Source organism: Lytechinus variegatus, chromosome 6 (genome assembly GCF_018143015.1).
Source record: "Lytechinus variegatus isolate NC3 chromosome 6, Lvar_3.0, whole genome shotgun sequence".
Taxonomy (NCBI): domain Eukaryota; kingdom Metazoa; phylum Echinodermata; class Echinoidea; order Temnopleuroida; family Toxopneustidae; genus Lytechinus; species Lytechinus variegatus.
The window spans coordinates 14,449,910-14,521,998 of record NC_054745.1 but is presented as its reverse complement, the minus strand read 5'-3'; the positions used below and the strand labels follow the sequence as shown (position 1 = coordinate 14,521,998).

The 72,089-nt window shown below is 35.4% G+C and overlaps 2 protein-coding genes and 1 long non-coding RNA gene across 3 annotated transcripts; all 3 read right to left on the bottom strand.

The window, feature by feature from the left end:
* Nucleotides 1-17,008: 17,008 nt before the first annotated feature.
* LOC121416524 lies at nt 17,009-22,084 on the bottom strand. The gene is made up of 3 exons (XM_041610018.1): nt 21,998-22,084; nt 18,712-18,891; nt 17,009-17,467 (listed from the first exon to the last, which is right to left on the bottom strand). Exons 1-3 carry the CDS (start codon nt 22,050-22,052, stop codon nt 17,208-17,210), a joined length of 495 nt encoding a protein of 164 aa, XP_041465952.1. The 5' UTR covers nt 22,053-22,084; the 3' UTR covers nt 17,009-17,207.
* A 15,759-nt stretch (nt 22,085-37,843) lies between these two features.
* Nucleotides 37,844-55,952, bottom strand: LOC121417052. The gene is made up of 3 exons (XM_041610613.1): nt 55,894-55,952; nt 42,043-42,222; nt 37,844-39,985 (listed from the first exon to the last, which is right to left on the bottom strand). The coding sequence occupies exons 1-3, from the start codon at nt 55,940-55,942 to the stop codon at nt 39,726-39,728; spliced, it is 489 nt and encodes a 162-aa protein (XP_041466547.1). The 5' UTR covers nt 55,943-55,952; the 3' UTR covers nt 37,844-39,725.
* Nucleotides 47,029-51,537, bottom strand: LOC121417053. The gene is made up of 3 exons (XR_005970306.1): nt 51,376-51,537; nt 50,186-50,295; nt 47,029-49,105 (listed from the first exon to the last, which is right to left on the bottom strand). It is a non-coding gene; the product is annotated as an uncharacterized LOC121417053 (long non-coding RNA).
* Nucleotides 55,953-72,089: the final 16,137 nt, after the last annotated feature.

Genomic DNA, 72,089 nt, shown 5'->3' with positions numbered 1-72,089 from the left:
TCCTCCCCAGAAAAAATGTTGATTTGAATAGATAGAGAAAAATCAAACTAGCAAAAGGCTGAAAATTTTATCAAAATCGGATGTAAAATGAGAAAGTCATGACATTTCAAAGTTTTGCTTATTTTTTTCACAAAACAGTGATGAGACAGTCGATGATGTCCCTCATACACTATTTGTTTTGTTTTTTATTGTTTGAATTATACAATATTAAATTTTCTTATAGATTTGACAATAAGAACCAAATTGACTGAATATATAGTATTAATTAATGCTCATTCCACATGTTCAGCGAAGAATCAATCCTTGCTTCACTCGACAATGAGGAGAAAAATTGAATATTCCGTATTTCATATAATGAAATACAAAATAAATAGTGAGTGGAGGACGTCATCAGTCTCCTCATTTGCATATCCACCAGTGTGTGCATATAACTGCTTTGTGGAATTAAGCAAAACTTTAAAATGTCATAACTTTGATGAAATTTTCAGTTTTATATTTGTTGGAGTTTTCTTCTTTTATTCCAATCGACTTTTTGTTGAGGTGAACTTGTCCTTGAATTTCCCTTAGTCACAGTGTTTTTGTGTGGTGCAGGAGGTGGCCCACGAAAAAAAAATCTTGGCAAACTCCAGGTCTATCAGTTATCCTTTTGTTCCATTCATATCATTTCATTTTTGGAGCGTGTACTGTTTGCAGCTGAAAATCCCTTTGTCTGTAAGTGAATCTTTACATGTTTTCCCCAAGGATTGATCGCGATTGGTCGGTTCATATATCACGTGGATGCACTTCTCAAATAGCGCTATACAGACCTAGTCTGCAGGATCAGACCTTCGTTTTCGCAGTTCGCACAGTGCATAATGCAGAGTCTGAAGTAATGAGACTAGATTCACTACGTACTGTGGACGGCTCTTATTTGACACAGACAGTGCCTTTGTCGTCTAGTCTTTACTCTAGACATGGTATAATTGATTAAAGTATCAAATAAGCGTCTGTGTGTGCAGACTAATAGAGACTGGGGAAAACCAGGGATGGGGAAAACCAGGGCTGGGGAAAACCCACGTTGAATTCAATTAGTGCCGAATGAATTGCTTCTATTGACAAAAAAATTGTATTACTAACCAGACCCCTCCTACGTGCTTAAATATATTCATCAAAGAGAACGTGTTAGAAGCATAAAAAACATGCGGAATTCTATTAAATTTCGCCTACAAATATTTGAAATGCACCTTATTTAAACAAACATGAACAAATTATTATTATGAGGGTCACGGACCAGGGGCTATATATCTTTCGATTTGGAATGAATAATTTGAAAAACCTGCTGGAAATTTCACAGGTGCTATAGCTTACAAGGAAACTGAAACAAACTCCGCAAATAAACGGAAATAAGATAATGTCAAACATAATCATATTAGAATAAATACAAAATATTGAAGTTTTTATTAATCTTAAGACATAACAAAAAACAATCATACAAATCAAAAGACTGTGCATCATTAAAGAACAATAATCAAAAGTTAATAAAAAAAACAAACAAAAAATAAGTACAAAAAGCCTCAAAAGAATATTTACCACTCAAAGATTACTCTGGTGGTTTTGATTAAATATAAATTATAAGAATGAGAATATATTCTAAACAGGGGGCATTTTCTTATTGAGTATATCTTCTTTTTGCTGTTGTTAGCAATAACCAATTAAATAGTCTGGTATTGGAAATAAATACTGCAAGCCCAACTGAAGTTAGCAATGAATTATTTAATCTCTGAACATAAATATATCTCTTGAATAAAATGAGGTCGTTTCTAATATTTTATGAATCCAAAATCATCTTCTTTTGAGTTAGATCTTCATAGCTAGTATAACCAACAAATTTACACAAGTCTTATAAAAGCCAGTCATAAAGGACAAGTCCAACCCAACAAAAAGTTAATTTGAATAAAAAGAGAAAAATCAAGCAAGCATAAAACTGAGAAACTTCGCCAAAATTGGGTGTAAAATAGGAAAGTTATGACATTCTAAAGTTTTGCTGATTTTTTGATAAAACATTGATATGCCCATCTCAGTAATATGCAAATGAGACAGTCGGTGATGTCCATGCATCAATCACTATTTTTTTTTCATTTATACAATACCAAGTTGACTGAAACATATAGTATTAAACAATGCTAATTCCACATGTTTATGGAGGAATAAATTGTTGTTTTTACTTGACGATGAGGAGAAAATTTGAATACAGTATATCATATTCATATAATGAAATACAACAGAAACAGTGATATCATGACGTAAACATCCCCTCCTTTATATACCGACCAAGATGTGAATATAACTTGGTGATATATTAAGCAAAAATTAAAATGTCATGACTTTCTTATTTTACATCCGATTTTGATGAGATTTTCACTGTTATGCTTATTGGATTTTTTCATTTGATTCAATTCGACTATTTGTTTGGGTGGACTTGTCCTTTAAGTCTTTAGCAACCTTACAATCATAGAAAAAATGTGCATTTTAAAGAGTTATGGGACGCCAAGTACCTAGCATACGTCTATCTCTATCGGGCTGAGGTATGAGTATAATCGTATACATTCGTAATTCCGACGCTTCGTTATTCCGAAGGTTCGTTAATCCGAAAGCGAAATAAGGTTCGTTGTTCCGAAGGTTCATTAATCCGAAAACGAAATGAGGTTCGTTGTTCCGAAGGTTCGTTAATCCGAAAATGAAATAAGGTTCATTGTTCCGAAGGTTCGTTTAACCGAAAACGAAATGAGGTTCGTTGTTCATTTCGTTTTCGGACTATAGACCTTCGGAACAACGAACCTCATTTCGTTTTCGGATTGTCGAACCTTCGGAACAACGAACCTTATTTCTCTTCCGGATTAACGAACCTTCCGATTAACGAAGCTTCGGAATTACGCCACAAATGTTCGGATTGACGAACCCTTTTTCGTTTTCGGATTAACGAACATCGAGGTATAAGCAATTTACGTGTTTCGGAATTACGAACCTTCGGAATTACGAAGTGTAGCCGAGTTAAATATTACCTCGTATTTGTGAAACAGACATTGCATCATTTTCAAATGCAAAAGTAAAAGAATCAACAACTTGTTTTGATATCAATGGCCAGAACCTGTCAGAAAACTCTACGGTTAAACCTGAATATCCAAATGTTTTATTCCTGGAAAATTTAAAATTTCCGCTCCAGCTTCGGAGCAATACTTTTCATCGTCTGTAAGTTGTTTAATATTACTCTCATCCATGTATTCTTTTCAAAACTCATCACCTACAGTATCATTATCCTCAAATAATTTTTCATCAGATTTTTAACGAAATGTTGTAATTCTTATGGTCTATCAATACGACCCCCTTCTAACATCAATAAGCCAATCATAGAATTCGCTCAATGGCCCTGTTCCAAATAAAATACATGCATGGCGCTCTTTTCTCCTTCTTCATACCACGTGCACCTTGACCCCATTTTTTGCTTCTTCTGCAAAATAATCGTATATGTTGAATAACAATTGTTCTATTTTTTCTCTCTTGAAGACTTCTTCATTTAACTGGGCATCCCCTGCCATTATGTAATCAGTTCTTCAATTAAAAACTTTATTTTTACCTCCCCTCTCACATTTCTTCTTATTTGAGAATGGTAAAGTAGGTTATCTAATTTTAAATTTTAACCAATCCCATCACCCTCCTTTATCATTGCTAGTTGGAAAGTTTTCATAAAAAAATCATTACGTTAACCACGATTGTTTTATCTGTTAAACAACTAATGTCATGAAACAGCCATGTGTAATAATTATGAAAAAAATTATTACTGTGTACCTTTTACAGTGGTAGTCGCGACACCAGGACCATGCAATGAAGATTTAGAAAGCCATAGAACTTCCTGTTTTTTCCGTTCCGGAGACCCCCATATTTGCGATTCCCGGCGGCCAATACAGTTTCACATTAAACACGTTAAACCAGCGGATCAGAGGTTTGGTGTCCTTTCATAATTGTATCATTGTATAAGGTGTACAAATATGTGTGTTTGTGTGTATCTGCATGGGTGTGGGTGAGTGGGTGTTTTGTGTATTTGTTAATTTTTTTCATGTTCTAAGCAAAGATAAGAACCTGTAGGATGTCTCCATACAATATTTCTCCATGAAAATGATTATTAGTTGCCCATTTTATTCAACATTACCGGAAAATTACCCTTTACGGCTACCGCATGTGAAATGACACGTTTTAGATATTTCACTGTTTTAACAAAACGGATTGCTTAATTTATTTCTAATTCACGGTACTTTTTGATGAATGATTGCTATAAGTGATCAAAAATTTTCAAGATAAAATGATAATCCCTTCAGAGGTAATTTTGGACGAAACCATTTGACAATGGGGGTTTTAGCAATATTTTTTCAAGAGCATTTCTTTTACAAATTGCTGCCGATTGCTGCGCTGTAAATACCATGACGGTCTTTGTTATAGTTCATGCTTTACAATGATACCAAATTTAGCTGCATATACGTGCATTTTCTGGAGATATAACGAATTTTCCAACCACATGTTCGCCGTATTTATCACAAAAGTCGTTCCAAGTTAGTGTCCCATTATGCGCGTGCCGAACGTTGCGGGTGTGAAACTCACCGTCGCGTGGTGGGAGAGAGAGAGAGAGAGGGGGGGGGGGGGGTGTCTGGCTCAAGTGTCTGGTTCTTTTGACTAGTATCTTCCAAAAATATTTTCAATGCAGCTTACAAAGACCAGTCTGTCAGTTTCACAAAGACAAGGGGTGATAAAATTGATCCCAAAGCCCAATAAAGAAAGATCCTTATTGAGTAACTGGAGACCAATTACTTTGATAAATGTTGATGCAAAAATCCTTTCCAAATGCTTAGCCAAAAGAATTTCTAAAGTAATAGGAAACCTGATTAAATGTCAACAGACGGCATTTATAAAAGGTAGAAACATTGGTGAAGGAATTCAATTAATATCAGACTTAATGTTTTATGCAGAAAATGAAGACTTTCAAGGCATAATTATGGCGTTAGATCTTACCAAGGCATTTGACTCATTAAGCCACTCATTTATTTTTCAATGTCTGGAACTGAGCTTATAATTTTGGGCCTTCGATTAGCCAATGGGTAAAACTGTTTATAATGATATCAATAGCTCTGTTCTCGTAAATGGATTTACTACAGGTTATTTCAAAGTAAGTAGATGAGTAAGACAAGGGGACCCTCTTGCGCCCTTATTATTTATTTTGGGATTAGAGGTTTATTTGAATAGAGTTAGAAATAATGACAGTATAAAGGGTTTCGAAGTGGAAGGAAAGGTAATAAAATATACTGCTTATGCAGATGACATTACATGTTTCTGTAAAGACCGTCACTCCCTACAACATGTATTTTTAGAGTTTGAGGAATTTTCTAAAATATCTGGTTTATGTATCAATAAATCAAAAACTGAAGGCATGTGGATTGGTAAGAATCGTCATCTAGGTGAAAAGGACAGTGTTATCTTATGGCCAGAGAAAGGAATTAAAGTTTTAGGCATCTTCTTTTCATATGATACAGAAGAAGCAAGGAAAAGGAATTTTGAACCAGAGTTTAAGAGATGAGAATTGTACGAAATAAATGGAAAAACAGAGGACTTACCTTGATTGGCAAAACACAGATATTGAAAACTTTTATAATGTCCAAAGTAATTTATTTATTATCCAACATCTCATTACCCATTGCTTTTGTTAAAGAAGTTGAGAAGCTCATGTTTTCATTTTTGTGGAATGGCCCAGATAAAATTGCACGTACTACTATGTTTGCTGATTATGCAGAAGGGGGACTAAAATGCCCAAACATTCAATGTATGATCAACACTCAGCTAGTGAAATGGGTCCAGCGATTTTTCTGTAGATCAAATCATAGTTGGATATCCTTGTGTGAATATTTTGTAAAGTCATATGGTGGAAAATTTATATTTGTCAGTTATTATGCAATTGAGAAACTACCAAAAACTAAGGATATCCCTCCATTTTATATTGCTTTATTAAAAGCGTGGTTAAAGACGGATATCTATTTGGACTTGGTTACTAATGATACAAGCCAGGTTAGCATACTGAGACAAGGTGTATGGAGTAACAAATGCATATTGATAAATAACAAGTCAATGTACTGCAGTGCCCTTCATGAAGCAGGGCTATCTAATATTTATCAATTATTCAAAAGTGATGGAAATTTTATTTTAGAGCCGATTTTACTTGCCACAACACCCCCAAAACCTGTTCAAAAATTGTATTTTTTTTTATACCGCGCAGTCATCGTATAGCGCACCGTAAGGGTGTACATTGCAGTTCGCTTTTGCACGGCGAGTACAATTCCCCCTCCATTCCATGAAAATGACATGAATTCCGGGCATAATGTAAACAAAATAAAGGTAGCTAAAGCAAATAAGGGCTATACCCACAACTTTTCCAGGGATAAAACTGACTTGTGGAATAATTTCAGCCCCAAATCCTCCTCACAGTGATACATTCGTGGTGTTATATATTCTGCGTTTTACACATGTCAACACAGCTTCATAAAGCACGGTTAATATTTTTAGATTTTGAAGTTTATTTTTTTAATAAATGTAATTAATGATAATTTTGATGCAATAAAATATTTTCAGCATCTCATAAACACTTTTTAGGCATAACCAAACATCAATACTCTTGCCAAATTTGAAGTAGCACATAACACAAAGTTTATATCCCGGGGGGGGGGGGCACTTCCATTCACGAGTGGATACCATGCGCGACCATGGGGTCTCGAAAAGCACCCTAAACACGTAATTTCCATTTTCTGAAAATGCACCCCTTAATAAGTATTGGTGTTTGAAACCTTACCCTTAACAAGTATTGGAAACAACACGATACTCTTGGCAAATATTCCCTGAAATGAACCCCTAAACAAGTACATGATTGTTTTATTGTTACGGATCCTTCAGTCGTCGGCTTTACCTTATTTGGTTTAGTACGACCCCACCTTCTACATCTCGCGCAAATCGGACTCTAAACACGAAGTGTTGGGGCAAAAAGGAATCCTTTATAAAACATTTTAATTTTGTTTGATCATCCCCGCAAAATCGACCCTAAACACGTAATTTTCCTAGCGAAATAGATACCCTTTTTTCATTATTTTTGTGTTTTTGACACCCTTATCACGTTACGTACGTAACGTGCCCTATCGTGAAAAAGACATCCTTTTTACGTGTTTTTTTGGTCGCGCATGGTATCCACTCGTCAATGTAAGTGGCCCCCCGGGGTTTATATACTACACAATTTGCTTAGCATAATTTGTCTTTTCATTGATATTTTAAGTAGTCAATCAAAATATGGTATCAAGAAGACGTCATATCGGCTTTAAATTATGTTCAGTCGATTATACGCCCAAAATTACCCATAATTAACATGTTAAAGTACAAATCTAACACGGAATATAATTTTGGCGCACTTTCAACTCATTCTGGCCCACTGAGCGCCGTCCTGCCGAGTTCCCACGGGGTAATTACCATAGGACAGAAAACAGAAGTATCTTCAACATCAGCGCGGCAACGTTTCTTCTTCTATTTTTGTGAAGAATTACCCATTTTAATTTACTTATATTTTCTATGAAAGATGAGTACCGAGGATATTGATTCATTCGGGCTGCCACATTTTGAAACTTTTGAAGAACCTTCTAATTATCCCGCTGTAACCACATACAGCGTCATAATATTGAAAATGTGACATGATTAAAGAATAAACGATGATCAAGGTCATATTGATGTAATTTACTGATTGAAAATTTGTGACTAACAGTGCCAAATGCTTTGTATTACAGCACATACAACATTCCCGTTATCAAATTCCCTAAACCATTCATCGGTGATCGACAGTATAGTGTGATCACTGTTGAATCAGTGAATGGAGTGGCCAAAAGCGTGTTTGATAAGGATTCAATAGGGCCATTCTAGTTGATGAAAATAATTATATTGAATGACTGTATTACATGGAATACACGAAATATTCCACTCGTAAGGGCCAATATTCCACTCATCTTCGATTCGTGGAATATTTGTCCAAACTCTTGGAATAGCCTATTTCTGGTATTCCATTCTGGTCCATCCAATAGGCCTATATAAATATATCAGTGATATCTTTTCATCAACCAAAGGTGATATGAAGAAAACTTGGTGACGTATTATTAATATATGAAGAACTTAGATGCAAAAGGGGTTGATTCCACTTTTTACCGTTCCGAGAAAGCTCATGTTTTTTATTCTCACTTACGGCAATGTTCTTATGAGAAACTAAATTGTCATGATGTACTACCCTATCATGTGAACATAAAATTGGATATACCTGTCTTCAATTTTTTATATGTATTCTTTTAAAAATTATCATTGTGGACCTAACCCCTTTTGCTAGTAAACTGAAATGAATCAAATCTATTTTGATTTAAAAGGTAATTTTCCTAGCCACTCTTATTTACGTTTTCATATGAATTTCACATTTTCTTTGTTTTCATCAGAACGACTAAAAAGTTGGAGGTTTTGAGACAGAAACCAATAAAGATTTATGAACATTGGACTCAACACCTTTTGACAAATGAGCTCTTTAGAAAAGTTTGTTTGCAAAAGGGGCTAGGTCCACTCAAAGAAAATCATTTCTTTTATTCTCACATATTGCAAGAGCTACCTGTCTTCATATTTTTTTTGGAAATATTCCAAGAAAATTCCCTGTGGACCTTACCCCCTTTGCAACTAAACTGAAATGGATCTAACCCCTTTTGAAAAAAAATCTTTGCCATCTTAGATCACTTTTTAATGAGAATTTCAGCTTTTCTTTAATATCATCTTATAGAGCTACTAAAAATCTATACATTGAGACAAAAAAATCTAATTTGATGAAAAATGGACCTAACCCCTTTTGCGAGTGAGCTTTTCATATTACATAATGAAAAACAACTTGCATCACCAAAGTCAATTTATCTTGAAAATTTGAAATAGTCATACAATCTTGATATAGTCAACCAGTTGTGTTGTTTTGCATCACTTTATTTTGTCAATATTGGTTAAAAAAAATATCAAAGTCACTGTCGAATTCTCCGCACTCTTTTCAAAATTATTTTGTATTCCCATCTCACGAATCGTTTTTTATCAAACCTGCAACTGTTATAAATTTGAATGACTTCTTTCATTAAGTTTCCAAAGGCTATTGGATCTGATGGTATATCCGTCAAAAGTGTTGAGGAATGTATACATTGTATTGCTCAGTCGCTATGTAATATCTAATATGTCTCTGAGTTCTGGTTCAGTGCCTGAGAACTAAAAAATAACAAAGGTTGTGACATTGTTTAAAAAAAGGAAAATCCAGATTTTATTGAAAATTGTAGACCTGTTGCACTCCTTCCAATTTTTGTTTAGTTTCGTGAAAGATTTTTTTTACAGGCTAATTGATGTATAAAAAAAAGACATTTCAATACAGGAACAGTTTGGTCTTCGCAATAATTATTCTAAAGTGTAACATGTTTTTTTCTGATAACAAAAATATAGACAGTCAAAGGGCATCAGCACAGGACATTTAAAAAAAAGTAAGCAAGCGTAATTTATACAGGAAATATGCATAAACCATGGGTTCAACCAATGACATACACTCTAAAAAAAGAAATGTTAACTAAACATTTGAAAGGTTGGAGGAGTGACAACATTTTCTAAATGTTGCATTTACCACTTTAAATGGTTCTACCCAACACTAACAAAAATAATGTGAATTCGGGCCGTTAAGTCTTCAGGTGTATTGGTACATGAGTCACTTGACTGGAAGTGTCATATTGTTACTACTTGTTCTAAGCTTTTGAGAAGTATTGGTGTTTTATCAAAACTTAGGTACTGTTTACCCGGTAAAATATTAGTTAACATTTATAATGCAATTATCTTTATTGTAATGAGATATGGGGTAAAACGTTAAAAGACAAAGATATGTTAAACTATATATTTTTTTAAGTGACTTTCGTAGTCCAAGTCTACCACTGTTTTCTTAATCTAAACATTATTCCTATAAATGAGCTTGTTAAAAGAAATATATCTGTCTTTAAGTACCACAGAGGAATTCTACCAAAACATTTAATAATATGTTAAAAATCAATAATTTCTTAGTTACCACACACGTTTGTGAAATAATCTTTGTGTTCCTTTTACATGTTTTACTCATTTTACAATGCAAACTCATTCTTTTCGGTTGAACACTCTCTCGTTGCAGGCTATTACTGAAAAGATTATTTTTCGAAAAACTGTCATCGCTGGCTGAGTAGACTCCTCCTCTTTTATTCTTCTGTCTTTTTCTTCATCTCATCTTCTTTTCTTTCACTCCTATTATGATTATCACATTCCTCTCTCTCTCTCATATACTTTCTTTATCCATTTTATTGTAATGTGTGATTGCGAGTGTATGGTTTTATTTGCTCTATATAATTATGTATTGTGTGTAGTGTGTGTGTATATGAGTTCTGTCAGATGTGTATCAATCAGATATGATTATTTCTGTCTGGGGTCGACTTTTAATGTTGCCATCCGAAAGACGTGACCAGGGTTCGAACCTCTGCATCAATTTGTAACTTCCACCACAACGCCCAGTTGTTGCCCTTTCGCTTAATAGGCTAATCATGTTTTTTTCAGGTTTTTTTCAAACAAAGTTAATTCAGTGTTAATATCGTTTTTTATTGTATTTGTCATTTACTCACTTAAAATGTTGGGCAATGTTTACTGTCCACTGTGTTTGGGAAATGTATACTTGGTAAAAATATGTATTCTGGACAATTATCTAAATTCAGCGAATTTGTTACCCGATTATTAGTTTTTATTACCCAATTTGGACAGATTTTATTTAACCAATAGTTGTGTGGACAGTATTATGTTGCCCAGTGATGATAAAAGATTGGGCATTATTTGGCCAACCTTTTAAAGAATGTGGGGCATCAAATATAAGCACAGGCTGGTTGTCAGAGGTCCTGGCTCATTGATATGTACCTGCTTTTTTTTTTTTACTTTTTAACATCTTACTGTGTTTTTTGCCAAATAATTGAAATTGAATTGAAATGTTCAATATTTGAATTAAGTATTTTGTTTTTGAAATTATATGACCGGGCGTCTTCATTATAGAACATTAGGAATCACTAATGTGATTGTTGAAGCCACAGGAAACTCAAGGGCCGAGAGATCCAGGGGGGTGGGGGGTCGCCCTACCCAAAATAGTAGGGGGGGGGGCACAATATCAAATGTCCCCCTATTATTTTTGGTCTTTTATGAAGGAAAGAAATACATCATTCGAAATCGGAATAAAACATGTATTTTTGACGAGACCACCATACTGTTTGGGCGATAACCTTTTTTTTTGCTGGTCAAATTTCTTTTGGTCGAAATGACCTTTCTTTTGGGGGTAATAACCCTTTTTTTGCTTGTCAAGTTTTCGAGCCCCTGGTCCCCTTACCTTTTAGGGAGAGATTTCCGCCCTTGCATGGAAGTGACAAATGGGGGTCCCCTCCGCGGCGCATACCCACTATGCATTATATAGTGAGTGCCCCCCCCACTTTCTTTGACGGATACCATGCGCGTCCACGAGGTTTAAAAAAAATTATTTTCCATGTTCTGAAAATGCACCCCATAACATGTATTATCGTGTAAAACATTACCCTTAACACGTATTGGTAACAAAACTATATTCCCTTAATATGACCACCTAAACAAATACAACGATTTTTTTTTATTTCACGGTTGTGATCACGGGCGTCGGATTTTACTTACATTGGGGTTAGTACGTCTCCACCTCCCTCAAATCGGACTCTAATTACGTCGTGTAGGGGGCAATAATAAGCAACTTAGTCTTTTTATGCCCTCACAAATTTGGCCGTACACACGTAGCTTTTCTATCAAAATATATACCCTTTTTCAGAATTTTGATGTTTTTGACATCCTTATTACGTACGTGCAGGTACGTAACGTCCCCAATCTTGAAAAGAGATCATTTTCTTTAGACACGCGTGGTATCCTCTCGTCCATAGTCTGTAATGAAGGCGGATCGAGGCTGCAGTTATTGTCTTTGCCGTTATGCACACCGCAAGCGATAGTCTATATGTGTCAAAGACAATAACTGCAGCCCCCGCCTGGATTATGGGCTAAATAATTAATTAATTTGGGTATAGACGGTGGTACAGACAGCATCGCATGAATAGCTACGTTATAAAAAAATCCATTTTTGCGAGCCGGAGAAGAATCTTTTGATAGCACTCATTACACAGCCATCTGCCTCTTTCCTGTCCTCTTACCCTTTCCAATGACTATGTTACTTTATTTCTACCATGGAACTATAGCTTAATGTTTCTATCTTTCCTGACTATTCTTCTTCTTTTTAAAAGCCTTTTCCACTGTTCTTCTACTCCCCTTTCAGTCTGTAAATCTACTCTTTATGGGTCTTTTTCTCATTTTTAGTTTTTTTCCCCCTCCTCTTCCTTTCCGTTCCCTCATTGTCATTCCTTTCAGATACAATTCTCTTCCTCTGTTGCCCTTTCTCTTTATTTTTGTTTGATATATCTTTATTTTCATTGTCCCCATTGTTTGCTGGAATTCCCCGCCGATACAAGGGGGGGGGGTAACTCTGGCAACCTGCCACGTCACCTGGTCCGACCGTACACCACGTGACGACTCTTTGTAGATGAGATCAGCTCCTCTTGACTCCGCCCCCTTCTTGCTGGCGCCGGCGCCAGCAAAAGGGATAGCTGGCTGCGTGATGAAATTGATCTCGTAGACCCTCGAGAAGCTGAACCGCTTGTTTTTTATTTTATAAAGTATCCAATCTTTCAACTTTCCGTCAAATAATTTGAGAGATTTTAACTGAACAGTTTCCAAGACGAAATAGAGTAAGGATAAATTAATTGTGATAAATTGAATTTTGATATTTTACAAAGTGAAATGCAAAAGAAACAGTGAGTTTATTATGTCACAGTTAATCCAGCTCATATTCCCCACTGCGTGCTTAACAGTTTGTTCATAGCTTGTTTATGATGCGTTCAAGAGTGTGCTGAACAATGTGTTTATAGCGTGTTTTAGGGTGTGTTCGAGGGTACCATGACATTTGCTCCGGCGACAATAACTCCGATGGAAAATGCACGTTTAATCCTAACTCTAACCCTGTGCCTTTTGAGATATCAAGGTTGGAGCAAATATCGTATCACTGTGTTGGTTAGTGTGTTAAACTTAGTGTTTACAATGTGTTCAAGAGTATGTTATCACTTGGTGTTGACAGTGGTCCGTATTCTGAACTCGGGTTTGAATTAAACACTGGTTTAAAGTTGTAGTTTAACCATGGAGACCCAATTGAGACACAAATCATTAACACTACACATCCAATATATTAACTCATACGACACTAAAACTGTAAATACTTGTCTTGGAATGATAACTGAAGTTTTTTTCCTCATTATGAAAGCAAAGTGATACAAAATAGTGAACACAAATAATATACAACATAAAGATAATTTTTGAATTTTCCGCTCCCCATAATTTTAGCACAGAGTTGTATTTTGATTAACAGGGCCCAATTGCAAAACCAGTTTTTTTTTTTTTATCTTTGTTAATGTTTTTTTATCGTGTATAGCTGAATTGCTTACCCTGTATAACGATGTGAAATAAATAAATAAACCGTGGTCTAAGATAAACGTGACTTCAGAATACGGGCCAGTGTGTTTAAAGTTGAGTTTGCTGTACATTGGTGTAAATCGGGGGGGGGGGGATATCCCCCACTTTTGGAGAAGGGGGATGGCGTGTACAATATCCCCCACTTTTTAAGAAAGAAAATACATTTTAATCAATCCGTTAGCAAAATCTTTGAATATCTGTCATAAACAAACATCATATTTTAGAATTTATTAGAAAATGCGATTAAAAACTAGAAATATTGTTATTTTTGGCTCACTCGCAAAATAAATATCAAAATGTGTGTCAGGGTGTATGTGGGGTCAGTGAGAGTGCGTCTTATACATTAGGGCCACCGCACACCTTACGACTGTTCGCGATCCGATTTTGGAACAAATCGCATTTTGCTCATTTTCTGAAGATGCGAATGGAACATATCAGTTTATTTGAGGTTTAAATTAACTGAAATCATAATATTATAACCATTTTGAAAGATTGCAAGTCTCTATTTTTGGAGTAAAGGCCAAATTAGTTTCAAATCGTAGCCAATCATATGCCGTCATTAGAACTAGATATTAAATTCGCTTTATTCTAAGAAGGATGATAGCACAGTCACAGATTTGATCATACGTATTTGTACGATAATTTAGAACATTACACAGTAAGATATTCCAAGTCTCAATATTAGCATCAAATTCTACTACAGTTTATTCTGAAATCGGGTCGCTGACTAGTCGTAAGGTGTGCGGTCGTTGTGAGGTCAACAGAAAAAAAAATCGTCAAAAAGTCAATCATCCCCCAACTCCTCACAATCCGCCGGCGGATTGTGTGCCGAGTACCGTATCTGCCAGTCACTAGATTCGCCGCTACACAGGCACTGCTTTACAGAATGCAAATTTGTTTTTGAACTTGTGTATTTGTGATTATAAAAGGTCTTTATTTAACGGTGCTTATAAACATGGCGAAATTAACAGAAAGTCGTAAGAAAGTACTATATGTCTGAAAATTCGCATTGTTAGAAAAAACAGAAGATTTTACAGATGAAAAAAAATAGTTTACAGAAAGAATATCATTCTGTAAAATTTCATAACAGGAAAGATTTTTTTTAATTTATTTTTACAATTTTACAGAATAGATCATTTTTGTAAAAGGGGAAAATAGTCTTATTACAACAAATGTGTTAAGATACATACACCAAATACCAATTTTCTGTTATTTTACACAAATGCATGTAAGATTATGCCTAGACAGTGCAGGAAGATTACAGGAATTTTTGTCTTTTTTAAGTAGAAATTGTCTAACAGTGTGCTGATAAAGGAGATTCTCAGCTTTAAAATTCATCCCTCAGAGAATGTGATTTTTTAAAGAAAATAAAGATTAACACATACGAGAGTCTTTTCCTGTTGCTGTATGATAAATTTTAGGTAAAGCATCTTGTTGGCTGCTCAAAAATGAATGTGTTTTCTCCTTAAAATTAAAGTGCCTCTAAATTATCAAATAAAAAATAATAACAGCATTAATACTTCTATTTTTTCTACTTCTATTACTTCTTGCTTTATAACAATAATAATAATGATAACAAAGGAGAGTAATTTGCAGAGCGTACGCATCATCGAAGACGGCCATTGTGCTCGCTAGATCTATCACAGTTCTCTTGCTTATATATAAATCTACAAATTAACACAAATAATAATAATAAAAAAGGTTTGCAGAAGTTGCAAATATTTGCTAGAATACATTAAATACAAAGCTGTAACAAATACAGCACATGCAAAATTTCTAAGAAAATAGTTCATTTAGCAAATTCTTACAGTGCTAGACCTATATCTACCACCAGTATATATATACAAAATATATGAAATAAGTACACATGGAGTGTAGTTAGCGACCAATCGAATTTTGGATTTAGTTTAAATCCTTAAGATTCATTTTTAAATCGCGAAAGATTTAAATTGAAATCATTTGAGATTTAGATTTACATCTTTAGGATTAAAACTAAATCCAGAAATTGATTGGTCCTTAACTACAGTCCATCTGGACTTATTTTAAATCCCTGTAATCATGATAGTGCTTTGACTGTCGATGAAGTTTTTATTATTCGCTCGAATTTTCGTCGGTCCTCCGTCTTCTTCAGGACTTTACAACCGTCTAAAACTCGAGTGAAGTGCAAGCATCATCATGAGCATTATTTTGTTACATCATTATACGTGAAACGTTAAGATATATATATACATACATACGAATACAAACTCCTCAACAAAGACATATAATACATACGTATATAAACTCCTCAAAAAAAAGTTTGGAAAGCCTGTAACATTAACGTGTCATTGATACAAATGAATAGATCATTTAATTCTCTTTAAAAAGCTATCCTACATGATATTATTATGGTTCACATGGAGGTGCAGTGCCTTGAAATGTGGGGCAAGTGCAAAAATCAAAAGTTGCAAAATGACAAAATATTGAAAGTCACTGTTCATTCTATCCGTGGTGATGAGTGTGTATCTCAGGGATGAGTGTGTATCTCAGGGATACCTCCGCACTAGCAAACGCGTAACGAACAAACATGCACGGGTGTTTCAAACCATTTTATCTCACAGAACCATGACTACATAAACTACAACAAACATAAAAAATGAAGAAACAGGTTTATGATTTGAATGGATTTTCATCTCTATTGACACAGACAAAGGAATCATGTTCTTTTTGAACATTCATGGTGGTGTCTGCTCGTTTTGCAGCTTTTCTATTCAGACCTCATTCAATACTTTTGAATCCTGTTTTTTGTGATGGCATGATCATCAACAAGCATGTTATTATTTTAAAGAGAATTAAAGGATCTTTTGAATGACATCAAATATGCTTTGTGTAACACTGAGAGTTAGGAGAAATTAATGACCAAACTCAGATTTCTGAACTTTTTTGAGGGGTTTATATGTATAATGAAAGACATAAGGCACTACATCCATAGAAAATAATATTTCTTTTGTCAACCTATGAATCAACCAATCGCTGATACGGGGTGTTTCACAAACAGATTTAGTGCATGGGGCGATCAACTGCAAAGACCATTTTCGATCCCAAAATATTTCATTGATTTTACGTTTTGCAATTGATTGTGAATTTGTGATTGATTGTTTGCTTGTTGCAACGAAGAGTGAATTCTGGTTTGCTATAGCTAACATTAAAGTAGATTGCAAGAGAATATTTGCAACTAGTTGTAAATAGTTTCGTGTAACGCCCCTTCATATACATATATATATATATATATATATATATATATATATATATATATATATATATATATATATATATATACATGCATATGTATGTATATTTATTTTATATATTATAAACGCAAACGTAAGTGCACAGGATTTTAACGTGTAATTCATTCATGGATACGCAGTTCTAGTGTTGCGCATCTCGCTGGCATGATTTCACCGCATGGTTAAATTTTAACCAACGCGTGAAATTAAAAAGCGAGTTTTGTGAAACACCCCCTGGGTAAAGCTTTACCATTTAATGACAATGTAAGATACAAGGAGGGATGCCAAGAGAGCGGTGATGCTGATACTCAACCCCGGTGCGCCGTTGCAGAAATTACCGGTGCAAAAGCAAGCATTTCCACTGCCAGAGACGAATTCAACACCGGCAGGCAGCATTGAGTTGATTAATCCTCGCTGGGTGTTTAGTTGGTCTTCGGTGGCACTCTCACATACGTTCAAATTCGCCCCACAGTCACGGAAAACCGTCTCTGACGTCACAGATCCAACTATGGAAAATAATATAAACGGAATATATTTCTAATGGAATTTATTCGATACGAAAAGGTTGTCTAGCTTTCAAATAGCGTTCGAGGAAAATAAAGTGGTGCAATGAAAAAAGAAATGGAACAGGTGCAACATGGCGTGAATGGTAAAGTTTCTAAAATATTTGCAAACGAAGGAAGCAAGTAAGCAAAACTGTTCGTCTTTTATATATAATGGAAATGTAGTTTTGTGTTGTATTTCTTTATAATATTTAACAAATGATAATCACATTTTGTCCTCCTTTACATTTCTTTCCATATTTCACTTCTTGTCCTTTCACATCTTAGAACTTGTTGGCAGGTAAAATAATCGCCTAAAGGCCTATTTAGATTTCATTTATTTCATTATCGATTAGTTTATTTTATTTCCAGGCAAGATAATAGCAAACATGACAGATACATTACAAAAATAAAAATTATAAACAAAATCAAAATGGGCACCAACCAATGCCCCAGGATCACCTAAAGAGTTGAAAATTATGTCAAGAGGTTCCCCACATTGGCCGGTGCATTTATATTATAACATCAATTATAAATAAATGTAAGCATGTAGTTACAATACTTCATCATGGCCGTAAGCAGCCATTGTTTACTGAAAATATTCACAAAATTCACCAAAAGTATGCACCAAAGCCTTCAATTTCACGTGACAAAAACGCGAAAACGCTCCAATGACAAGATTGGTCGCTTTGGACCCTCGCTTTTGAATGTTTTTTTTTTCGAAAAAGTTTATGCGTGCTGCCCCCCAGCAAAAAAAAAATCTGCGTACGGCCTTGACTTTCATTGTAATATCATGGTTATCGAATCAAAACAAGAAAGAATACAGATTGGGTCAAATCAGCAATTAATCATTTATCAATAATTCAATTTCCATAATCCACCGTCAAATAATATTCAAGTGAGGTACATGCAGAGGAGAGCGTAAAGGATAAAACACAACGTGGAGTATGCATGTGATAAGATAAAGAATGGTGAAGGGGGGGGGGGGAAGAGAAGAGATCATGTTTCACTCTACATCTATTTTAGTTTATTTTTCTTATTTTTTCCTGGTGGGGGAACCTTTTTAGGGGTGGGCAATAACCCCATCCCCAAGAGGGCAAGAAAGAGAGGGGGGGACATGGGTTGGAGAGAGGGAGAGAGACAGGGGCAGACTGAGAGAGAGGGAGAGAGAGGGGGGGGGGGGGTGGAAAGATAATCATTATCCTTACCAAGGGCAACGTTGAACTCAAAGCTGTAATCGATTTTAAGACAGCCGCCCTGAGATGAACAATCCACCACTTGGAGGTTGCCATCATCGCAAGATGGGTAGCCCAGCTCCGAGGTGGGTAAGTCGAGCTCTTGGTCGCTCCAAGAAATAGACGCACAGCGAAAGCATGACTGTGAGAAGGCTATCATAAAAACACAATAAATGAGATTATAATAACAATAATACCAATATAAAAAATACTAATAACAATAAGAATAATAATGATTAATAAAAGATGATTGTGATGACGATAAAAATTATATAAATAACTTTAATAATCATGATGACGGTAATAATGATTACGATAATGTTTTACCAACAATAATATAAATTGTAAAAGTAATAATGATAATGACAATAGTAGTTATAAAAAATCTGATAATAATAAAGATAACAAGTGTTAAAAGTTAAACACCAAATCCAATATGTAGAGTGCCAAATTCACAACGACAAAAACGAGCTAAGAACTGAAAAGAAATCTATTAAAAGTATTTTTTTAGAAAGACTCAACAAATAATGACAAAACATTTTTATTTTACAATGATTTGGGCTTACATGTTTTATTGTTATCATTTTTCATCTTCTTAAATCATTCTATGTTTTTTTCCGATACACATTGAACTTTCCAAATCTAAAATCAAATTCACAAGCTCTATTCAGTCGCCAGGAATGAATTTCAGACGGACATAATATATATGAGTTTGTTATACATGTTTGCACATAATTGTTTATAACTGTATAATAACTGCTATTTTTTTACATGGCCCCCATGGGAGATCACCAATTTACGATATATGGGAAATCATTTATAAATATAAAAACAATAAACAAATCGGTGGTGTGGAGATGGGGGGGGGGGCGCTTCCCCCAAAAGAAAGAATGGTGAAATATGTTATAATTTTATCAATATTATATCATAATATTTAACAAAATTTGACTTTTGTAATTAAAAAAAAAAAGGTCAATATCTGCCCCCTCATAATTCAGGCTCTCTACGCCACTGAAACATATCAATTGAATTGGGGTGCTGACCATGCAAAAATTAACAGTCAGATTGGGGTTTTTTAAACGTTTTTTAAACATTTTTTTTTTACGAAAGACGGCTGGTGCTGAAATTGCCTCCGAAATCTTCAGAGCATAAAAAATATATCTTCCAGGCAGTCTGGACAAGTGTGAGACTAACATTTCTTAGTTTGAATAAGTTTATTTAGTCAGCCAAGACCAAGAAATCTTAGTCTGATTGACTACGTATGGTTAGTCATCTCTTTGACTGACTCAAAGGGAAAGTCGCCTGACTAGCAATTAAAATAACTTGACTAAAGATTAGTACTATTAGACATCGCTTAAATAAGCAATACATGTATTTATTAGTCATAGTGACTTAGTTTGTTTAGTCAGTCAGACCAAGAAATGTTAGTCTGATTGACTAAGTTTGTTTAGTCATCTATTTGACTGTCTAAAAGGGAAAGGTCGCTTGACTAGCAATGAAAGTCCATTGACTCAAGATTAGTCATATTAGACATCGCTTGAATTACCAATATTTGTTAGTCAAAATTACTTACATATTTTAGTCGTGATAGGCTGAATAATTAAAATTAAGCCTATTAAACATTCCATGCGACTGATTTTTGTCTATTTTTCTACAGTGTAGGGGAGGGACAATGGACATCTTTGAAATGAAAATCTATTTTTACCAAAATGACAATAGGCACTAAAGTTATCTTTCACTTTATATCCAACTAACTAATCACCGGCCACAAACGTCTCATACAAATTCGATTGAATGATTGGAGGAAAATTCTAGAATATATTTTATTTGTTTACGAAGTTATGTTATAAAAGTTTGGCCATTTCCTTTTTCACGATTTCCGAACAGATCACTGTCTACTTTGTCTATGAAAATTTATACAGTGCGTCCCACAAAAAACGAAACCGAGATTTATCGATGATTTATCATAACTTAATCACAAATACAATAGACAAATGACCTACCATTTAAAAGCTTAATATCTCCTGTTTCATCTGGAATTACTTAAATTATTTCTCATTCACGCATGAGTGAGCAAAAAAAAATTGAAAAGGGGATTCCAAAAAGTAATTTGGCGGGCCGTATCTGGGTTTTAAAAAGAAAACCATATTTTAAAAAGCTCAATATCTGCTCTTTAATTTGATACCTCAATTACCATGATTACAGAAAATGGTCAAGGAATAACAAAGTTCTGGTTATTTGAAATAAGGCTTGAATTCCAATAATTTCATAAAATGAAGAGGTTTCACATGCTAGCGTTCAAACTCACTCGACGCTCCGTTTTGTTGTCGATCAGCCATGCATTAACTCTTTTGTTACCGTGCGATAGCTTCTGTGGGAAACTGGTAAAAACATGTTTACTTAATGAAATTATGGAAATACAAGCATTGTTTCGAGGGATCATAACTTTTTTACTTCTTGACCATTTTTTGTGATTAAGGTATCAAATAAAAGAGCAGATATTGAACTTTTTAGTCATGTGACTTTTTTTTGAAATTTAGATACCCCGCCAAATGAGTTTTTGGCATCCTTTCTTTGAATTGTTTTTGCTCACTCATGCGTGAATGGAGAATGATCTAAGTAGTATCAGATGAAAGAGAAAATTCAAAGCTTTACGTTAGTAGGTCATTTGTCTATTTCATTTATGATTAAGTTATGATAAATCATTACTAATCCTTGGTTTCATTTTTTCTGGAACGCACTGTATAGGCCTAATAAATACCGGTGTGTTTGCTCAGACGGTAGAGCATAAACGTGGTGGCGGGAGTTCCATCCCTGACCGCGTCAGACCTAAAGAAGTTAAAAAGATGGGACTTACTGCTACCCAGTTGGACGTTCAAAGACTTAAGGATAGAGCACCGTTAGTAGTCAGTGAGTACCTTGCCATTTTCTCAAACTTTTGAAGCCGTTTTGTAGCCCTTTTGATAAAATTGCTAGGAAAGACGAATTTTGCCCATTTACTTGTAGATTTCTTCATACAATTTAGTACATAAAACGGCTACAAAGCGACAACAAAACGGCTTTTGTCAAATTTGCACTATTCTGCTTCCCTCATTCTTAACATTGATCTGGGGTCCATAAGTTCCTGTCTGGCCCACGAAAATTTCGGCAAAATGAATCTTACGTGGATTTCTCTTTCTGATTATTATTTCGAACAATATATTATGGATCATAATTTTGAAAAAAAAATTATGTTAAAAAAATAAATAAGAGAGCTTACCGCTTCCAAAAGACAGCGCTACCACAAAGATCAGAATTTGGTATTTAATTTCCATTGCGGTGTCAAATTTCTCCAGTGCGTTGAGGGACAAATTCCAACAGTCAAAGCACCCAATTCACCAACAAAAGTAATTGCTTTACGATACTGACGCATCTCACAACTTTACTGGCCCCGCCCATACACTACAAATGTTGTATGATGGTTTAGCCAATGGGATGTCAAGGTCGATTAGCGATTGGCCAATCAGCGTTGTTTATGCCGTTCTCCTCCGTATTCGCAAATCTGGGTTCAAGACCTCGTCAGTGTGACACTGGTGGTGGTGGGGTGGGATCATGGGGGGGGGGGGGGTGGCAGTGTTTACTGTATATCACGGAATGTAAAACTCTACCAGCTCGTGGGTTGGAGTGTTGCGAAATACATTCATGCCTTTCATAAACAATTTTTCGATCGAAATGGAAAAGGAAGAAAAGGACACACATTTAACAGTATTTACAAAATATTTCGAAACTTCCAAATCCAGAGCATGTTTCTTTCTTCAAAAAAAAAATTGACTACTATTTTCGTTTTGCATATAAAAGATTACCATCTGGAGGATTCATTTGAATGAAAAAGGCTCTACCATTAATTTAAAAGATTGGGGGTATTTCCAATGTGTTTTTTAGATTCCCCCAAAAGCGCAGGTCACTATTCGAATTCAGTATCAGGACATCTACCCCTGGACATCCACCCCCAGACATCCACCACCCGGACATCCACCCCCAGACATCCCACCCCTTAGGACAAGTACCCCCTAGGACATCTACCCCCGGACATCTACCCCGGAAATCCACCCCCGAACATCCACCCCCGGACATCTACCCCCAGACATCCACCCCCTTAGGACAAGTACCCCCTAGGACATCCACCCCCGGACATCTACCCCCGGACATCCACCCTCTTCCCCGGACATCCGCCCCTTGACATCTACCCCCTGGACATCTACCCTCGGATATCTACCCCCGGACATCTAACCCCCAGACATCCACCCCCCCCCCGATCGAGGGGCCCGGCCCCTCTATTGGAGGAGCAGAAAAAAAGGGGGAGAGGAAGAAATAGAAAAGGAAAATAAGAGGAGGAAGAACAGTGAGTAAATTAAGATGAGAGGAAGACTTAAAAAATATATAAAAATCTTTCGTGTCACTATGTAAGATTTTCGCTCACGCTTCATGCTCTCATTGTCTGATCAATGCTACATATCTTGCCGAATATAGGCTGTATGTATAGCTTAAAATATAAAATTTGAAGTCAATATACCAAACATAATTCAACTCGGATATCATGCTTTGTAAGAACTCGTGCTGCGCGCTAGTATTATTTGATTCGTCAGGTACCTATATTCTTTGTGTATTCCATGAAGTTCTGGAAATATCCCTTTTCAGGTCTGATTTTTTTGGGAGTCAAAGTTTATCACCTAGCGCTACGCGCTTGTATTTTGATTTCGTTATGTGTACTTCTAAAATAATTCTTAAAAAAAATTAAATGAAAAATGTCGGCTCATGATTTGCGCTCGGATGATCAATTGTACAAAATATGTTAACCCATGCATCAAATTAATAATTAAAAAAGTGATTAAAATCTCCAGTTTTTAGGCCTTGAACTCAACACATCTCGCGCACGAATAAAAAATAGGAAATAACATTTTTATGAATTTATTTATGAAGTGTCCCTTTATTCAGAATGGAATATCGGCAAGTTTCGTCTCGCACTTAGGAAAATGAAAAGGATAGTCATTTTTTTCATATCATGACGAATGTTCCAAGAATGTCCCGGTCGTAGGTCAAAATTATAATAATAAAAACAAATCAACTTGCGCTTCGTGCTCGAATCATTTGTTAAGTGCAATCCATATCCACTTCATAATTCCCCTACACACTTCTTAAAATAGTACTTGGATTGAGCCTTTTTGAGATCAGAATATCAAATATTTTCAGCTCGCGCTCGCATTATTGATCTTCATGATAAAAAAAGTAGAATGCCCAGATTCTAGGTCGCACCAGTCGGGTCCGGGGTAGATGTCTAGGGGTAAATGTCCGGGGGGGGGGGGTAGATGTCTTAGGGGGTATTTGTCCTAAGGGGGTGAATGTCAGGGGGATGGATGTCCAGGGGTGTAGATGTCCTATCTTCAAATTCATCACTATGGGTTTGCACTAATACAGTTCATGATGTAAACATTTAAACCATATGAAGATATGAAAAATCAATAAAGTACATGTATACATTTATTTTATATGCTTACCGATCTTACATAAAAAATATATATTGAGCGGGTGCTTGATTTCAAATAAAATATCTGTTCTTTTGTGTCTTTTTAAGAAAAAAAACTTTTTCCAATGCGAAGAATGGGCGAAAATTTTCAGGAAATAATCCTAGTCATTAGCTTTCTAATGCCAAAATGACAAAATCTGTAAGCATTATCATTTATTTATTCATTTATTCATGTTTCATTTATAAGACATGATAAAGTAAGGTAGACTAGAGGGTAGTTTTTTTTATTTTATTTAAAAATACTGCTTTACAACGGAGCCCTCCACCTTTATATGTATATTCTAAAACATAAACATGATAATATATGCATAAATACAAATGAAAATTTACCAAAGTTATCATCTATAAAGTTAACATAAAAAACAAAAGCAAACAAAGGAGAGAAGATCAAGTTTATGTTATATTAAGTGTTAAGGTAACTGGTTTTCTCGTTTAAAATATTTAATATGATTGGTGAATTGAACTGAAAATGGGAGTTTATTGAATAGGGAGCTTTGCATATAAAGTGTATTAAAATCACGCAAAATCGTCATTACGCAAACATGTAACAAAATGAGGTCACCACAGTGAATCGATAACAGCGAGAGCGCTGCACATTGCCAGCGGTTCACAGAGATTTGCACGCAAACCTATGAGAAACAAGCGAGAGCGAACGATTCCACGAGCTCTTCCCCCTTCTTTCCCTTCCCGGCGATTTGTCCCAAAACAAAAGGATTTCCGCAAACTACGATACTTTGTTTTTCAACTTTATTAGCATTCGATCTATCCGCGCCGATTAGATTTTTTCCGTGGCATTTTGTTATAAATTACCAAAAGAACATGTACATCAGTTTTGCCGAGCTGAATAAAACGACTGATAGGCGTTTATGACAGCCGTCATTCACGTAAACTTTTGTATCCGATATGTGAACTTTCATTCTACACGTAGTGTACTGATATGCACACAACGTCGTACTTGAAGGTTCGTTATATTCAGAGGTGATAGCAACGGGGAACATAAGATTGACATGTACAATAAAAACCAGTAAAAACTATTAAAAAATGATGAGTCCTTGATGCAGTTCACCGACACAGTGAAGGATCAGGATCATCAATTATTAAAAAACAGATGAACATGATGAAATTATAAAACTTATGACTTGTCCAATATCGCATGAATCATTAATATCCCTTATTTTTCCTTTGGCTTATGACTGTTAAGTGCAGAAAAGGGGGAAACGGTGAATAATTTGGTACTGGCTGTATGATCCCGTGGTCAGTTAGCATGCACGTTTGTAGGCCTACATTCACAATGATCACGATGCATGGTCAGAGAACAATTTCCCTCATTCATCTCAATTCTCTCTTATCATGCTTATCATTACATGTATCATGTGTGTGTTGGAAGCTCCTTGGTATACCAGGGAGATGGGATTTGGTGTGTACATGGAGCCCGGGGGGGGGGGGGGGACTTCCATTCACGAGTGGATACCATGCGCGACCAAGGGGTCTCCAAAAGCACCCTAAACACGTAATTTCCATATTCTGAAAATGCAGCCCTTAACAAGTATTGGCGTGTGAAACCCTACCCTTAACAAGTATTGGAAACAAAACGATACTCTTGGCAAATATTCCTTGAAATGAACCCCTAAACAAGTACAGGAATGTTTTATTGTTATGGGTCCTTCGGTTATCGGCTTTATCTTATTCGGTTTTATAGTATGACCCCAGCTTCTACACCTCGCGCAAATCGGACTCTAAACACGAAGTGTTGGGGCAAAAAGGACATCCTTTATAAAACATTTTAATTTTGTTTTATCATCCCTTAAATTCGACCCTTAACACGTAATTTTCCTACCGAAATACATACCCTTTTTTTCATTATTTTTGTGTTTTTGACACCCTTATCGTGAAAAAGACATCCTTTTTACGTGTTTTTTTGGTCGCGCATGGTATCCACTCGTCAATGTAAGTGCCCCCCCCCCGGGACATGGAGCTAACTGGTGTGTGCATGCAAGGAGAGATACCCGAGGTATAGGCATTAGTTTGTGCATGGGTTGGCTCTTCGGACAAGAGAGCGGGTGCTGTGTGCATCATCGCACGGTGCAAGCTTGTGTGTCATATACGCGCAAAACGACTAATAACAGGCTACAAAAATCACTCGACCATGCTGCCGCTATGCGAATTCGGTGTGCGAAGATTACGTAACTTTCACCGAATTAACGCTACACCGTAATGACGATTTCGCGTTAATTTACTACACTATATAGGGGAATGATATATATATATATATTTTATTATTGAATTCAGTTTTAGGGAATGGAATGTCGAGGAGAGAATATACTTTATAGCAAGTACAATATTTAAAGGTGCGATGAGCAATTAGCGATTTTGAACAACTTGGGGCTTTTATATAAATTGTTTTGAATACTAATACACTCGTGATATATCAGTCTTTGTTCAACGGATTGCTAATATAGGGGTTGTAAGAAGTGTACACTTAAATATTAAATCTTGCATATCAATTTTTTATTATTTTTGTAGAATGGATATATATTATCAGTTTCCCCATGCAATGCAACAATAATTAATATGTGGTAAAATTAAAGAAAAATATAAGGTTACAAGAATTGTATAATGTATTAAGTGTTTTATGCGGCGAATACATCAAATTGTACGTGATATATTAGTACTTATATGTTTTATATGCTCAAACCACGTCAGTTGTGAATCAAGTATGCCCCCAAGATCGATACTTCATTGTATCAACACACCACAGGTTGTTACCAGATAATTTGATCGTGGATCAGTGATTCTCTAACTTTCGTTTTGTGTCGGAAGGCATGACCAAGGTTTTTTTGTGGATGAATATACATCTTACTAATATCGAATACTTGCATATTGAATCAAAGTCATTTGTAAATTGAACTGAAATTCAGAAAAATTATGAGAATTCAATATGAAAACATCGTTTGCATACAGTGCAAGCTTAGAATTTTCGTGAATGTATAAACAAAGTATCAAGGGGTCCAAAATTGACCCCTGGGGCACCCCGTTTTTCACTTTTAAAATACCAACTACAATAGTTATAATAAACACATTGCTGTCCACCGACCAAATATGACTTAAACCATTGACATACCTTGTTATTCATTCCATGAAAAATCAGTTTATCAAGTATTACTTCATGAGGAGTAACGTCAAATAAAGTGAAAGCTTAGAATTTTCGTGAATGTATAAACAAAGTATCAAGGGGTCCAGAATTGACCCCTGGGGCAACCCGGATTTCACATTTAAAAATCAACTACAAAAATTATCTATAATAAACACATTGCTGTCGGACCAAGAACGACTTAAACCATCCACATACCTTATTATTCATACCATGAAAAAAATAGTTTATCAAGTATTATTTCATGATAAGTAACGTCAAATGCTTTTTTTAATCATAAAAAAGAGCTCCCTTTATCTGGCCATGATTCACATTTTCAAACAGATAGTAAAATCTGTAAGGCACGCGGCTGTGGAATGGAGTGGTCTGAATACAGATTGCCGTTCCGATAATAAAGTATTTTGGTTAAATACGATTACAATTGTTAGTTGCTTTCTCAAGGATTTTGACAAAGAGGGCAGTATTGAAAAGTGCCTGAACTTGTCAACATTGAACGAGCCACCCTTGTGAATTGGCGTGATTTTGGGGGACCTTCAAATCAGATGTAATTTGTGAAGTTTTCAATGACAAGTCAAACACTTCAGCGAGTGGTTCCACAATGATATCCGCAGGTAATTTAAGTAAGTTAGGATGTAGCCCGTTCATTCCTGCAGCCATTTTGCAATCAATATCAACATGATTAATGCGGAGTTTGTTTTTCGCATTACTAATTATCACCTCGACAGGTAGGTTTTAAGCCAAGCTTTGTCAAAGTTCGCTCCTCTTTGATATGTGTAATGTTGATTTTTCTATTACACCCTTTCGAAGTCACACCACACTCTTTTGTAATTTAATGTCCGTTATGATCAAAACTATTTCTCTTTCCCTTCCCCTTTCCCTTTTCTGCTGGACACATAATCGTTTCTTTTTGTTTTGTTTTCCCCCAGTTTTTTAATATTCCCTAATCCCCCTAACCTGTGTAGTTACTTCCCCCTTTTTCTTTTCTTGTTATTCAAACCTATTCTGCCGTTCTTTATATATGGTCTAGATTGTCTACTTTACTTTTAATTACATACGATTAAGATTACTTTAAATTTATTATAAGGGACTTACAATTACAAGCTTCGCTTTTTTAATAAGTCCCTCATTTTCATTTTCACATGCTAACTGTAATCTATAGTTTGTCTAATCATCAAAATGTATCTGGAACATAAAGAATTCTTTATATTTGATCTATTTGCTATGAATTTGTTAATTAATTATTGAAGTATTCTTATAACACTTATTCTGTTGTGTACATTTATACATATGTATGTGTATGTTTGTTATGTTTATCATCAGAAAATGGAAGTGAAATAAACTAAACTGAAACTGAATAATGATCTCTTCTGACATCTTTCTCCTTCCCTTTTCCCCTTCTTTACTTCCCTCTCCCTCTCAGCCAATCATATAGCATCCTGGTGATTTGTTTATCTTCTTCCCGCCCCCTCTCTCTATCAAGTGTAATATTTTACTCTGTTTAGGTCACACCCATATCACGCAAAACTGCCATTTAACTTTTGAACAACGGACTTGGTTCAGTTGCAAATTTCTATGTTATTTACTTTGTAAAGTGTTGAATCGATTGAACATTGTATTACATATGTATTTTTTGCTGCCTTTATATCATTATCATGATTGAGGAAGTGGTACTTTGTATATGTTTTCCTAGTATGGTGCCTGGTCAACCCGGATAATCATGGCTATGCTCCTCGTTTCCTGGTGAGATTCGAATGATATTACACACAAACTCCAGCTCAGATGTAATTAATCTCTGTCTCCGGACTGCAATAGGATTTGTTATTGCACAACTTTTTTTCTCTGTTTTTATTGGTTTCCACAAAATCAGTTACAAACAATGTAGGCTGACAATAAGTTCAAAACAATTTAAACACATTGACATTAACAGGCTACATTATCTCAAATTAACTTAATAATCAGCCACAAACATCCACCCTCACACCATACCACTCACATGTACATACACAAACCCACACATACACACACACAGGCACGTCTTACCAATGTTAAAAGCTTGCATAAAGTTTAACGTTATTCATACTTTCCTATGTTTAAAACAGGACCCTCATTATTGCATAACATGTACAAAATAAGTAAATAATTGAACCAGGATAAATTTCCTTAAAACTATATGCTCCATTTCTTGAACTGAGCACTCAACTTATTTTTTTTGGAGCTATCTTATATTCTACATTTTGTTTTGATTTAACCATTGAGATAAAAACCTCAAACCTTAGTTCTTTCTCCTGAAATTTACATGAGTAAATGTAAAATTTCAAAGACAAAAATAGAACATTGATACACGAGTCACGTTTACTTCCCGTATGTACACCAAACAAATAATTGAATCTTAAGAAAACTAATCCCCCGGAGATGTCAGAGTTAGTATATATTTTATCTATGAAATTTTCCCGGGAGAGGGACTACTTTATTACAGTTGCACAACTTACCACCTACCATCGATATTTATCATTCATATGCAAACTACCCCGGAAGCGGTTTTCTATTTAGAATTACCGAACATCTTGACTACTTGAACCAGACAACTAGATTTTCCGAGTTCAACTAGTCTTCTCAGAATTTAACCAGTACTTGATTTAACCCGTACTTACTAATTATTGTTGATGAACTCGTATGACCTCTATGTTGTATTCCTTTCCCTTCCTTGCAACTCATCTCTTTCTGTTGTTTTTCTTTCTCTATCCCGGTTCTCCCTCTCATTATTTATCCATCTCTCTTCCTCTCTTTTTTGAATTGTAAATACTACTGCTTTTTTCCCTTACGACACGCGTTCTTAATGTGTAAGAAGTATATACCGGTAAATGATAATCTGGACCACTGTACCCAATATGTGTTGCGGATAATATTTTACTTCCAAATTCTTCTAACTTCGTTTATTCTGACGTAAAATTTTGCAGCCTTACAGCTGCACGTTTTTACCTCTTTCATAGTGTTTCTACCTTCTTTTCTTCTGACTTTCTGCTCCACTCCTTCCCTTCACTCCCCTTCTCTTTCTCTCTATCCCTTTCCACCCTCCTCTCTCTATCTGCCTCTCCTCCTCCCCATCTCTCTCTTTCCTTTCTAGAATTCCACAATACAAGTAGTTTCAATAACATAATTTTATCCGTACTATTTATTTTGTAATTATCTTTGTTATTGTTTGAATATTTTTGTGTCTTTATTACCTTGTGAATACATCGCAATTCGGCCTTAGCCGCGATGATGTCTTGATTTTTTTATTAATAAACCATCTATCTATCTATCTATTTATCTATCCCCCTAATATGACCACCTTAAAAAATCGCTGTCTTTGTTTAGGTGGTCCACCTAAACAAAGACAGCGATTTTTTTTTATTTCACGGTTGTGATCACGGGGATCACGGGCGTCGGTTTTTACTTACATTGGGGTTAGTACGCCCCCACCTCGCTCAAATCGGACTCTCAATTTGTAGTGCTGGGGGCAAATACCCTCACAAATGGGGCCGTAAGCAAGGATCTTTCCTACCGAAAATTATACTTTTTTTCAGAATTTTGATGGTTTTGACACCCTTATTGTGCACGTGCATGTAAAATATAACGCCCCAATCTTGAAAAGAGATCCCTTTTCTTTAGACGCGCGTGGTATCCACTCGTCAATAGCCTATTCTAGGAGGAGGCTGCAGTTGTTGTCTTTGCCGTTATGCACAACGCAAGCGATACGTTTGATGTGTCAAAGACAATAACTGCAGCCTCCGCCTAGATTCTATCTAGAATATTCATGACTCATCCATGGAGGTTCCACCCCCCCCCTGGGATTTAGATGTATGATATAATCATTTTGGATATGGGCGGCATCGCATTAATACAGTCAGTCGGCAAACCCTGAAAAAGGTAGCCTTCTTTATCCAATTCATATTCAGAGTGTTTTTGTATTGTTAATGAGCTTGGTGCGGTCCAAAACACCTCTTTTTATTCTGCCATTGCTGCTCTAAATATTGACCAAACTTAATGCATTTGGTATCCTTATAAAGAAATAGAATCATTCTTTCAGGTCATGTATTTGGATTTAAAACAATAGTATAGGGTAAACTTTGGATCTGAATCATGAAACAAAATAATTATTTTCATGTAACAAAAGTTGTTGTTTTTACACTTAATCTCTGCTTGAGCCCAAATGATTTTTAATTATGATAAAGCTTAAGATCTAAGCATTAATATGATATAATTTTTATGACAAGAGATATTTCAGATGGGTCAGCAGCCAGTTTTGCATTGGTCCACCTCCTGGACTGTTGTTATTTTGTACGATACGACTACCAAACACATCCCAATAACACGCATACACACACCCCTGGAAAAGATTTTTTTCGGGGAAAGTGAATTAGTGGGTAAGGTGAATCACTGGGCAGGCGATTCTATTAGCATCCCCAATACAGCATTGAAAAAAAAAGTGAAAAATGCACAATTACTATTGCTACAAAGTTTATATAGAAGTGTCAATATAATTGAACTGCATGTTAGGGAACAAAAAAGTAGAACTGAAAGGAGTGCTAAAAATGAAACTCAATAATTTTAGCCCCATTGGCCATGACAATATGTATTCTTTTCACCATTTCCACCATTATTTTGTAACCGTCGAACTAATAGAAAGTAGAGATTTCCCGTGTGTTGCATGTTTTTAAGACTAACAAAATAATACAAATTTCAATCTGCACTGTCATGCCTTCTCAACATGTGTTGGTGTGTTATAACAGCAGCTATTGGGCACACGAGAGTAATACATCTGCGCGCAATGCATGCCGGACAGGCGTAAGTAAAGATCGATCACATGACTTTGTTGATTAAAATAATTCATTAAAAATAGATCAAATGTTTGTATATCAAAAGAAAAACGATAGAGATAATGCCATGTTCATACTCTTTCATAGTTAAGGCGTTTGGGAAGGCTAGACTGCATTTTTGTATTTCATTTTAACTATCATTACCCACAATGCAGGTCTGGTTTTTGTGGCAATGAACTGACTTTTGATTGAGCTGGGCAAGTACTTGATTAACATATCAAGTCTTGATGTACTGTTAATTATGACTAATTTCAGTGAATTAAAGCAAAATCTATCAAGGGGTTGATTTTTTGATGAGCTATGATATAACACGTGAGTGAATGGGCATCTGTAATACTCATGTGTTCCCTATAGCGCATTGAACAAATTGCTAATTCTATCACAGTGACACTAAGAATGCCATATGTATCGGGTGCACTGGGTTAGGTGAATCACTGGGGGTAAGTGAATCAGTGGAGGGCGTGTGTGTGTGTTGGTTTTGTGTGCGCGTGGGGGTACTGTTATATATAAGAAAAATTGTAAAAACAATTACATTCATCTATTAGTTATTTCCCCTTTAAGGATAGCTAAGAATGATCAAGAACATTCCACAACATGTTTGTAAAAAGATTTTGTTAAGCAGGCCTCTGCCTATCTAAAGGCCAAGGATTATTGTTATTTCTGAATAGAGACTGCCAAACAATAGATTGCTACACAATAGGATTAGCCATGATTTCACTGAGGTCATTCAAGAGTGTGTTTGCTCCTGAAAGAATGAGAATGTTCTTTTAAAAGACAATACCAGAAGCTTCCATAATAGTGAATACTAGAAGCCTCTAGAATAGTGAATACTAGAAGGATCTAGAATAGTTGAAATTAGAAAGCTGGCAGATTCTTCAAGGACATCAGCATATCATACCAGATCACTTCATCAGATCAGAGCTAAGAGTTTCACGCCAGACTTTATGTCAGAGCAGAGTTTCTTTCCACCTGGAATAATTATCTTCTGTGGAATTATTTGCATACCGTCAATGAACTGTTTGCAGTTATTTTGAGAGAGGTATCCTCAGTTCTCATCGAGATCATCAACCTATTTTAATGAACGCTTTTTAACACATGTATTGCTGAATTTGTTAATCATCATCATCATCGTCTTCACGGACATTTCAACTCGTTACAGTGACTCTTGTTATTCATCGTGCTTCAACATCAGTTTCATCATCGCCATCATTGTGAACTTATCTTCGGCAACCAACTGGGAGTTTATTTGGACTTACTATTATAACCCTGAACATGCTGAATTTTACATCGGACACTTCAAGAGATTGATGTAAGATATTTTGTTTTAATTTTGTATAAGTAAAAAGGAAATCATGAGATTTAGACTTTAAATCTCAATTTCTGATTGTTATTTGTTGCAGTATCGTAACAAACAATTTTGGGGGCTTGTCCGGGAAACGAAAGCCAATTTGCGCAAAAACCCAATATGAAACTAAAACCAGTTTTCCAGGAAACGAAAGCCAATTTGCACAAAAAGCCAATATGAAACTAAAACCAGTTTTCCAGGAAACGGAACCCAATTTGAGACAAAAGTCAGTTTGAAATAAAAGCCAATTTGAATTGAAAACATTTTCGAAATTTTTGGAAAGTTCTAGAATATACTGTACTGTGTTATTACTCTTGTATTTTCTGTATATTCCACCATGGCTACATTTGATGATGAAGAATTTCTTGCAATGACAGAATTGTCATATGATCATTTGAAGTCACTGAAGAAAGATGATTTGATAACAGTTTGTGATCATTTGGGTGTATCTCTAGCCCCAGGTTTAAAGAAGGCAGAGATAATTGACTTGTTAGCTAGTCACATGAAGCTTACAAAGGAGTCTGAAATTCTGTTGTTTCAGATGATGCTCAGATTCAACTCGCCAAAATTGAAATGGAAATGAAAATGAAAGAAAACCTTCAAAAGGGGGAGATGAAAATCAAAGAAAACCTTGAAAAGGAAAGAATCAAAGAAAACATTGAAATGGAGAAAATGAGATTAGAGTACCAGCTAAAGTTGAAAGAAATGGAGTCAGCTCATGCAAATACTAACTCCGCTAAAGATAAATCTCCCAAGGCTTTGATGTGGCGAAGACTATTTGCCTAGTGCAAAAATTTGATGAAGAGGGAGTTGATACATATTTTGTGTCATTTGAAAAAGTGGCCAAGAGACTGAATTGGCCCGAGGAATACCGGACTCTTCTCCTCCAAAGTGTTTTTGTTGGAAAGGCTGCAAAAGTCTATTCTTCGCTCTCTGAAATGCAATCATGTGACTATAGTACAGTAAAAGAAACAATTCTCAATGCATATGAGCTGGTACCAGAAGAGTACAGACATAAATTTAGGAACATGCAAAGACAATCAGGCCAGACGTATGTTGACTTTGCTAGGGAATAAGAGATGATGTTCGATAAGTGGTACAGATCACTGAAAGTTGACAAAGATTTTGTTCACCTTAGGGAAGATGTCTTCCTAGAAGAATTAAAAAAGAGTCTTCCTTTTGGCATTAAATCTCACTTAGATGACCATAGAGTTACTGAAGTCAGTAAAGCAGCCATAGTAGCTGATGAATTTGAGGTAACACATCAGGGTAGTGGAGATAGGCCTCCTTTCAAGAATTATTGGAAAAAGAAAGGTAAAGGGTCATTTGAATCCCACAATAAACCTAGTGAGGGAAAATATGCTAGCAAGGACAAAGACACTAACAAGAATCGGGCTAGTGGGGGCACAGAATCAACCAAAGGTCTGAGAGTCGTAGTTCAAAAAATTGTACTCATTGTCATAAACCGGGACATTTGAAAGAGTCATGTTGGAAGTTGGTTGGAATGCCAACCAAAGTTAAGAAAGACATGGGTTTTGTCAAGCAAATTTGTCAAGCAAACAAATGTTCGCTCGATGGAGTCTGTCCCATCAGAGCCCAATCGAGATGTTGAGAGTGTTTCTCTGGTATTTGCTGATAAAGTCAAGCAGGTTGATGCAACCTTTAGAAGTTTTTTGTATGATGGTGAAGTATCCCCGTGTTCGACTGGTGCTGCTGGTAGGTCAGTGGTGATCCTTAGGGATACAGGGGCTGCACAGTCCCTGATGGTGCCAGGGGATTTGGCTCTTCCTCCGGAGAGTTCAGAGAATGCCAAAGTCTTAATTCAATATATTGGCCCAAATTTCATGTCGGTTCCTATGCATAAGGTCGACTTCAAGTGTGACCTAGTTAGTGGTCCTGTGACTGTTGGTGTCGTTCCAGAATTACCCATGAAGGGTGCTGATTTCTTGTTAGGTAACGACTCGGCTGGAGATAGAGTTGTTGCATGTCCAGTGGTTTCGGAGAAACCCGTTGAGGTAGCTGAAAATGAATTGTTGCAGGAAGATTTTCCAGGGATTTTCCCGGATTGTGTTGTTACTAGGTCTCAGACTCGTAGAGCTGAAAAGGATGATGCAGAACATGCTGATGTAGAGGACAGTACTGGGTCCCGTTTCATAAAGCTTGTTATAATAACAAAATTGCAATAACAGTTTAAAGCTACCGAAATCCTGTAATTTGATTGGTTGATTCAAAATTTGACATAAAAATTTTGCACTTGTTACTGTAACAAGTCTTTATGAAACGGAAAACCTGATGTCTGGTTAGCTGAAACCTTTTTCAAGGATTTGAATGGGGACAGTGTTCTGTTGCTAACAATGATAGCATGTATAGTAAATCCTCCCTTGTACAGGCACAACAGGCAGAATCCAGAATTGAAAAGCTTATCACAGACGTCATGAATATTTATCAGGTGGGCTGATGATGTCACATCCCCACTTTCCGTTTTCTTATGTTATTACAAAAAAATCACAATTTTTCATTATTTCATACTTGTGTGAATGTTATGTCTCCCTTATAATGACATAAGTTGCAGCAATAAACATCTAATGCACTAAATCAGTTGTATATCTAATTTGTCTAGTTCTTAGTGGAAAAAAATTGAATAAACCAAATTTCATATAATAAAATACCAAAGAACAAGTGTGGAGGTGACATCATCAGCCCACCTAATTCATGACGACTGATTTCACAAAATCTTGCTACGATTTGAAATTCAATAACTTTGTTATTTAATGTATTTGTTATCCGATTTTGATGAAATTTTCGGCATTTTGTCAGTGAATTTTCGGCATTTTGTCAGTGAATTTTCGGCATTTTGTCAGTGAATTCTACTTTATTTATTAAGCTATAGATTCTTTCAGCCCAAACCGTCCCTTTAACAGTTTGTTCACAGAGTGTTGTGTTCAAGAGTGTGCTCCACATTGAGTTTATATGGTTTTAAGGTGTATTCAACTGTGTTTACAATGTGTTCAAGATTATGTTATAAACACCGGGTGTTTATAGTGTAACCGTGTGTACAGTCCAGTGTTATTAGGCCTGTTTCATATAGTTATAACAATTAATTTATTTTTTTGTTGAATTGTGCATTTGTGATTTTAACAAGTCAGTCAGTCGACAAGCCCTGAAAAACTAGCTTCTTTTATCCAAGTGATATTCATGACTATAAGGTTTTTGCATAGTTAATGAGCTCTTTAAAAAATGTTGTAGTATAGGGAAAACTTTTGATATAAAACATGAAACAAAATGATTTTTTTCATGCAACAAATGTTGTTGTTTTCACACTTGATTTCTGTTTGAGTACAAATGATTTTCAGATCATAATAAAGCTGAAGATCTACACTTTAATATGATATAATTTGTATACGAAAATGTATCTTAGATGGGTTAGCAGCCAGCTTTTCATAGACCAAGTACATTTAGCAGCTCAAAAACAAGGATACTGCACTCTGATTGGTCACAGAGACCACACACCCAGGCAAATTCCAATGTTCCCCACACTGGGCCTCTGCAAGGTCACACTCACCATGTGGTAATCTCTTCAAATAACCCGCGCCTGTTGTTGTGAAAACATTATTCAGCCAATCAGAACTCTGGATTTTATGTTACTCAGAAATTTTAGAAATCTCGTCTTGCATCTTGATGGAAAAAGCTGGCTGCTGACCCATCTAAAAGATGCCACATATCAAGAGTGACATTGTAAGAAAGTATAGAGTTTGAGCTTTCTGATGATATAAATAATGTTGGTACCTAAAACACAAAATGTTGCACAATTTGCAAGTGAAAACAGAGGAAGAAATTTCTGTTTGATGCATCTTTTCTTGTAAAAAATCACTTATTTATCAAAATATTTTATTCAAAAGAAATAACCAATATAAAAGAGTAACATTTACTCTTCCCAATGGTACAAAAATAATCAATTTTACTCCAGGAGAAAGTGGTTAAATTCTTTGAGAAAGAAAGTCTCACAATTTACGAGATTTTGCAGGGACATGAATTCAGCCACGAGAGGACTTGGATAAATCTGGCCCATTTGCTCATTAACACAGGGGCTTTCCGACTGACTGAAGTCTGTGTAAAACGGAATTTAGTTATTTCAAAACCACATAAAGCTGTAAGAAATCATACAATTTAATAAATTTAGTTAATAGTTTTCAAAATTTATTGTTAAAACGATAAAAAATATGAAACTTGTTATAATTACAACCTTAAATTATAATTGTTGAAAAACTACTAAAATCATTTTAATTGCACTGCAGATAATAATTTGTTTATGAACTTGTGTAGTTGTGATTAGAGCAAGTCTTTATGAAACGGTATTTAGAAATGGCAACCCCACATTAAGGCGTAAGAAACGACTTTATATTTAAGCATTCCTAATTATATAGGAGAATCATAACTCATCCCGATTAAATGATCTTGACATTCATTAAAAAGATAAGAAAATTCACTCTCATATAATGTTATTTTTACCAAAAAACAGATCACATGGCAAAGCTGCTCCTGACTATGTACACAGTAAAAAATATATACAACGCTGTTTACTATATGAACCTTACAGTAATTGTTTAAACAGTTTAAACAATCGTTTAAATCATATTCAACAAATTTTTAATTTTTAATATCTGATTGTCAATAAATTAAACATGATTGTTTAAACAAATAAACAAATACCGTTAGGTTCATGCAGTAAACAGCGTTGTATAAAATCTTAAACATCGTTTTTACTGTGCATGATAAAACATGTGCTGCTCGACAATGAATGACTTTTTTTAACCATTGACCTATGGAAAAGGCATGCATGTGAATTTATAAAGATAAAAACAACAACATCAATAGTAATAGCAATACTACTTCTATTTCTATTATTATTGCTTTAGCAGTAATGATAATAAAAATGACAGTAATTTGCAGAGCGTACACACCATCCACAGTCAACGCTCACTGTGCTCTCTTGGTTACATAACAGTTCTCTTGTTTATAAAGAAATCTACAAATTAACATATTAACTTAAAAATGTATATTAAAAATCGGTTTGCAAAGCTGCAAATATTTGCGAGTATTATATCAAATACAAGCTGTAACAAATAAAGCACATGCGCAAATTTTGAAAAATCGCAATCGCAATAATGACGTACTTAACAGGCATAAGAGTCACAAGATTATGACGTAACTACTCTGCTACTTAGCTAACCATTAGCTCTATTTTATCTGGATTATGTATTTTTTTCTTATTTCAGTTTTATTTTGTAATCTTGACTCAAGGATAAAATCCACCTTTAATATGATATTTAAAAGCCATTTTACTTATCTGTTCCATATTAGTTAAGAGATTAAAAAACAAATTGCTATTCTGCAATATGTCTTAACACTGCCCATGATATATATATATATAAACATGTATACATTATGCACACACACACACACATATATATATATGTATATTAAATACAATGAAAGACATAAAGCACTACAGCCATAGAACATCAACTTTGTCTGGTCAACCAAGGGCCCCGTCTTGCAAAGAGTTACGATAGAACAAATCTTTCATAACTCTATGGAAATCCATCAGGGTTACAATTTTCTTTTCTGGAGGAAATTTTCACAACGCCTTTTGTAAACAAGGGAGAAGCAATGAATACATGACATACATCATAGAGAATATTTTGAACAAACATGCTTAAAAGATGTTAACGTCGCTGGTGGACCATAGTTGTGATTGATCGGATCAATTGCAACTTTTTGTAAGACGGGGCCCTGATCTGCTTATTGAAACAAGGAGTGTAATATCATTTTCTACAGCTAACATTGATGTAAACTTGCAATATGTGATTCTCAATATCCTATTGTTACAACCCTTTCGAGTTTTTTAATTACCAATATGCAAATGATTTTTAACTCGTAATTTGATTGATAGATACGCGGTAATAGCACGCGTCCCGTACGCATGATTTAACCAATACGGTGAGGCGTTACATACCACATGCAACTGAAATCAGAGCACGATCTGTGAAACACCCCCTCGTTAAAGCTTTACCATTTAATGACAATGTAAGATACAAGGAGGGATGCCAAGAGAGCGGTGATGCTGATACTCAACCCCGGTGCGCCGTTGCAGAGATTACCGCTGCAAACGCAAGCATTTCCACTGCCAGAGACGAATTCAGTTCCGTCAGGCAGCATTGAGTTGATTATGGCTTTCTGGGCGTTTAGCTGCGCTTCGGTGGCACTCTCACATCTGTTCAAATTCGCCCCACAGTCCCGTAAAACCACACCTGTTGACACAGCTCCCACTGTGGGAGAAAAAAATAGAGAAAAAAATAGAAAAAATAAAATAGATTTCTAATGGATTTCAAACATTCGAAACAAAAAGGTTGTCAGGCTTTCAAATACCACTCTGGGAAAATAACTAGTGGTGTCATAAACAAGACAAAAATCAAAAGAAAAGAAAAGTAAAATAGGTGAAACATTGCGTAAGTGGTAGAGTTTCAAAAAGGTCGCGAGCGAAGATAGCAAGTGAGTGAAATTTCGCGAGTATTTTTATAGGGATGCTCCAGAAATTCATATGTCAATAAATAGCACAAAGTTCAATGAGCAAAATGCTGAAAATTTAACAAAGTTATTGAATTTGATTTTTTTTATTTTTTCTGGTGAAACAGTTCTAGTCATGTCGTAATGAACAGGGGCGTCGGTCCATTTTGCAGATGGGGGGGGGGGGGCAAAATCAGGAATCAACGTTCCAAAGGTGCTCGATCACACAACTCACCCATACACAAACATACACACAGGCCTATATTATATACATTACATGCATGCATATATATATATATATATATATATATATATTCATGTATGTAATGTATATAATATATATATATATACATACACAGTATAAACTCACCTTCACCCGACAAAGAAAAATATGATTTTTATAGTGTCGAAAATCTATTAAATTAGGTTTATTAAAAAAACTTCTACCAGGTACTAAAACAATTGCATTTATTGCCGCAACGTATTGCCGCAATAGACATGATAGAGACACATCATTTACACATGTTTGAAAAAATCAAACATTTACGATTTAATGTAATAACATAAGAAAGAGGAAAAAGTGGATGTGACATCATCAGCCCATCTAATGAATATTCATTATGTTGTGCAGATAACTGTTTTCACAAAATTTCAATAAGCTTTGAAATTCAATAACTTCGTTATTTGTTATTTATTTGCTCTGTGAATTTGACTTTATTCATTTAGATATAAATAGGTGTGGGCTATAAATGGGTTATCTTTGGTTTCACTGTGGCAACAGTTTTTGTGTTCCTTTTACCATATCTCAACATGAAATGATATTTTTTGTCTCAGGTCTGAGAAAAAAGTGTGCCGGCCAAGAATCCAAAATGGCCGCCAAAACCCCCCAAAATCACATTTTTGGCACAACTTTTTATTATTTGGCGGTCTTTTTCTCTGGTTTTGGTGTGTATTTAGATGTTTTTGGGGGGCAGGTAATTTGTTTTTCCTCAAATTAGTGCTTTTAATCATTATAAGGTGATTTTACCAAAAAAATTAAAGCCCCTTTTCAGCCAATAATCAGGTTTCATCGTCTTGTGGTTCTTGAGTATTTGACGATACCGGTTGAATAGTAGCAAACAGCTATATAGCTTTATCTTTTTATTCCTTTAAATTGGGGTTTACGGATATTTCCGAAATATCTTATCAAATAAAAAGAAAATGTCATATTCAGTATACAATGCATACTACACAGCATATGCTCACGCATTGTTCACCATGGCATACACTGTAAAAACTGTGGTGTTAAAACTGAGACCAATTGGTGTTAATAGAGGACCACACCCTGAGGTGTTAAAATAACACACTAGAGATTTAACATAACACCAAACAGTGTAAATGTAACAACCGTAGGTGTTGTAATAACACCTATAGGTGTAAAGCTAACACCACTAATTTAACACCGGTGTAAAAGAACTGGTGTGGTCCTCTATGTACACTGGTTTACACCACAGTTTTTGCTGTGTAGGACAAGGTCTGTATGTTAGCTAAAGCGTCACAGAAGTGAGCTCCTGCGGTTTATAATTAGATTGTGAAATTATGAATTTAATTCCTTTTCAGCTGATCATGCTGATGTACATGATAAAACCAGATGAAACGTATTAATTCCCATAATTTTAGCACAGAGTTAGACCCTGGTCATTTTTGTCACTTTTTTCTATGTGAATGGAACTATTTTTTGGAGGGGAGGGGGGTGCAGTAGGCCCCAGAGACAGAGAGGAGACATGGTATTGAGAGAAGGGGAAGGCTAGGAAGGAGAGATAATCATTATTCGGCTTACCAGTGTCAACGTTGTACTGGAAGCTGTAATCGATTTTCAGGCAGCCGCCCTGAGCTGAACAGTCCACTGTTTGTAAGTTGTCATCGTCGCAGGAAGAGTAGCCCGTCTGTGAGGAGGGTATGTTGAGCTCTTGATTATTCGATGAAATGGACGCACATTGATAGCATGACTGTGAGTAGGCTGCCATTAAAATAAGAATGAAATAATTACAATAGTATCAGAGACCAGGGCGAATTGTAAAACGTGTAGAATAGTCGGGTAGTTATGATCAAAATTATTGCATGACCGTCCAATTGGGTGTATATGCATTTTTTTGCTGAAAGTTATAGTACAGGGCGTCTACTTCAAGAATGGCATGGGAGCCACTTGGGCACCCTGTGGCATTTTTTTTATATTGACGTCTCGTGCCACGCACACTTTTACATACCTCTAGATATGACTTTCATATTTTACGAAATGAACATGGCATGTGTGGTAAAAGCTAAAGGTCATTTAAGGTCATTGGTTTGGTTTTATTTACCGTATAAAGATCACAATAAAATACATTGCACAAGATATGAAATTAAATATAAATATATAAACATGCACACAAAAATATACGGATGGATCACTCTATTCAGAGCCAATGATATAATGGCTCTGTTCTTCCTAGAGGTCAAGTGACTGAAATATGTCATGAAAGGTCAAATCTTATGTTTGAAATACAAACAAGTTGGACATTATATGTATTTTTTGCTTTAGGTTATGTTAAGGGTGTGTTTATCAAGTATCTGACAGAGACTATAGTATTTTGGCAACCTTGGGGGCCAGTAGCGGACCGTACGTGACTCGGAGGAGACAATGATTGGACATGGTTGGAGGCACTGTGTTGTTTGTGAACAATGTTGTGCCCCCGCAATGCTCTGTCTCCTCCGAGTCAGTCCGCCAATTCGGGGCAACGTCGCACACTGGGCCAGAATGAATCCAAAGTGCGTCAAAACCCGTAATTTCACCAGTAGAATTTAATAAAAGTATTTTCAAATATTGATTACGTCGTCAGAATACCTTTTTCTGATTGGCTGTTTACATTTGAGAAGAAATTACATGTTTCTAATTCTACGATAAGTTTCAAATTTTCAGAAACTAGTTTTAGAGAAATTTCAGCAATAATTTAGCATATCAGCAAACTAGCAAACAGCAAACAAGAAAAATCTGTGCTCGGGGTACAAACAATTCAATTGGTGACTTGAGTATCGCTTAAAGAGGGCGCCCTACCATGAAAGCGGAATCGTAAATTTCAAAGTGAAATTGCAAAAAAAATGCAAAGGAGTATTTTCATTCCCTTGGTACAATGATTAACCACACCTACATATTTTTTTTTTACAATTGTTTATTACAATATCATATTTTGACATAATATTTAGAAAATAATATCATATTTTACTTTCTACCTTTCCTTTTATTTCCTTTCCACTTTTTTTTCAATGGGGGGGGGGGGGGTAGCCTTGAGCCCCTGCCCATCTTTATGGCACGGTTCAAAAGGCACCATAACCTTTGTAGCACACAATGAAAAGACTTGGGAAAAAACACACGCTCTCCCATTCTTCGGTTGAAAAAAAAAATGTTTTTGCTCGAAGAAGAAATATTCAAAGCTAAAAGGGATTATCAGAAAGAAAGAAACAAAACAATTCAAACAAATTAATAGATTTGAACATGAATTTTTGACCGCATAATTTGACAATAATGGCAAAGATAATAAAAAAGGTTAAGAGGAAGTCTGCTGACAAGCAGGAAGTCCGATCATCATTTGGGCGCAAGCGTCTTTTTTAACCCCAGACAAAAAACATTCCGTGTTCACTCAAGCATGAACGAAACTGTTTTATTAATGGCATTGAAAGATAAGACTTCAGAGCACCTATTAACACCAAAATATAGACATGATAATTTGAAACAAAAATTTTGAAGACTTTTCAAATCTGTCCCGTTTTTTTTTTTTGATACGCACTGTATAGTTAGTGGAAGTCGGAATGTGTTAATGTAGGTTAATAACAAAAATATTTTGGCAGATACTAGTCACAAGAGCCAAACACTTGAGGCAGACATTCATGGTCATTTTTAACAATTTAATGTAAACATTGGATTGCCTCTATATGCCCGTCCCCCCCCCCCTCTCTCTCTCCCAGCACGCGATGGGGATTTGTTTAACATGTTTAATGTCACCCGAAACGTTCGGCATGCGCATATGGGACACTATGAACATTGTTTTTGTAAATACGGCAAATACGTGGTTGGAAAAATGGTTACATCTCCAGAAAATGCGCGTATATGGAGCTAAATTTGGTATCAATGCAAAGCATAAACTATAACTGAGACCGTCATGGTGTTTATAGCGCGGTAATCGGAAGCAATTTGTAAAAGAAATGTTCTTAAATAAATGCAAAAAAACATTGTGAAATGGTTTCCCCCAAAATAAACTCTGAAGGGATCAACATTTTATCTTGAAAATCTTCGATCACTTAAAAACAATCATACATCAAAGAGCACCGTGAATTGAGAATACATAAAGCAATTCGTTTTGTTCAAACAGTGAAATGTCGTGTCATTTACACGTGCGGTAGCCGTAAAGAGTCATTTCCGGTAATATTGAATAAAATGGGCAACTAATAATCAATTTTATGGAGAAATATTGTATGGAGATTTTCTACAGGTTCTTATCTTTGCTTAGAACATGAAAAAAAAACTAAATTTATTTCATGACCAAAAACCAGTTTAGGCGCACTTTTGCTCTCTCCTGGCCCACTGTGCGTCCTTCTCTGATGTCATGAACCACACCTTCCTTCTCACATACATCAACATTTTAAAGGGTCAAATCCACCCCAGAAAAATGTTGAGTTGAATAAGTAGATAAAAAAAAATCATTTTGGTGAGAATTGCGTCAAGATCGGATGTAAAATAAGAAAGTTATGACATTTCAAATTTCCGCTTATTTTTCACCAAAGCAGTGATATGCACAACTCAGTGACATGCAAATATGTCCCTCACTCACTATTTCTTTTCTTTTTTTTTGAATTACACAGTATTTCATTTTTTTACTGATTTGACAATAAGGACCAACTTGACTGAACCGCAAAGTATTAAACAATGCTAATTGCACATGTTCAGTGAGGAATTAATCATTTTTTCACACATCAGGGAGAAAATTTGAATATTTCGTACTTCACATAATCAAATGCAAAAGAAATAGTGAGTGATGTCATCAGTCTCCTCATTTGCATACCGACACGGATGTGAATATAACTGTTTTGTGAAATTAAGCGAAACTTTCAAATGTCATAACTTTTTTATTTTACATCTGATTTTGATGAAATTTTCAGAGTTATGCTTGTTGGATTTTTCTCTTTTTATTCGAATCAACTTTTCTGCTGGGGTGATTTATTCTTTAAATATGAATATCTCTTATCTAGTGAGTGTACGGAATAATAGGCGAGCAGCATTCTTAAATGGCGAATGGTAAAACATCAATGAAATTCCTCTTTGGAAATCGAAAATGGTTTCTCTGAACCATTTGTATATTAATAGACATATCATTTTACTCCCGATCATGAAAAAAGAGTCAATTAACATTTTAACATGAATTTTATATTTCATAACAAATAGTGCAAATGCTCGTTTATAACGTCAAATCCAAAACTTAAAATTTGAATAACTTTCTTAATTTTTAACGGATTATCGTGCAAATTCTACCAATATTTTCATTATTTTTGCTGCTGTTTTTACAACAACCTTTTTTCCAGGGTAGAGTTCCCCTTAGAAGTAAGATCTTCATAACTTAATCATGTATGCACACAGAGAAATGTTTACAGAAAAAATGTAAAAAGTGATGTAAAATAGGAACTCCATAACTTCTGTGTAATTTTTACCTAACAGTAAATTTCACAAATATTATGTAAATCATTATGTAAACTACAAAACCCAATTTATTGTGTAAATATTACCTAATTAAAATGTTTTACAGAAATTATGTAAAAAGTGATGTTAAATAGGAACTCCATAACTTTTATGTAATTTTTACCTAAAAGTAAATTCCACAAATATTATGTAAATCATTATGTAAACTACAAAACCAAATTTATTGTGTAAATATTACCTAACCTGAATGTTTTACAGAAATTATGTAAAAAGTGATGTTAAATAGGAACTTCATAACTTTTATGTAATATTTACCTAAAAGCAAATTTCACAAATATTATGTAAATCATTATGTAAACTACAAGACCCAATTTATTGTGTAAATATTACCTAACTTGAATGTTTTACAGAAATTATGTAAAAAGTGATGTTAAATAGGAACTTCATAACTTTTATGTAATATTTACCTAAAAGCAAATTTCACAAATATTATGTAAATCATTATGTAAACTACAAAACCCAATTTATTGTGTAAATATTACCTAACTTGAATGTTTTACAGAAATTATGTAAAAAGTAATGTTAATAGGAACTTCATAACTTTTATGTAATATTTACCTAAAAGTAAATTTCACAATTATTCAAATCATTATGTAAACTACAAAACCCAATTAATTCATTTTCTATTTTCAAAACCAACCTACATACCTGAGGCCTAAAATATTATAGTTGACATTGTAAATTACCATGCAAAAAATCATAACCATTGTGACATAAAATGATACAGGTGTAATAAGTATAGTCAAACTGCCTTTGAAAAAAAATCTAATTGTGTCAAGATATTTCCCAAATCATTTTAGCTAAATTAGTGTATTACTACCTTCCAAATGTAGACGGGAGGGGCAACATTTGACTATGTGAACATGCATAGAAAATTAAAATGCATAAATAAGTCAAATATTTGACAAAGAAACCATGTACATTATTTGGTGTTTATTTTAAGAAATAACATCCCTTGACAATAAAACATCAGATAGAAAAGAAATTAAGTTCTTAAAATTCATTAACAACTTGCATTGAACTTTTTTTTAAGGTAAAATAATAAAGCTGCAATATGTTCATTACAACTTCTCTACAAAGAAATCTGGAATTTTCTGTGACATGCCATGACTTACATCTGAAATAAGCATAAATCAAATCTAATCACTATATCAGACATATTTATAAAGAAAATGGGCCTTTGCTCTCTCGGTGTCATATTTCAAGACATACCTCCCCCATCACCAGGGGGGGGGGGGGGGTAGAAGACCAAAAACTCTTTCTTGTAAGCTTTTGTTTACAATAGACACATGTGACCACCAGATAAACACTTCTCAGATATTTGTGCCACCTATACGGTATTCTGTATTTCTATCAATTATGCAAAATTCTTGTAATGGCTTAGTACACAGTATCCAATGTATATCTGGGGCTAGTACTTTCTCTTATAATCAATATCACATGATTCAATTGAAAAATTGAATATTTTCATTGAATGGTAAACTTTTACCTTCACATGTTTGTAAACAAATGTATGCCCTATCACATACACAACCCCATTTTGTTTTTGGTTTTTTATTTTAAATTGGTTGCATGTTCGAAGCAACTTTCAGAAAAATTTATCTTAAAATAAAGTATTGTATTCTAAAAAGATTTCATTGTATTGGGGGTATTGCATATTTGAAAATTAAAATATAATGAGAAATGTCCCCTTTATTGAATACCCATACACACTGTTGATATCTTTTGAACCTCTGGTTTCCCTATGTCTTTATAAAATTATTGACAAAAGTGCTTTCACTCTTAACATTGGTATCAATTACATTTTAAGGCTATAGTCTCAATAGACAGAGATGGATTCTTGGCATATCTTACCATTGTAGCCTGAACTGATGGCAATTTTAATCTATATAGGGAGCAATGTGTCATTGAATTATGTTTATGCTACACATAAAATGCAATCGGGTGTTCTCCCATTTTAATCTAAAAGACTTGACATGACGTCTTGAGAGGGATATCAACATTAAGCATTCTTACAGTTTATAGGAAAAACTTTGAAATATTAATAATTGAGTTCACAATGAATACTGGACAGTTTTTAACCTTTTTTTGGGGGGGCAAAATGGGAGCGGAAAAATATACCATTGTATCTTTCTGGCATCTTAATCAAATAAACAAGTCATTACAATAGAATATGACTATCAAATCTATAAAGGTTCCTCCATTGTAATTACTTCACACAGAGCTCTATAAAACTAGAAGGCCATGAACCATTTACTGGCATGTTACACCATATATATATATATATATATATAACACTTATTCAGTTTACACATGGTGATGGTAATAACAGTTCTCAATTACAACTAAGATCAAAAGAATAAAAAAAAATTGATATCAATGTAGTTTCCCCCTGTAATGTCTTCAAAGAAACATGCATTCTTGAACAACTTAAATGTATGCTCTATAAATGACAATAATCAAAATTGAGTTATAAAAAAGAAATAATGAATCTCTTAAGGCTAAACCTTTTAAAAAGCCTGTTGAAAAAAGGTGTACTAGTTCCTTTCGAATATAAACAATAAAACAAACAAAAATTATACAAATAACAACTAAAGGTGTTTCCCTTTCTAAACAGTGATTGTTTAAAAGTCTTACAAGAGCCATGATTTCTTGGCAATAACACTCCAAGTTAACAGTAATTAAAATGCTTTGTAAATGAGCTAAAAGCAGCTACAAGGTCTGATAGGCTTTCTTGAGAATCATATTTAGTGTCATTAACGATATCAGCATCTACATTCATTTTAACACGATTACAGTCATCATCACTTGATTCCCCATGACTGCTTACATTAGATAAGTCAGATATGTCAATATGAGGAACTCTATTAGCTTGGCACAGGTCATCAGCGTGAACTGTAGGGGGTTGCAAATGCCCTATGAGGTGCCTTTTGTATGATGATCCACGGCGCAAAATTTCCTTACATTCTACACAAACAAGTTTTGTGCAAGTAGATGTTAGTATACCATGGACTACTTTCAGGTGGCAAAATAGCCCAGAAATTCCTCCAGGAATTTTAGAAAGACATTTGCAGCAGATGAAAGATGACATGTTGATTATTTTTGGCAGCAGTTACTGGAGAAAAACAAAATGAATTATTAAATAATCAAAACACATCCCTGGAGATACATACACTTTGGGATGAGGCAAGAATTATTTGAAAGCAATTTTGTCAGTTGAAAAAATATAAATTCTACATATGGATAAACTTAACTGTTAAAAGTGATAAACTTAACTGTTAAAAGTGATAATGAACTATTGTTATTTCTTTTTCAGAAATTTATTTTTCCAATTTCCTGTTATTTATTAAAATCTTACTACATGTATCATTTGTATTTTTTTCAGTCATGAATCAATTTTTCTTTTGTTGTCTTTATTTAATTTTTATTCATATTTTAATCTGTTTTTCTTTTGGTTTTATTTATTTTCTTAATATCAAGGTCTCATCATATCTTTCTAGGTTGAAACATAGTTTTTACTCTAAAATTCAAATTCAACAGTTCAGGAATATCAAATGAAAAAAATACAAACATGTACCTGGTAGGTAATGTTTCAAAATTACCCATCATATTACATATTTTTATTTAATATTTTGAATATCAATGATTAAAGCCTGTGTATAGCTTTGGTAAAGGGTCAACAATGTGATTGATAATCAAATATAATTCGATATAAAAGTCTTACTGAAGCATAGAGACCGCTAGATATTTTTCCAACCACCCCTTCTCAGAAAATTTCAAATTTTCAAATTTTGGATATCAGCGCCTTCTCTCGGCGATGCTTGTTTTTAAATTTGAAAAAAAATTGTCTTTGAGCATTTATCTAATTTAAAGCTTAGATATCCTTAATAACAGACAAAGAATATATCCAGAAAGTTTCAACCCATTCCATGCTCTGAAATAGGTTTTAATTGAAAAAACAAAAACATGCAGATATTTTATTTTGATTGGGCACCCGATCAAATTAAATTTTCATGTAAATCGCAAAATTTATCCTGTAAAATACATTTTCATTTCATATCCTCCACCTCATAACTGTTATAGGGCATATCCATTCATATTAGCTAGCAATGAATTGGAATAGTGTTAGGTGCATTTTGGTGGATTTACCAAAACTATACACAGGCTTTACAACTAGAATACAAAATAGTCATACCTGTACAGATAATTTTTTGATGAATTTTAGCCTAGGTCCCATCTTTGGAATAAGCTCTTTAATTTCCTCGCTCTCCAACAGCCAGAAACTATCATCATCAATTCCATTTACTGATTGTGGAGAAACAAATATTTGAAAAGAAATTAATAATAAGCTTAAATGTAAAGTACTTCACATTTATGATAAACAAGTGGATCCCCTCTGGCAGTTTCGCCTGGATCACATAATTCATTATTGCAGCAGTGCTGACTCTGAAAACAACTACATGTAAAACAGAGAGGGAAAAAAGTACACATGCATTTGATAATGATTATAGCATGTTGACTTTGACCTGAGATCACATTTGTCCATTTGCTGATACTTGATTTATGTGAAAAGGATATAGGGCCTACTTGCAAAATATTCTTCAAAAATTAAAAATGTTATATTTGATTAAGAATAAGATTTCAGTGATGTCACCCCAACATGGACGAAGTTTGACCCTTAATGATCTTTGACCTTGATCATGTGACCTAACACTCATACAAGATTATCAGCAATACTTAATAACCTTTTAAGCCTCATGAAATATGCCCTTATACTTTTAAAGTAATGAACATAAAAAATGAGCATTTTCTAAGTATATTGACCCTGAATTACCTTTGACCTTAAACGTGTGACCTGGAAACTCATGCAGGATGATCAGTAATACTTGGTTACCACTATGTCCAAGTTCATGAATTAGGTCCATATATTGTTTAAGTTATAACATTAAAAAAATCAACATATTTTATGTTTATTGACCCCAAATGACCTAGATCTATAATCTAGATCTAGTAGAATCCTAGAATGAAACTGTATGAAGTGCATAAATGGTGATGGCTAATTTAGTCTTAGACATACCAATTTGTATTGACATTATTGGTTATCCGCCCAATCCCCCCCCCCCCCGCCTGGGCATCAATGGCATGCACCTATAGCCCTAGGCCCGAAAGCTGCCTGGCTAGGGAAAGGTTGGCCCTCGGTGCCGGCAGCGCAGGGCAGGTTGTCACGGGCGAACGGTACCGTTAACTTCAATGACGTCGTAGGCCTAGGCTACAATCTACGAACAACGGTAGATTGTGAGTCGGCCAATTGATTTTCAGCCATTCAAGTTTAACATTTATAAAGACCAAGGTAAAACGCTACAAAGAAAAAAAAACGAAACTCACCTTCGAAAGTTTCAATGAGGTCTTCATGGTCCCATTCTTTTAATAAGATTTGCCAGGTCGCCATTCTGATTCTGGTCAGTCACTCTCAACTTCAAGATCTTGCGAGCGCTGGGTACGGTCTGGGTAAAATATACCGGAACGTGGCGCTGGCCCGCAGTATACGGTATAGGTAGCTAGCTCTCGTACGTACGTATTGCACGTGGCCACGCGCGCTGCGCTGTGTGGTCTCTGCACACGTACATGTGCTCAATCGCATGATGACCGTCGCCATTTTTCAAACGGCAGAAAGAAATGTAAAAAGAAAATACGTGAAACACGGGGTTAAAACATCGCGTTACTTTTGTTTATGGGTGGGGGGGGGGGGGGTTGGGAAAGCTAACACCCTTTTCCCCTGTTGTTTTTATGATTTTGATTAATAAGCATGCATAAATTTAAGGCCTATCCACTTTGATGCACCGTGAAGCCTAATATAGCCTAAAATGTCAAGTGATTTACACATGGACTTAACAACATTTTGCAATTTGATGATTTGACAACTGAAGTTCGTTGTGCTTAACGAAATTTAGATTACAGAATGCAAATATGTAATCCTTACAGAAGAATTAGGCCTTTCATAATTTTTTACATAATAGCCAAAAATACAAAAACTGAGAAGTGCATAAAGAAATATTACAAAAAATAAATGGGACCTTCTGCCAGTCTATGTTATGGCTCACTAATAGTGTATTGAAGTGGCTACACTGGCTGCCCCAAAAATAAAATGTTATTATTCATTGATATTAGGCCTACATAATTAAATTTTAACCAAAAACCTTGCAAAAGGAAGTTTAAATAATGAAATATTCAGTAAACATCAGAATTTTACATTTTGGCAAGGCATGAAGAATGTAATTCTCACCGTTATTACATAATGAAATTACATTGAAACAACTAAAACATTTACAAAAGGAAGCATACTGAAATATACTTTAAAATTCTACATTTTACAAGACATGTGAAATGTAATTTTTACAAATATTTCTTAAATATTACTTAATGAAAATGCATTGTAACATTTGTTACATATTTATTAAGCAAAACATTCACAAAAAGAAGTTTACATAATAAAATATTAAGTAAACATTATGATTTACATTTTACAAGACATGTGAAATGTAATTTTTACAAATTTTTCTAAATATTACCTAATGAAATTACATTGTGACACTTGTTACATATTTTTTAAGCAAAACATTTACAAAAGGAAGTTTACATAATGAAATATTAAGTAAACTTTAAAATTTTACATTTTACAAGACATGTGAAATGTAATTTTTACAAATATTTCTTAAATATTACCTAATGAAATTACATTGTGACACTTGTTACATATTTTTTAAGCAAAACATTTACAAAAGGAAGTTTACATAATGAAATATTAAGTAAACTTTAAAATTTTACATTTTACAAGACATGTGAAATGTAATTTTTACAAATATTTCTTAAATATTACTTAATGAAATTGCATTGTAATACTTGTTACATATTTATTAAGCAAAACATTTACAAAAGGAAGTTTACATAATGAAATATTAAGTAAACTTTAAAATTTTACATTTTACAAGACATGTGAAATGTAATTTTTACAAATATTTCTTAAATATTACTTAATGAAATTGCATTGTAATACTTGTTACATATCTATTAAGCAAAACATTCGCAAAGGAAGTTTACATAATGAAATATTAGGTAAACATTAAAATTTTACATTTTACAATACATGTGAAATGTAATTTTTACAAATACTTGTTAAATTTTACCTAATGAAATTAATTTGCAACGAGTTTTACATATATTAAGCAAAATTTTACAAAAGAAAGTTTACATAATGAAATATTAAGTAAACATTTCTCTGTGTGTGGGAAATTTGTTTTGTCACCAAATATGAATTCTGCACAGTAAGGTTTGTGTATAGTTTTTTAATTGGAATCAGAAGCTTCTGTGTTTTCATTCTTTTCATTTTTATTTTTTTACATACATTACATCACTTTGGTAGAAATTAATAAGTTAAGACATGGTGAGAGTGTACGTAATATTGAAGGTTTTATTAAAAATAGCAAATCTAAGTTGGCCTATAATTTAAAATAAAAGCACAGCCTAGAGTAGCCACGTCAATTAGCTAAAAAATGAGAATGTACAAGGAGAGTTGCAAAAGTTTCTATAAGCTAAGACATGAGAAAGTAATCACTTTGAACATATACCTGTCCAATAGATGGATAATGAAATGAAATTAGCAGCAATATGCTAAAATGCATGAATTTGTACAGACCATACAATCAGTATAAATACAAACAGGTAACCAAAAAAAAAGTACCCATCCGTTAGGCATTGGCGTGCAATTTTATTATCAAGGATATAGAGTTAGGGTAAAATAAAGGGATTAAATTGAAATGGGGAATAAGTCTTTGTACAAACGATGCCGAAATAAGACAGAAATTCTGTATTGGATATGTTTGTTACTAAAAAAGATAAAGAATATTTGATTTTGTCAGAAAAATTAACGTATGTTCTATTAATTGATTTTAGACAGAGCTGTCATTTCCTCCCTCTTTAAGAAATATCATTTTATTTGGAAATACTGTATAGTTTTTTACCACAGTCCTCCATTTAAGAAAGATGTCTGGGTAGATCAGATACAGACCCCAAATAAAGTCTACAGTTAGGGTGAAACCACAAAATCTAAAACAAGGACTGGTTCACGAAACACAAGTTTCACGACTCTGCATGCTCCATGCAATATGATCTTCTGACCTTATCATATCGTCATGGACACACATTTGGCATTACCTCATGGTTATTTTTACACTGCGTGCATAATACTACCATCGTTCATTCGAAGGAATGTTTATCACAATGATGGTTAAATTGCGATGGATTCTTTATGACGTAGACTACTGTATTACAATTAGTATCCAAACGCGAGCGAGCGAAGTGAGCGAGCAAATTTTCCATAGTTGGAAGACACAGAATGATTATCAAATCGTCTTTGAAAGGATTGTAATTATGAGAGAAATTGCGGCGGTAAATATTATAAGCCAGCCTCAAAAAAGTTGCGTCATTCGTTTAATGCAATAAATACAGAGGACAGGGGGCATTTTTAAAAGGATTATGAACAAAAATTATATGAAAAGAGCAAATATAGATTCAAATAGTCCAGTTTTGTTAAATGAAAACTTATTTGCTCACAGGTGGTCAAAGGTGAGATGAGAATGAAAACAAAAAATAGGACCAGATTATTGAAAATAAGGGTACCATATCAGAGGCCATCACACGCAACAATATAAACTTTCAAAAACGTTGAAATATCACAATGATGAATAAGAAAATGAAAATATTTCGAATTTAAGATTATATTGGGAGATGATCCAACATTCCAGATTTTGAGCAAAATGTGTTTATGAAACATTTCTTTCATTTTTTGTGTTAATCACTTTGATTTAAAGTCCCCTATTAATTGATTAATAAGTCAAGTTAAAGGTTTTATTAACGGCATTGATTTGATCAATTCATCTTATACTTTTGAAGAAATATGCAGTAGGCCAAATATTTTTTGTACCTAATCCCCGCTTCAACAAAGATACCAGATAATCCCCTAAAAGGATGTTTTAATTCGTTTATGATAGAAGTTATAATCATATTTGTAAGTCATTCGCTTCACATATCCATAAATGAACTTTTTATAACTAAACTCCCATGATGCGATGGATATCACCTAAGCCATTTCCTTTTTCAGAAATGATAATTAGACCGATTTAAGCAATTTGAATGCATTTAAAGATAAATCCACACATTAACATTAGTATTAATCATTTAATAATTAAAATATTTTTTCTGTCGTTGGAAGTGGGGGGGGGGGGGGGGTGATTGTAAATGCCACCCCTCTCTGAAAAGTGTGTGGGGATGTATCCCCCATCCCCCTGGATTTATGCCCGTAAAATTAGCCAATGGTTGGATAAGCACGGTTATCGTATCGGTACCAATGTTTTCTGCCCAATCTGATTTTTACATTAAATATTTCAAACTCGTCTTGCTCACCTAAGCGTGAAGTGTTCGCCACATATTAATTAGGTTTCAACATGTAGACGAAAAATTGATGCATAAGGATGGAGGTAAAATATCGTAATTGATATTGCCATTGAATAAAAAAGATTGATTTACCTCAGAATAAAAAAAATGTGGGAATTCCGATTTCATTTTTCTTGCGGGACGCACTGTATATGTAGGTTTCCCCTTAAAATTTAGTACAGCAAATTCACAACTAAACGGCGAATTTTGTCATTGTTTTGCACCCAGTCCGCTGTTTTCATGGTTTGATCACTGCATTTGCAAGCGTTCATCCGGCATCCCCTGGTTACTGTCTGTCGGCCCACGAAAAAATTGGCAAAACTTTTTAGGTGTATTTCTCCATATGAAAATAAATGATGTATTGGAAAGGAATAAAAGGAAAATGCAACAGAGAAGAGATACAGAACAGCTTACCACTTCCAAAAGACAGCGCTACAACGAAGATCAGAATTTGGACATCCATCACGGTATCGGTATCGAATTTTTCCAGTGCCTTTAGAGATAAAATGCCGTACAAAGTCAATGCACCAAGTTCACCAAAAAGAGTGATTGCATTTCGATACTGGACGCATCTTATAACTCTATTAGCCCCGCCCATTTACTGTACATGCTGTATACTGGTTTAGCCAATAGGATGTCAAGGCCGATTAAAGAGTAGCCAATCAGCGTTGATTATGCCGTTGGCATCTGCGTTCGCTTCTGTGTTCAAGACCTTGTCAGTGTGTTGCTGATGGGGCGTGGCCATTGCGGTGGTGGTGGTGGGGGGGGGGGGGGTACAGAATATCCCGGATATTCGAACTCTATCAGCTTGTGGATTGGAGTGTTCCGAAATATATTCAAGTCTTACGTGGAAAAGTTTTAGATGAAAATGGAAAATGCCATGACACCATCACCCATGTATTGCATCTTCACGACGACATGCATAATTATGATGGTATTCACAAAATATTGGTAAACTTCCAAATCCACAACTATTAAAACGGTTATTATACTGAAAAGTATATTTTTATGGAGTGCCTGATATGAAATAGATTATTTGTGTTTTTATGTCTTTTTAAAGTAAAGCCTTTTTAAACGCCGAGAATGGGCGAACATTTTCAGGAATTTATCTATGCCATTAGATTTTTAAATACCCAATGGCTAAATCTGTAAACTTTTGCCAAGAGATGGCTCTAGAGGCCAAATTCACACTCTAACGACACAGGAAAAAACCACGGTTTATTAAAATAAAAAAAAACGACTGGAGGTGCCGTGGCCGAGTGGTGTTAGGCGCCTGCCCATGAGCAAGGCATTTAACCTACTATGCTCTTTTATCCTGATTTCAAATAAATGGAACTGCTATATGCATTTTTATAAGTTGCGAAGAGTTACTTCTACTTACTACCCTGCGGATGGCTGCGTCAATGTGGCGTCTACTTATCCTATCTGTTTGCGGCGGACGGAACTCAATATAAGTGACTAATTTGGTCAGCCACTAGTCCGTCCACTATCCACATGGTCTAATTACCAATTTGTATATTCACCATTTCGTCTAATAACCAGTTGGTCCAATAGCCATTTAATCAACATACCATTTGGTCTGTATGGAAGTGTTAATTGTTCAAAATGGATGAAAAAATAGATATTAGACCAACTGCATGGTTTTTTAGACGAAATGGTCATAGACGAAATAATGATTGGACTTAATGATTTTTGGACCAAATGGTTGTTACATGGAATGTTGATGAACGGTTTGGCATTAGACATACATGTAATGAAAGTAGACCACGTGGTGAGTTGAAGAGCTGGCAGTAGACGAATTTGGCAATTTACCAATATTTCTAATGCTCTATTTCTTCCTCTACCCCCTTCCCTCTCTCTCTTCCTTTTCATCCCCCCTTTTCTTTCGCACTCTTTTTCTCAGCCAATCAGATAACTTCATTTTTGTCTCACCTGCGAAGCAGAGTGAGAATATAGGTGTCGCTTTCCCGACGACGGCGGCGGCGTCAACGCCAAATCTTAACCGAATGTTAAGTTTATGAAATGACAGCATAACTTAAAAAGTATATGGACCTAGTTCATAAAAGTTGGCCATGAGGTCAATCAAGTATTACTGAACATCCAGCCCTAGTTTATGCTCACATAACCAAGGTCAAAGGTCATTTAGGGCCAATGAACTTTGGCCGAATTGGGGTATCTGTTGAAATACCATCATAACTTTAAAATTTTATGCATCTGATTCATGAAACCTGACCATAATAGTAATCATGTATCACTGAACATCCTGTGCAAGTTTCAGGCCACATGATTAAAGGTCAAATGATATTAAGGGTCAATGAACTTTGAACGAGTTTGCGGTATTTGTTGAGTTACCGTCATAAATTTTATTGGTCTAGTACATATAACTTAGACATATGATTAATCAAGTATCTTTGAACATTACGTCCGAGATTCGAGTCACATGACCAAGGTCAAAGGTCATTTGAGGTCAATGAACTTTGGTCATGTTGGGGATATTTGTTGAATTACCATCATATCCTTGTAAGTGTATTGGTCTAGTTCATAAAACATGAACATAGGAGTAACCATGTATCACTGAATGGTGTTTTTTGTGAAAAATTAGTTTATCGTAGTTTTCAAAGTCAGCGCTGCTGCTATATTGAATCGCGTGATGCAGGCAAGACCGCAAGAGGCATTCCACTTGTTTAATCTGTCTCTCTCTTTCAAATGTATAACAAGTTGCAAAATCTGCCATTGAATCTTGAAGCCGTAACCCCGGTCCAATTGCCAATTTGTAAGTTATTCTCTATGTAAATTGTTGACTCGATTGAACATTACATTTGTATTTCATTTGCTACTTTTCTTGAATAAAGAAATGATATAATCATCATGGTTGAGGAAGTAGTACTTTGTGTGTTTCCTGGTATTGCACCTATTAAACCCGGATATGCCCAAGGTTGTACTTCCTTTATACATGTGAGATTCGAATGATATTACATACAAACTTCCGCCCGCATTGTAATTTAACACTGCAGTATAGGACGTGTTATTGAACGCCTTACCATTTACCGTTAATATTAATTCCAGGTGCATATTTATTTACAAGAAAAGAAATTTTCCACTTTAAGCTCATTTTAAGGTAATGTCCCCGTTCATTTTCCGTGTGTGCTCTCTCTGATTGTACAGTTTACTAACACCATGACGTAGATTGGTTTTAATAAAAGCAGGAAAAAGGGAATAAATTGTATATCGCATTCTTATGGTTTAATTTGTCAGACTACGCCTCATGAGAAGGCCTACACAGAACATGAAACACTAAGGTGTATGTCTATTTTCCAACAGATCGATCTGCCCATCAATTAGTAAGCAAATCCTCCAGTCGAATTCATGGACTTTTTTTTATCTCGCTTACATGTACAACGATTTTTCAAAGATTTTCTCTTTTTTGTTTATTAAGAAATGAAAATTGAAAATGAAAAAACCTATTTTCTTGACCGGAATAGAAATCTGAGAACCAAAATTTTAAAAAAGAAGCCATTTTTGCCCGATGGATCGTGGGGCTGCGGCAGCCCTTTGCGGTGACATGATATTTGCTCCTGCGTAGATGATGTAGGTTTAGGGTTGCAATATAATTTATGTTCGGTTTGGTGTTCGGTGTAGGGTAGGGTCTAGTGTTAAACAAAGGGTTGAAATTGGTCATTCGACCTCCGTCAAAGCGGAGTAATTGTCACCGGAGCGAATGTCATGGAACTCACTGTCCAGCGACAGATCAACGCGACTCCATCCCTTACATATTGAATGCCAAACACGGTAGCACCAACTCCCATCTTTTTACGTATTTTTTGGTCTCCCGGTTGAGAGACGGGCGATTTACTAACCGAGCCAATACACCGGTTCGAACATGAGGGAATTAGACTCTGAAAAAATACAAAGCCAAGATTGGCAGTCGGATTCAAAGCCTCAATAACAGCCCAGTATATCGCCATCCCCTTCACCCTCTCGCGTCGGGTGCACAAGTACTGACAAAAACAAAATGCTTCACAAAGTAAAGAGTACCAAAGTGATGACGTTACAAAACATTTTTTTTGCCTGCCAGCATTTTTTATCCCATATTTTTGTATAGCATAATGAAAAACTCCCACTATCAAAATTTGGTGAATCGGTACATGGGGGCCTTTGATATTACATCATAAATACCACTGGCGTCGATCCGTGACGTCATACTTTTCAAGGGGGGGGGGGTACAACAATTGATTCCCCCCCTCTTTACAATAGATTCAAAACACATATTGACATCCTTGATGAATACATGATAGGCCCCATTGAAATCAATTTATTATGGCCTGGTTTCTTTTTATAAGGCTCTACCAAAATATGGCATACCCAAAGAAAATTATGTGTATTCAAATATTGGTCCAAATTTCTCTTGGCGAATGAATGGATGTCAACAAAAGTTTCCACTAGAATGAGCATTATCTTTTAAAACTTCTTTAAAAAAGGACGTGCGCAAAAATAGAAAGAGACATGTCAACCAGATTAAGATTTATTTATTTACCGTCAACAAAATACAAAAAAGCAATACAAAGTCAAATAATTACAGAATTGTCAATCAAACATTGAAGTACAAAAAAGCTTTTTATTTTAGAATATTAAATCAGGGACTTCATTTAAAACGTAGCAAAATTAGCTAAAACCACTCTGACTTATATAATCTAGTTGGAAAAATGAAGTAACAATAAAAGCGGAGGATGTACCTTTTTTATGGGTATTGTGTGTAGGCCTTTAGCCAATGCTAATATTTTTTTTAACAAATTTAATTTAATGTTATTTTTTGTGATATTTTGTTGTATTTCTTAATTGCTATTTAGGGCCTCATATGTAACAGGCTGCTTTATTAGAGGTCCTGGTTCATTTATATTTATCTGGCTTTTGCCTAAAAGTAAATGTTTGATGATTGAGGGATGCCCTTATTTAGTTTGAACGTAAACATGGTAAAGAATATAATATGTACGGTAATTAATGGAGAGACAAATAACCTAAAGGATAGAGCGAATAAGACACGATAAAGACAGAGTGTACCCGAATAAAGAGTAACGGGGGAGTGCTAATGGAGGGGGGGGGGGGGTGCACCTAAACAAGAAAAAAAATCATGAATGTAAATAATTACTATGCTTTATACCACATAACACAGACTGAAATGCAACATTATAGGAAAATTAATTTCTACCAACTTTATAAAAGTGGGCATTCCTAAGACTCCTCACTCATCAGTAATAATCTATCAATAACTATACCGTTAGCTAATATAAGGGATCGTTTGGCCCAAGAACTTTGTTTGAAAAAAATACCCCGATGTTATAAGAACTGTGTAAATTCTTGTATTAATATTTGTGATGCATGTAGGCACTTCGGTTAAGAAGGGTATATCAAACGAGAACTTTTGGTTTCGGAAAGAAAATATTATGCAAATGCATGATCATTGAAACATTCTCTAATAATTGCGTCTAATATTCATCAGGGATTCTGTCATGTGACTTCAATACTGGCAATTATTCTTTTCTACAGGTCTTATTTCCTAGCTCTCAATGGCAAGTGTGGACAAAAATTTTGCTTTTAACACTCTAACAGATGACGGACTAATTTATTTGATTTGTTTAGATCTCCTCCCACTAATGTAACCCTCACAAGTTCGTCAGGTACATATGATAATTTTATTGCTGATGCCATTAGTTCATCGGCTGAAGAGCTGCAATTTGACTTTGATCACAATCATAACAATGACCCGGCACATACTTCCCTTTGTAAATACGTAACTGTTTTCCAATTTAATGATATTGTTAAGAATTTTTACTCCAATACATTCTCCCTACTTCATTTGAATATAAGAAGCTTGAGCAAGCACTTCGATGAGTTGCAATTGATATTGAATAACCCATCACCCAAACCGTTGTCTGTTATAGTTCTTACAGAGACGTGGCTATCGCAGGACACCAACCTTCCATTTTCCTTAAATAAGTATAACTTTATTAACAAACACAGACAAGGCAGGAAAGGGGGAGGCGTTGATCTATACATTCATAATAGTTTTCGTCACTCTGTCCACGAAAATATTTCAATTGTCAATGACTTTATTGAATCTCTTTTTATAGAAATTGAAGTCACCGGCGCCAGGAATCTCATTGCAGGTGTCGTTTATCGACCTCCCAATTCTAATGCAAATGAATTTATTTCACATTTGTCAGACTTGTTGCGATGCTCTATCTTTACCAATAAAGACTGTTTTATCATGGGAGGTTTCAATATAAATATACTAAAAACTACAAACAATAATATTGCGCAAGAACATGTTGAAACTAGTTTTAGCGGCCTCATTCCTACCACTTGTCTCCAAACCAACTCGTGTCGCAAATTTATCTGCTACACTCATTGACAATATTTTCTCTAATACCATCCCCCATCCTGTTTCATTTATAATCTTGTCCGATATTATCTGATCATTATCCAATCATGACATCTTACAAAATATCACAATCAAACATTCGGCAAGGTGTCGGTTCCTTAAGGCGTATTATTAATACAAATAATTTAACCCGTTTAAGTGCTAGTCTTGAAAATATCGACTGGTCCTGTGTTTATGATATAGAAGACATCAACTCTTGTTACGACAAATTCTGTGATTTGCTTTCAGGCCAACTTGACATTCAGTTTCCAAAACAGAGAAACAATAAGATGAATTACAAAAAGTCCCCTTGATTACCATGGATATCAAAATCCATACTTCTGTCAATAAATCGGAAAATAATCTGTATTATAAATATAAATCAAAAGGAACGCAGAAAAACAGAGCAAAATACACATCCTATAAAAACACTTTAACTAAAATTATTCGTATTGAAAAGAAAAATACTTTGAAAATAAGCTACAATTACATAAACATGATATGCGAAACACCTGGAAAATTTCAAAGCAAGCTATGAATGTCTCAGAAAATAAAGACATTATAACGGAAATTAGATCTAACAATGAGATTATTCAACAGCCTCTTACCATTGCTAATATATTTAATGACCTTTTTTCATCAATCGGAAATAACCTCGCTAAGAAAATAGCGCCCTCAAACAAACATTTTGCCGAATTTCCTGCCCCATCCAATCCGAACTCAATATTTTTATCCCCTACTTCCCCTCATGAAATTACTGATTTTGTCTCAAACCTTGATAATAAAAGAAGTTCTGGCTATGATGACATCAATAATCTAATACTTAAAACTATCATTCCGTATATTGCAGAACCACTCGCTTACATCTTCAATATGTCTTTAATTAATGGACAAGTCCCCAATTCCCTGAAAATTGCAAAAAGTTATTCCAATTTTTAAGAAAGAAAGGCGATAAATCAAACATTAACAATTATCGGCCAATATCTCTCTTACCGTGTTTTGGTAAAATTTTGGAAAAAATAATATATAACAGAACAATCAAATTTTGTTGTGATAATAACATTTTCTCTAATTTCCAATTTGGTTTTAGAGAAAAGCATAGTACAGTTCATACATTATTATCTTTTGTTGAAAAAAGTTACTCATGCAGTCGATCAGTCTTTCTGGACTTCTCCAAGCCCTTCGATACAATAAACCACGACATTGTACTTCATAAACTTTCGCATTATGGTATTTGTGGGAAGGCCTTGAATTGGTTTAGGAATTACCTTTCCAACAGAAAACATTTTGTTTCTTTCAATGATCACCCCTCAAATATGTGCAATATTAGCTGTGGTGTGCCGCAAGGAAGTATCCTGGGACCACTCCTCTTTATTTTGTATATAAATGACTTTAGCAGAGCATCCAGTATTCTATCTTTCATTATTTTTGCTGATGACACAAACTTATTTTTTTTCTCACAAGAATCCGCTTACACTTGCTGAAATAATAAATTGTGAATTAACTAAAGTTTTGAGTTGGATTAGAGCTAACAAATTATCAATCAATCTTCAAAAAAACAAATACATGGTATTCAGTAATACTATAGATTCGTTGCCTCTTGATATATGTATTGAAGATATTCAGCTGGAAAGTGTCTCGTCAATCAAATTCCTGGGTGTCCATGTAGATAACAAACTCTCCTGAAAATGACACATTGACAATATTTGCAAAACCATCTCTCGTAACATAGGCATCATAAATAGGTTAAACACATTTATTCCTGTTACCTCTCTACTAACTCTATATTATTCTCTTATATTACCATATCTCAACTACGGAATCCTGGTCTGGGGCAATACACACCAAAATTTACTTAACAGAATATTACTACTACAATAGAAAGCTCTTCGTATCATTTCATTTTCACATCCCCGTTCTCACACTGACCCGCTATTCCTCGAATATAATTTGTTTAAAATCCAAGACTTGTATTTATTTCAACTAGGACAGTTTATGTACAACTACAAAAACGACATGATTCCCTCCTTATTCCACGATATGTTTCTTCAAATGATAGTTATCATACATATCCTACCAGTACCAGACATGGCGATCACTTTCATCTGCCACTGCTAAGAACTATTTTTGCTCAAAGTACTTTCATTTTTACAGCCCCCAAATTCTGGAACTTTCTCCACAATGATATTCAACAGGCCCCCTCCATTAACTCCTTTAAGAGAAAATTAAAAGTATTTTTGTTACTATCCTACAAACGAAGTTGATTTGTTTGTAGGTCCTGATTATCTTGTATCCATCTTGTCACTAACACTAAATTTTCCTTTATCACTCGGGTATCAATCCCAAATCTGTGTTTTCATGCTAGTGCTCTCGTTGATCCATGTTCAAACCTTGTTCTCTTCCCCACTCTCTCTCTCTCTCTCTCCTCCATCCTCTAATATGTCACTATATATTTTTTCTTTTGTTCGCGTGTCTGTATGTGTGTGTGTCTTTGATAATACATGTCCCGTATTTCTGTCACCTTATTTCCATTTTTTGCTATCATTTCCTTTCTTTCTCTAAAATAGTTTTCCTATTATATTTATCACATTTTATTTTCCCATTTTATGATATTGTATATTCGTACAGTCGAATGAATTTCCATATTTACTTAGTTTTTATTGCTTTGTCTTGTCTTAATTGCTTAATATAAATTATTTATTCAACTTGCTATAGGGGATCCACGCTCTACAAGCAATGCTTTTTTAGTGGATCCCCTCGTTTCCATATACGCTTTTTTATACAAGCTTTTGTTATATAATTATGCTAGGTTGAAATGATTTTGTATTCGTACTTTGATTTGTACTTGTATTTGATTTATATTTGTTTTGGAAATGAAATAAACTTCTTGAATCTTGAATTCTTATATGAGTTGATGTGCTTCCGAATAATAAAATTTGTCATTCCTTGTGTGTCTGGCACTTTAATGGATAATGATGTGAAGTGGGCCTATTGTTATGTGATGATATCTCACATATTCAACATTATATCAATACATAATCAATACTCACTCGATACTTCTACAGGAAGTATACCAGCTCCAACTTTTATTAGAAAGTATTACTCATTCTTCTTCCAGCTAAACTTTTGACGCACACACATTTTATGTGTTTCTTATTCATTACATTTCATGTTCTCCCTAAGAGATCACCCCCCCCCCTCCATTCAGAGTAGAGTTATGAAGTACAGACTGTTATTGTCAAGCGTCCAAGGTTGACTAACACCCGTTTGGTTGTACCAGACCAATATAAAAGGAGCTCACTTCTGAACCATATCAGATTGCAGATGGGAGTTTATATGTAGATATGAGAATTGCTTAGGCAGCTACAGAAGAGTTTTTATTTTAGACTGCAGAATGTATATTATATTCATCTTCAGAGTATAGTCACCATCAGACTTACTCATGTATTTGTCATTATCATCAAGCAATCATCTTTAATCAATAAATGTATATACGAACTGTACATCCTGCATCGACTCGTCTCATTTAACATGCTTAAGTCTGGTTGAAAGCAAACGTCCAATATCGATCCAAGACAACACACCCGGGAGGGGGGGGGGGGAGCACTTACATTGACGAGTGGACACCATGCGCGACCCCCCCCCCAAAAAAAAAAAATACGTAAAAAGGATGTCTTTTTGACGATAGGGCACGTTACGTATTCAATTCAATTCAATTCGGTTTATTAGATATAAAACAGAATACAGTGCTGTAGTCTGAAGACTAATTGTGCAAAGTTTACATTGAATATTATTTACATTTGAAGAGTGTGTATATATATCTATATATTAAAAAAAAATCACATATAAATGAGAAACGGTTGATTGAGTCATGCATATCAAAACGTGAGATTTCAGTACATAATAGTACTATCGTGGGATTCAATTAATTGTGTATTGGGGAAGCACTGTTTTAAACTTAAAATCATACAACAAAAAGGTCAGAAAAATAATTCAGATTTGATTTCTATTATGAAGTTATGAAATAAAGATTTAGAATCCAGTTATTGCAACATTGGGGGAAAAACTGTTTTAAACTTTAAACCATACAACAAAAGGTCAGAAAAATAATTCAGATTTGATTTATATTATGAAGTTATGAAATAAAGATTTAGAATCCAGTTATTGCAACATAATTAATCATAGTTATCATGGTTATAGAACATTTAAATAAAAAAAACACAACCTTTGAGATATGAAGTCCATTAAGAATGGAAAAGAGATTACTTTGGGGTATGGGATTGAGGCTGATAAAATAATTCATGATAATCCTAAAGAAAATCAAAATTGACAAATAATGAGAACTAATACATGCATATAAATTAAAAATCATTCACATAGCTAAACATTTACAACTGAGCATTGATCAGTTTGACAAGTGAGGGTACACTTGATTTCCTATATCGTTCAGTTCTAGTATAAGGAAGGTCCAAGTGATGAGAATTCCTCAGTCTACCTCGCGAGACATGCTGCCGTTCAGCAGGTAGCAAATGACGATGTCGCGATGAGACAAGGATTGACTTGGCAAAGTTGGTCAGTAGGTCTTTTCTTCTCTCGGCAAGGGAAGGAATGTTAAATCTGCTCAGGAGTTCATCATAATGATGTTGGTCAGGGTACGATATCATCCTGAGAGCCCTACGTTGTACCCGCTCTATACTGTCTGATTGCTGAGTTGTCAAACTACTGCTCCAAACTGGTGCACAATATTCCATCAATGGCCTGATATACATTGTGTATATGAAAACAAGATCAATTGCTGGAACTCCATTCCTTTTCAGCTTGCACAAGATATACAGACGTTTCGAAGCACGTTTGATGAGCTGTTCCACTTGCTGATCCCACTTCAGGTTTGATTGTAGAACAACTCCAAGTAAGCGGAGAGACATAACAGTCTCCAAAACTTGATTTACGATAGTGATCACTGGTGGAGGTGAAACATTACGCTGGAAACTTACATGCATCACCTTGCATTTCTCAGCTTTCGGTTTCATCGAATTCAGCTCACTCCAGGCAGACAGAGCATCCACATGAGATTGCAGATGACTTGACTCGGATTTATGGATAACCTCAGCAATCGTTAGGTCATCAACATATTTCCATCTCTTTGTGGTTGTCTCCGCGGCATCATTGATCATTACGAGGAACATCACCGGGCCGAGTTTGGTTCCTTGAGGAACCCCACATTATAGCTCTTTCTGCGAAGATGACACACTGCAATATCGAGTTGTCTGCGTACGTTGCGTGAGAAAGCTAGCTATCACTGGGATTATGGCCGGGCTGACACCCATTAGAATAAGCTTTTGTAGAGCCTTTGTATGGTCGATAAGATCAAATGCCTTCATAAAGTCAATTGTACACATCGTGGCATGGTGACTTGGCTTATCTAGGCCTTTCTGAAGATCATCAAGTAGACTGACTAGGTAATGAGAAACAGAGCTGCCTTTCATGTTGCCAAACTGATTCGGATCAATTTGTTTCTTTATATCAGCCATCATCCACTCTGCCAGGAAACCTTCAAAGACACGTGCTATGATCGATGTGATCGAGATTGGCCGAAGCTGATTGTACTCTTTGACTGGTGATGTCTTCGGAACAGGACATATCGATGCAGTTTTCCAGCTGCTTGGGAAATGACCATCCGTAAGACAGTTATTGAAGATGATGGTCAAGGGAAGTGACAGTTCATAAGCAAACTCCTTTAAGAGCCGGATGGGGACATCATTGGGATGTCCAGCCTTTGAGGAATTCAACTTCCTAAGACGTTTGTAGACTTCCTCCCTCTCTATAGTAGGAGGACTTGGTCCGGGAAGGTACTTCGGTAAGGCAGCCAAATCTAGAGAGGGAAGTTGATTGCAGACTTTAGCAAAATGGCAGTTCAGTTAATGTGCAACCTCTGCTGGAAGTTTATCTCTGTTCTGTATCAGAAGTGATGGTTTGCGCATTCCAGTTAGATTCCTTATCTGCTGGTGCCATTTGCCAGGTTCAGTCTGTTTTAACTGTTGAATTTTTCTGGCATAGAAATTCTTCTTGGAGCGGAAAATCTCTCGCTGAACGCGGTTTCGGATGTGTTTGTAAGCACTAACATCACCTCGTCGATAGTGTGCATCACGAGTCCTTATCAACCTTCTGATATAGTTGTTCATCCACTCTTTGTCATTCGGTCGACAGACGATAGAGATTCGCTCAAAGTGTAATCTGTACTGAGCTGTGAGGATTTCTTGGAATCAATCAGCTTTCATATCCGTATTTGCGGACTCTTCCAGCTCAGACCAGTCTGCCTGCATTATCCACTGTCCAAATAATCGTACAGAGGAGTATGTAACGTGATAAGGGTGTCAAAAACACAAAAATAATGAAAAAAGGGTATCTATTTCGCTAAGAAACTTACGTGTTTAGGGTCGAATTTGCGGGGATGATAAAACAATATTAAAATATTTTATAAAGGATGTCCCTTTTGCCTCAACACTTCGTGTTTAGAGTCCAATTTGCGCGAGGTGTAGAAGGTGGGTCGTACTAAACCAAAAAGGCTAAAGCCGACGACCGAAAAGACCAACAATAAAACATTCCTGTACTTGTTTAGGGGTTCATTTCAGGGAATATTTGCCAAGAGTATCGTTTAGTTTCCAATACTTGTTAAGGGTAGGGCCCGGGGGGGGGGGGCACTCAGTATATAATGCATAGTGGGTATGTGCCGCGGAGGGGACCCCATTTTTACACTCAAATTTCCGTTCCAAGGCATAGCATTTTTGCCTTGTTGAGAAAAAGAACAAAGAAAGCCGCTCCAAGGCATAGCATTTTCTTCTTATCGAGAAAAAAGAAGAGAGAAATCCGCTCCAAAGCTTCGCATATTTTTCGTTACGCCGCTCCGATCGCGTTGAATGAGCTGCAATTTTGGTGAAAAGCGGCCGCAGAGCTCCCCGGCGGAGGCCGCGCTAGCTGCATCATGCACGCATGACCGTTCCGTAGGGATGCATACGCGCTCACACGCTGGCGATCCGTTCCAAGGACCCCCGTTTTCACAAACATTTGTCGTTCCGAAGCCCGTTCCGAGGACCCTCCTTTTTACAATAAGCCCGCTCCAAGGCCCCCGTTTTTTGTCTCGCCCGCGGCACACCCCCACCACTTTTTTGATCGAGTGCCCCCCCCCCCGAGGGGTAGGGTTTCACAGGCCAATACTTGTTAACGGGTGCAATTTCAGAATATGGAAATTACGTGTTTAGGGTGCTTTTCTAGACCCCATGGTCACGCATGGTATCCACTCGTGAATGGAAGTGCCCCCCCCCCGGGACAACACAACACTATGACTATACTGCGCAGTTCGATCAATCACAAGAAATGACAATTCTGATTGTGTGTAGGTGTCCACTGCGAGAGAAAATCAAAAGACGGTTCAAAATTCAATCGTGTTCAGTGTCGCAATTGCTTTGCTTGAAGGTCGTAAAATCAGAGCTGGTCGCGTTTCCAAAATAGTCTGCTGCGCAAACCCTTCACTCGAATTAAGGGTCTGAATTTGCGGCCTACTCATTCCTTGTGTACTGGAGGCCCTTGAATGTGCTAGTCTTTGCGTGGAGACACACTTGCTGATCAAACTTTCAATTAGGGTCTGTGTCTGCAGACGATTTCCAAACGTACCTCTTTTGGGGCGTTTATTTATTTTTACTCCCGAGTATCTGAAAGACGACGATTACTTTTAGGACCGGGAATGGATGTGGTGACGAAACTGTCTTTTCTGGTAACGGATCACAAATGAAGTTGGACGATGATGGCATTGGACAAGATATGGTTGGGCCAAAGTGAATACACACACATATCACCATTGTGATTATTAAAAGGTAGTAAAAATAATTGAAATGAGAGAGAGAGAGAACATAAGTCCTCAAAAAGGATAAAAATACATGACGAATACTCCCGGGGGGGGGGGGGGGGGCACTCAGTAAATAATGCATAGTGGGTATGTGCCGCGGAGGGGACCCCCATCTTTACACTCAAATTTCCGTTCCAATGCATAGCATTTTTGTCTTATTGAGAAAAAGAACAAAGAAAGCCGCTCCAAAGCATAGCATTTTCTCCTTATTGAGAAAAAGAAGAAAAATATCCGCTCCAAAGCTTTGCATATTTTCCGTTACGCGGTTCCTTCGCATTGATATGTTACGATGAGCCGCAATTTGGGTGAAAAGCGGCCGGGGAGTGCTGTCCGACCATCGCCTCTGCGCTAGCGCAACCGGCGCCCGTGCACCGTACGAGCTGCATGCACGGATGTCCGTTCCATTGGAATGCACACGCGGGCGACCCTTTCCAAGGACCCCCGTTTTCACAAACATTTGTAGTTCCAAAGCCCGTTCCGAGGACCCCCCCCCCCTTTCTTTACAAGCCCGCTCCTAGGCCCCCGTTTTTTGTCTCGCCAGCGGCACACCCATACCACTTTTTTTAGTCGAGTGCCCCTACCCCCCGGGCGAATATTAAAAAAACACAAAAAAAAAAACAAAAACAAGAAAAAAAGGGGGAAAAACGAAGGAAAGTGAAGTAAAGTTGTGATTAAAAGTGGTTGTTGCATCAAATGCTTTGATTATGTAAAGATTGCCTTTTGATCAGATCAGGGGCGTTCCATCAAGCTGTTCGTATGTTAAGAGCGACTTTAATAATGACTGGTGATCTTTTGTTACGCGCTAAACCATCGCAAATGAACATTTTGGTGCATATCATTTACCACAAGAAAGGATCACCAGCCGGTCTTGAAGTCACTCTTTACTCACGAACAGCAATGTGAAACACCTATCAGCAGGGCGGATCCAGCCTTCGCCAATAGGGGGGGGGGGCGGGATTTTTATTCAGCCATATTTTTCCCGATCGGCCGCTTGAAGCTGATTTGTTGTTTATTTTGAAGGGGTAGTCCTTGTAGTCACTTCTTTGCTTTGTTCTTATGAATAAGCATGAATACATATCATAATCTTTATTTATATAATGCGAACGCGAAGCGCGAACATTTTTTTTTGAAATCTTGTGTATTTTTTCCTCAAATTTTGAACATTCTGGCAATTTTTGTTATCCTGAAAAAGATCTGTATGCAAATGAATAATTACTACGAACACGAAGCGCAATCAGAAATGAACGGATGGAAAAGCTTGCAATTAGCCATGAAAACGTTGCAAGTTTTGAAATCAAATAATGCGAGCGCGAAACGCGAGCTGAAATTTTTTTTGACATTTTTACCTAAATAATGGAAATTCTAGCACTTTTTGTGACTTAAACAGAATACGTATGTAACACGCGGAAACTGATGTAGAAAAATGACACACGACACCATTCCTTGTGTTTCGGTTCGTTTAATATCGATGAGTCGTTATATACAAAATCCCAAAATTTCCAAGTACAGCAACAAAAGATATAAAAACCTGCAAAAACAAATGAGAATAAAACAATTAACTAGAATGATGATATTTGTTTAAAAAACGCACAAAATAGAAATATACACATATTTGCTTTTGACTCTAAGATAAAACATTCATCAATATGACGTCAAGTAGACTCGTAATAATAAATGATAAACATGTTGTCTATATCCATTCATTAAAACTTCAATATTGCCTGAATTCAACTCATCTAATCACAAATACAGTTCCTCCATCGTTATGGATAACTCTTCCAACAAATAAATGAAATAAATCCATTAAGTGAAATTTACCAAACAACAATTAAAATATGCCAACAAATTAGCATTGAAATACAGTGGTTAATAAAGGATAACCACTCACCCTGGCAATCTTGCCTAGAGGACCATATTTCCTCTCGTGATAGCCTCACCCGCTACACGAATGTCATGTCAAATACCTTTAAAAGGAAAGTAACAATTATTACACATAGTAAGCAATTATTGTGACCCTTTACTCTGAAAACACAAAACTGAAACATTGAATTTACAATTCAATAACCAAAATCTTCAGCTCTAAAGATCATTTTACTAAATCGTCTCACTATAAGATTAGAACCGAACACATTTTATAACTACATACTACAATCAAGTATACAAGTACAAGTAATAATAATAATAATCCGCTTTTATATAGCGCTTAATACATCGGAACGACCACTCACCCTGGCAATCTGGCCTAGAGGACCATATTTCCATATTATAATTAATATAAAACATAACAAA

Excerpts from the sequence above, each read along its gene's own strand:
- LOC121416524 (XM_041610018.1), bottom strand. The coding sequence starts at position 22,052 with ATGGAAATTAAATACCAAATTCTGATCTTTGTGGTAGCGCTGTCTTTT. Across the intron at positions 18,892-21,997 it reads AGCGCTGTCTTTTGGAAGCG|CCTTCTCACAGTCATGCTTT; the intron begins GTAAGCTCTCTT and ends TTTTTATGATAG. Across the intron at positions 17,468-18,711 it reads TGAGTTCAACGTTGCCCTTG|TTGGATCTGTGACGTCAGAG; the intron begins GTAAGGATAATG and ends TATTTTCCATAG.
- LOC121417052 (XM_041610613.1), bottom strand. The coding sequence starts at position 55,942 with ATGGATGTCCAAATTCTGATCTTCGTTGTAGCGCTGTCTTTTGGAAGT. Across the intron at positions 42,223-55,893 it reads AGCGCTGTCTTTTGGAAGTG|CCTACTCACAGTCATGCTAT; the intron begins GTAAGCTGTTCT and ends TTTTAATGGCAG. Across the intron at positions 39,986-42,042 it reads CCAGTACAACGTTGACACTG|TGGGAGCTGTGTCAACAGGT; the intron begins GTAAGCCGAATA and ends TTTCTCCCACAG.